At 49.4% G+C, this 71,478-nt stretch overlaps 1 protein-coding gene and 1 pseudogene across 1 annotated transcript; one reads left to right on the forward strand and one right to left on the reverse strand.

The window, feature by feature from the left end:
- LOC144278371 (zinc finger protein RFP-like) overlaps positions 1-15,406 on the reverse strand; it is a 23,269-nt pseudogene extending 7,863 nt beyond the window's left edge.
- A 9,744-nt stretch (positions 15,407-25,150) lies between these two features.
- Positions 25,151-41,297, forward strand: LOC144278465 (zinc finger protein RFP-like). Its single transcript, XM_077839775.1, is given in 8 exon segments — positions 25,151-25,567; positions 26,723-26,818; positions 27,674-27,904; positions 28,214-28,236; positions 29,381-29,496; positions 36,396-36,455; positions 40,734-40,937; positions 40,940-41,297. Coding segments are annotated over 8 exon segments (1,431 nt in total). The 3' UTR covers positions 41,224-41,297.
- Positions 41,298-71,478: the final 30,181 nt, after the last annotated feature.

The raw sequence follows: 71,478 nt of genomic DNA on the forward strand, positions 1-71,478 counted from the left end.
AGGAAAGGGGAGTCAACCATGAAGGGAAGGAAGCACTGGCAGGAGATGCTTTTGGGGATGCAGGCAGTTGCACAGGTTGCTCTGTAACTGGCTATAATAAGAGGCTACTTCTTCAAGCTGCACCAGCTCGCTGAGATCCATTGAAGCCAGGGAACACACTCAGTGCCCCAGCTGAGAAACTGGCTCAGCGTCACTGCTGTTTCATCACACTGGCCATATTGTTGCAGCTGAGTAATGTGACCTACCCGTGTTGTTGTAAATTAGCTTCCCAGGCCCTGATGCTCCCTGGCAGCCATATGCAGTGTGCTAGCTATTTCATTAAGGAACAGATGGAAAACAAATTCTCAGCTCTGACAGCAAGGTGGGGGGAAGGGAGAGCTCAAACTTTTGCAAAGTTTGGACCCCATCTCAAAGTGACTGTCTCTAGCAGCAGCTCCCCTCCCCTTAACACACTGTGGCCACCACAGCAAATGCTGGTGAGGAAAAGAAATGTGAACAACACATGCCTTATATTTTAGTTGCCTTTGAATGTAAGTTACCTACTGGAAAGAAGAAGGAAGATCAGCACCATATGATGGGCAGAGCTCCCAAGTTATTAGATTGGTATGTAACCTTTCTGCCAGGCTGAGTTGATAGCAGCAAGGGCCGGGTTCAGTACATAGGGGTTCCCTCTCAACAATGCAATGCAAAACTGGCTCGAGCCCCCACCCAGTGACCTGGGAAAATCTTACACACACCCCTGGGTGCCTCAAAGAGGCAATACTTCCCCTCTCACAAGCACAGAGTCTCGGTGTAGCAGAAAATCTTTAATAACATGAGGTAAACGACATCAGCATTAAATAGGGAAACCACCACAACTGGGGTCCATAAACCAAACCATGAGCAAAGACTCACCCCAGCAAATTGGGCCATGTCCTTTCCCTTTGGTTCTTGAGTCCAGCAATCCAAAAATCACCCAAAGTCCCAAAAGTCCAACAAGTCAAAAGTCTCTGTCCCTGGTCAGTGCAGCCCCAGGGTTCAAAAGTTTATCTGCAAAGTTTTACCCCCCAGTTTGGGTAGAAATGAGGGTGGGGTGGTTAAGGGGCACCTTACATGGTCAGAGGCCAACTGCCCCACCTCTCTGTCAGGTTCTGCTATAGCCTTCACTGCGAGCCATCCTGCAAACTGCGCTGCTCTGCCATCCATTCTGCAATGTATTTTCAGCCCCCCCAACACAGCACTCAGCAATTCCAGCTCTTTATTGACTTCAGCTTGTAATAGGAGAACCTCAATGCTAGAGCATCATTGGCCCAAAGTGAATCCAGCTCAGCAGCCTGTAACTAGACTCCTAATAGAATCAAAATTACCTCTGATAGTCTACAGTGACAAGAAGGTGTAATTAGTAGTTCAGACCCCTAAAAACAGACCCACACCATCTAGTACAAATATCTAGCCCCAACCTCTTTCAAGCTACTGGCTTTTGGAATCCATGTCCCTTGTCTAGCGAGTGCTACTTAGTTGATGGTGAGTCCCTCCATCATAAAATAGTTCCACTGTCCTTGATTCATATAATCAGGGTAACAACACTTTATTCTTTCTGCCCCAATAATAGAGAAACTGGGGATCCCAGAGCAGCCAAAGTGACCATTTGGGCTGCTGTGGGCTCATGCTAGGCGGGATGGGTGTGCCTATGCAAACAGAAAAGGAGTACTTGTGGCACCTTAGAGACTAACCAATTTATTTGAGCATAAGCTTTCGTGAGCTATAGCTCACTTCATCGGATGCAACTCACGAAAAGCTTATGCTCAAATAAATTGGTTAGTCTCTAAGGTGCCACAAGTACTCCTTTTCTTTTTGCGAATACAGACTAACACGCCGGTTACTCTGAAACCTATGCAAACAAGATCAGCGCCTGAAGTTCTTTTCCACAACTTGCCACAATTCACCACCAGATGTCAGGGTAGAGCTTAGCCTGACTCTGCTTACAGATGGAATGTTCATCAGTTGTGCTGATTTTGGCTGCTTGTTCTGTTGCTCCAAAGAAGGTAGCAGCCTATCACAGACGCAAGGGAAAGAGAGACATTTGTCCAGTAGCTGATGGCAAAGTGCAGCAAACTAAGAGCTAGCAACCAATGAGTTCAAATATCACCTCTCCTTTTTGTTGTTTGCATTTCCATGCACATCACAACCCATATCCCTAATGACACACCACATCCCCTACCCTGGAAAGCAGGCAAGTATTAGACACTTTCTCCCTCAATTTACTGAGAGGCTGCACAAGGTCACTTCAGGTGGAACTGGGAAGAAAACACAGCTCTCCACTATAGAAAGCCCAGATGCTAGCCACTCACTTCTACTGCTCTTCAGGATCAATGCCTGTAATAGATATGATTTGGTAATCTATCGCTATCCCACACTCAAGCCAGGAAGAGAACCTCCTGGCAAAGTGTGTGTATCAAGGCCCATTCCAGTGCTTGGTCCTCAGCAAGAATAGCAATTCCTCCTGAAGGTCAAGTGGTGGAGGTGTGTGCTGGGGACAGGGGTGGCCATAGCACCAGCCCTGTTGCCGTGGAAGTGGGGATTGTGTGGTTCTCTTTGATACATATTTTAATTTCCTTTTTTAATAGTTTATTTAATTCACACAATAATTAAAACCATTATAATCTGTTGAATCTGGTATATTGTGCCATAAAATTCAAGTGTTCCATATTGCCAAGATCTATCACGCCTTTTGATTGCTTATGTCAGCCACTGGCAGGTTTGGGGGTTGAGAGGTGAAGTGATCAAATCAGCTCTCTGCAGAGCATAGATGAACAATTCCTGATGTATATATTTATATAAAGCACATGACCCAGAGTGCAGGTGGGATAGCAGCACAAGACCCAGGCTATCAACGGAGTCTCTCTCTCACACACACACACACACTCTCACTGATGTAGGGGTAACACAATCAGCTTGGGGGAAAGGGAGAATCCCTTCACTGCCTTCAAAAATCACAGCTGGGTAATTAAAGGGAAATACACAAGGAGAATGGTTTATATGTTTCATTTAAGCAAATGTCAGGCTTAAAAGGAACTGAGAGGGATCTTTCATAAACAGAACCCACTGTAAAAACATACAAAATTTGAAGACGCGTTATTCTGAAAGGCACTACAGCAAAAATAATGTCCATGAACTATGGGGTGGAATGAATGAGTTGCAATCTCACTTTTGGTAACATTTTATAGATCTCCCTCTCCCTCTCACATTCCCTTTCATTCTTCTTTTTAGAATCAGCAGATCATAAAACTATAGGGATGGAAGGGACCTCAAGAAGTCATCAAGTCAAGTCCAGCCACCAGCACTGTAGCAGGACCAAATAAACCTAGACAGTCACGGACAGCTGTTTGTCCGATTTGTTTTTAAAAGCTCCAATAATAGGGATTCCACGGTTTTCCTTGGAAGCCTATTCCACAGCTTAAATACCCTTATAGTTCAATAGTTTTTCCTAATATCTAACTGTGATGGGGTCCCCGGGGTACAACCTGGAACTGGGGTACCACTGTGCCCTCTTAACTCTCCAGCCTGGGCTATCTCTCAGAATCCTTTGTTAGTGACAAGCAGCAAACTCCTCCAGACACTGTTATCACTCAGCACAACAGTACGTGGAGCCACACACCCAGCTAGAATGCATGAATGCTCCCAAAGCCACTCACAAATGACACAGAGAAAGGCACCAGACAATTCCCCCCAGCACCCAGCCTTGCACCCCAGAGCTGTACCATCATGCCCTGGTCAGAACCTGACCAGTATACATTTATTACCCAGTCTGCCCGTCTCTCAATGTGGAGATGACATACACAAGCCTTTGTAAGCTGAGCTGAGATTTCCCAAGCACTTCAACTGAAACACAGTGTTTTAGGTAAAATATAAAACAAGTTTATTGACTACAGAAAGATAGATTTTTAAGTGATTATAAGTGGTGGGCATAAAAGGTCAGAGATAGTTACCAAAGAAAATAAAAGATAAGCATGCAATCTAAATCTTAAACCTTACTACTCTCAGCAGTATTAAGATCAAGCAATTTTCTCACCCCACTGGATGTTACAATTCATAATACACAGGCCTCTCTCTCAAGCCTGAGACTAGTCTCCTCAGCTGAGTCTTTCTGTCTTCCCAGCATTCTTGTTGCTTCCAGCGTAGGTGAGGGAGAAGAAAGGGAAAAGCATGATACTACTGTCTCCTATTTTATATCCTTAGTCCATGTGCCTAGAAGACACTTGCCCAGACATTTTCTGGTGGGTTTTGCTGAGTCACAGGGTTGAGCAATCCCCCTGGTGTGGTCTTTTGCGACTGAGTCATAGAGTTGAGCAGTCCCCATTGTGTGGTGCTTGTGAAACTGTCATTGAATTGTATATCCCTTGATTACAACTCCCCTGGTGATTAATGGTCGTTGAACTCCCTCCTGGGTGGAGATCATCACCCTTGTAATAGAGACTCTCAAATTTGCAATGTATTTCAGTAACAAACATAAAGCAGGTTTCAGAGTAACAGCCGTGTTAGTCTGTATTCGCAAAAAGAAAAGGAGTACTTGTGGCACCTTAGAGACTAACCAATTTATTTGAGCATGAGCTTTCGTGAGCTACAGCTCACTTCATCGGATGCATACCGTGGAAACTGCAGCAGACTTTATATATACACAGAGAATATGAAACAATACCTCCTCCCACCACACTGTCCTGCTGGTAATAGCTTATCTAAAGTGATCATCAGGTTAGGCCATTTCCAGCACAAATCCAGGTTTTCTCACCCTCCACCCCCCCACACAAATTCACTCTCCTGGATTCAATCACAGACATGAAGGTCGCTATCTTAAAACAAAAAAACTTCAAATCCAGACTCCAGCGAGAAACTGCTGAATTGGAATTCATTTGCAAATTGGATACTATTAATTTAGGCTTAAATAGAGACTGGGAGTGGCTAAGTCATTATGCAAGGTAGCCTATTTCCTCTTGTTTTTTCCTACCCCCCCCCCCCAGATGTTCTGGTTTAACTTGGATTTAAACTTGGAGAGTGGTCAGTTTGGATGAGCTATTACCAGCAGGAGAGTGAGTTTGTGTGTGTATGGGGGTGGGTTTTTGGAGGGGGGTGAGGGAGTGAGAGAACCTGGATTTGTGCAGGAAATGGCCCAATTTGATTATCATGCACATTGTGTAAAGAGTTGTCACTTTGGATGGGCTATCACCAGCAGGAGAGTGAATTTGTGTGGGGGGTGGAGGGTGAGAAAACCTGGATTTGTGCTGGTAATGGCCTAACCTGATGATCACTTTAGATAAGCTATTACCAGCAGGACAGTGGGGTGGGAGGAGGTATTGTTTCATATTCTCTGTGTATATATAAAGTCTGCTGCAGTTTCCACGGTATGCATCCGATGAAGTGAGCTGTAGCTCACGAAAGCTCATGCTCAAACATAAAGCAAAATTTCATAACTTCATGCACGCTAATGATATACATATTTCGACAGAACAATGGGCTTCAGCAGATCATAATCTTACATATGATATCTTACATGGCATGCTTTGTATTAAATATCCCAACCATATATGGATGATGAATATGGGGGTACAGGGTGCTAATTTGAGGTACGTGTCACATTAACCTAAATCTCCCTTGCTGCAGATTAAGCCCATTACTACTTTTCTTTTATTTCATCCAGTTTGGCACATCATTTTCTCTAGCACACATTTTCCATCACTGCTTCTCTGTCTCCCTCTAACACTCTTCTGTTCCCTATCACAGATCATTCCAACTTGGTTTCCCAGTTCTCTCGCTTGAGTTTATCACTTCCCCTTGTGCTGCCCTCTGAGCATTTTCCTTCTCAGGATTGTTTTGCTTTCACTCTCTCCATTTCAGTTTCCCTCCACTTGCCCAGGCTTCACTGTTTACTCTCGTTTTAATTGATTTTTTTCTTTCATGATTTTTCTCCCTTCTGGTCAAATATGTGCCATATGTGCCTTTCCACTCCACACAGCCAGCTCATCTTCATCCAGATGATGTCACTCCCCTATTATATGCTCCTTTTCCCTGGGGTCCTGGAGGTCACACTCTCCAATCACTGGGTCTCCTTCTCCTAGGATCCCTGCTGGTGCAGAGCCTCCTGCTTCTCCTCATGTTTCCCTGCCACCCCCACATCTCCCTGTCCCCCAGCCCAGCTAGTAATTTGCCCCCAGCCTCCAAATCAATTCTGCCCTCAATCCTATATCAATTCTGATCCCTGAAGCCCCACATCTGCCCCTTCCCCTCAGAGCCCCTCTGCTCCTCCTGCAGCTCCAGGGTTTTCCTTCTCTTCTTATTCATGGAGGGAAGGGGCAGGAGATTGGAGGGCTCATATGGATGTTGTGGGTTTGGTAAAGAGGGGTCATCCAGGGTCATAGAGATGAGCCTAGCCAGATGGGAGTCCTCCAGGGTCATAGAAACTAGGACGACTGTTGAAAGAGAAGCCAATTTTTTCATTCCCAGTGAGCTATACCCCCTCCCCCCACAGGTCTCAGTGACACAGTCTGACACAGTATCCCCAGAGTCCTCCCAGATCATGGAGGACAGTGACAAACAGGCTGCACAATCCCTGGAACAATGAGATTGACTTCTCCATCTCAGTCAATCCCAGCTGCCTATGGTTTGACAGACCAGACCCCCAGAACCTCCAGGGCAGTAGAGACTACACAGTAGAAAGTCTGGAAGAAGACAAGAGTCCTCCAGGGTCATAGAGTCTGGTGTCTGAGGCTAGAGAGACTGATCTGAGGGTCCCCAGTGAGGTATTTCCCATGTATCTCAGTGACACAGCCTGAGCTGGGATCCTGCCCCCCACCCAGAGCCACAGGCGGATTTTCTCCCCAGCAAAAGAAGTCAGTGGGAAAGTGAAGATTGGGGCCTCATTGCCAGCACTGAAAAATGTCACCTGCCCTTGTTCATAGTCCAGAGAAACCCAGATCATCTGGGGTACCTTGCACAGGGATAGGTGGGTAACAGGGGAGGTTAAAGCCTGGTACTGACCCACCCACCGCTGCACAACCCAGATCCCTTCCTCAGGGTTCTGGATGAGATGCCCCTTCCTCCTCACAGACTCTCTGGCAACCCCCAGAGCCCAGCATCCCTTATCCCACACCTCCACCTCCCAGGCATGTCTCCCCGAGGTGTATCCCTCACAGCTCAGCACACAGGGATCAGTGTCAAATCTCTCCTGGGTTACTGGGCAGATCCTCACACGTGAATCCACATCTCATATTTTTCTGATCTTCAGACAGCATAAGGATGGGATGAGCCATGTCTGGATCCAGAGTCACATTTTCTGGGGAGAGAAAGAATCAGAGCATTAGAGGCAGAGCTCAGCCCTGGGGGAGACTGGGACCATTTCTCACACTCCCAACAGCCTTGTTCTGGCTGGGACAGTCCTGGGTCCCAGGGAGCTGCCTCTGTCCTGGGCGCCTGAGACTGAGCAGAGGGGTCACTGCAGTTTCTCATTCTGTTTGATGGGAGCCACTCATTACTTTCATGTGTTTTATAGAGGCTTCAGGTCCCTGATTCCCCTGCCGGGGCTGCTCCATTCCCAGCTGCAGAGACACAGAAAGGAAGGTTTCAGAAGCTTTTAGTGAGGAGGGAGCAGAGGAGGCAGGTACCAGCTCTAAACCCCAGAGGGAAGCTCCCTCCCCTAAATGCAGCCTCTACTCCCAGGCTGAGGAATAGAAAGGAAGGTTCAGCATTGGGGAATGCTTTAAGACCAGAGAGTAGGAGGTGGCATTGGGAGGGGTATCCCCATCTTCAGCTCCGAGAGAAGGGAGGCGGTGCCACCATCTGAGGCAGAGCATCTCCCCAATCCATGAAGCAGGGAGCAGCTCTAATGGCAGAGCACCATCTTGCCCAAAGGAAACGTAGGATGTTGGAGAAGAGTGATGGGCGAGACCCGCCTCTGGCAGGGTAAAGGAGAGGGATGTGTCAGCCCTCAGGGGAGAGAGCTCTGTCCTCATTCCTCTCAATTTAATATTGAAAGGGCCTGTCAATGTCTATGAAAACCCCGGGGTCAGAATTAAGGGTGTTTGGATGTTGGTCAGTGACTGTTTCTATTCACTGGTGTGCGCATGAATTGAGCACTAAGGTTGTTGTCAGGATTGTTTGTGTGACTTCAGCTTGGGATCTCCTTAGTAGTGAATGTTTTCTTTTTTAGGGCTGTGAGTGTCATGGTCTGTGTTGGTTTGGCTGGTAACTGTAGCTTCAAATTCATGAAATGTTTTCATGTGAATTTTCTCCTTCTTTAAAAGATAATGTCCACCTGCAATCTCACCATGTCTGTGTGCCCCATCTCCAGTTCAGATGGCAGAGTGTCTGAAGAGGAAAAGGATAAAAGAGAGGTGAGATTTCATGCTGTCATATTTATAACAGCATTCTCATTTGTAACTAATATAACTGTCTTTTAATTATGGTTGAGCCCTGAAGTACCCATGGAGTCGGCACTTACAATCTGTAAGAAATATTTACTTTCCCCTCCTCATCTCCTCCCACCCTCTACATCCCAGCTGGTTTGTCTCATTCACCTATTGCATTTTGTCAGACCCTAGACCCAGATCCTGCAAAGACCTTAGTGTCAATGTAACTGTACACACTTTGGTCTCTTTGACATTAATAGGATGTTAAGAATTTGCAGGGTCAGAGCTCTGAATTGTGAGCTCTTTGGGTCTATTTATTCAGTGTCAATGAAGTGCTCAGCACAACAGGGCCTTTGTCCTCCATAGACAGGAATACAAATAATAGTAAGTTTTTTTATGTATGTGGAAATTCAAGCTGGGAAGGGTCGGCTCAATGGGTCAGATTCCCCCTGAACTGGCAAAGGGATAGAGGGGGGCAGTTTGTGACTCCCCTATTCAGTGGCTGCTTGGCACAGGCTAGGGAAGTCCTGAGATCCGGCCAGAGTAAACACCCCTGTTTCTGTGACCCCCAGGGACTTTGCAAGTTTTGTAGTTAGGAGAGAGAAACTCTCAGGGACCCAAAATTAGGCCATTTGCTAAATTTGGGCCTTAAGGTTGTCACCTTCGGTAAGTCATGAATTAATGTGAGATGTCCTGATGCTTGGGCCCTGCTACACCTGCTCAATAGCTCTACTCTCCACCTTTCATTCAATAGATATGTACAGTATTTTAAATCAAGAACACATCTCCTCCCACAGACTCAGAGGTTCATCCCAATTTCCTCTCCTAGATCCTTTCTCAGTGCCTTTGAATTTCCTCAGAGTCTCCGTTAGAACAATAGTTTTCTGGGAGAAATCACTGAGTCTCTTTTCTTGTTCAGGGAAAGTCTCCACAGGCTGCTGGAACTTCCTCTTTTCATAGCTGGAGAGAAACCATTTCACTTTGTATTATTTCCTTTAGTGACTCATTATAATTCCTTGTTAGTGAACGTTGCTGCTCTAATGGGCTTGAAGTTAGAATTCCTCTACTTCTCCCAGCCTCAAAGTAGGTGCAACACAGGCCATGGCAGTGTAACATTTTGCTTAAAGGTCCCATTAATATTTTTCAACTCTGGCCTGGAGAGACAAGCTCTGGGGATAAAAGGGGAAGCTAGTCTCCATGGACAATTCACTCCTTGGCCTCCACACTATGATGGACAGGAAGTTCCCATGCCAACTTCCCCCTCCCAAGCTCATTGCACATAGTTCTTCAAACAGTCCTCAGGTGGGAAAGACTCTTCATCACTGCTGATCTGGGTTGGATTGCAGTGTCCCAGCAGTGAAAGGCTCACATTTCACCCACATAATCCTGAAGCAGCCAGTCCCCCAGGGATGTGACATCTCTAAGAAATACTTTAGGTTAATCTTTCCCACTGAATGGATAATTCCAGAGTCTTCTCTAAAAAAGGTCAGTGTGACACCACCAGGCCAGCTCAGGTCAAAGCCATAGGCCAATTCACTTCTGTGTGAATATCAAAGAAATGTTAAGTGTACTAATTCGTTTGAGTATTAATCTAGTTCAAAGGAAATGTGAATGATATTGTCTTCACTCATCTGTAACCTGTTCTCTGCTATCTCATACATAATGCATATTGTTAAGGTAATAGCACATAACAATCCATTAGTTTTCATGAAGTTTACACATCAGGTAAATTCTCATCTTGATGCTAACACACACTTTTGATCTAGGGTCAATTAAGTACAGGGACATACATAACATAATATCTCTGTAATTTAATTGCCCATCAGACAGGATTGGGGCCTTGGAACGGGAAATGAAGAAGCATGCTGACTTCAAGCATGGGTCATTGCATTCGACAATGGAAATCTTCAGGCTCAGTCTGCATTTAGTCAATAAAGGAAAAATGCACACTGTGATGAAAACACTTGGATGATTGCTTTCTGTGGAAAGAAGCTGTAAATACTGATTCCAGGGAATGATCCTGTATCTCTGAACTGTTTTAGATTCGAAGAGGGTGGAATACTGAGCGAGTGGAAGGAGGTCCCCAAAGTGATTTTAGGTATCCCTGAGACTTTTGGAAAACTAGCAGACTACTACATCTCTGCTATCATCTTGGAGTTATACACTTTGACTCACCTGTTAATGTATTTTACCTGCTTAAACCTCTCAATAAGTCTCAGTTCTTTTTCTTAGCTAATAAATCTTTAGTTAGTTTACTAGTGAATTTACTTCAGCGTTGTCTTTGGTGAGATCCAGAGTACAAATTTGACCAGGGTAAGTGACTGACCCTTTGTGGTTGGGAGTAACCTAATGTGATGTGATATTTGGTATAGTGACCAATATCACAAAGCCCAGTTTGTCTGGGTGGCAAGAAGGGCTGGAGATCCTAAGGGGACTGTCTTTGACTCCATGGTAAGACTGATACAGTGATCCAGGAGTGCATGTTCGTTACTGGTTCGGTGAAATCTAATTATAGAATATACCACCAGTTTAGGGTGTCTGCCCTGTTTTCTGGCATCTGACCTGAATTTGGCATTCACAGTTGTAAGCCATTCCAGACAGCAAGTGAGAACATCAGGATTAAATTCATTAGAGAGATTTGTATCCAAAGTGTGAACCTGCCCCACACATTTTGCCACGTAGCCCTGGAGAGAAGTGGTGTTAACATGGCTTCCAAGTCCTTTCCCAGCATGTGAAGTGGGTGTGGGAGTGAGAAAGAGCCATGTACCTGCTCAAGATACTTCTGACATCCTAGAGGCGAAAGAGAGAGAAAAATAATCTGAGACCCACTTGAAACACACTGAGGATTGCAGGGAAGGGATTTTGCAAATCTTGAAAAAAGAAGCTCTGGTCTGGCCCCAGAACCATGGATTATCTCAGCTAATGGGGCTTTTCCATCTCTCATATCTATATATCTCTAATTGGTCATAGAAAAATTGTAATGCACATTTCAGGAATTCACTGACAGCTGGACTCCAGTGCTCACAATTTGGGCACGGTCGTATCCCTGTGGTGGGATCTGGGGTATTTCTTACTCTGTCTCACCTGCAGGAATTTGCTTACTGGCTTCTGATACTTCCCCTCCATCTCACTGATCAGCTCACTGAGACGGGAAATCTCCTCTGAGACTTTGGTGATATTTTCATTCTGTATCTTCACAATCTCCTTGTCCAGCTTTTCCAGCTCGGCCAGCAGAAGTCGATCTTATTCCTCCAGGAACTGCCGCAGTTTCTGAAATTCAGATACAATCTTCTGCCTCTCTGTTTCTGTCTGTTTCTGTAAGAAAATAGGGAAAGGGCTTGTTTGGGACGTGAATGGAGCCTGGGGTCCTTTCATGGAGTGCTGAGTGTGCAGGAGGGAGAATTTCTTTGCACATTCTAAGACATCTAACACTTGCCTGTGACCTGTGGTTAGTAGAAAGAGGATTTTCTCACACCTTCCCATTTGGCCCCTATATCTCTTAAAGGGATATTCTCATGCCTGACATGGTTAGGATATCATGTTACCAGCGGCCTTTAAAAATGCAGATCCAAGGCAGTTGGAGGCAAGACTCAGCACTAGATCTGGGTGACATTTTTTGCACTAAACTTTTTTGGAGGGAAAAGGCAGATTCATTGACTCTGAAATATTTAATGAATTCCTCTCAATGTCACCCACATTTTTTGGATGGATAAATAAAGAAATAAATAAGCAGATAAATAAATAAATAAATCCTGAAAAAAATCAAGAAAATGTTTTGATTATTCAATTTGAAATTAGTTTTTGCTTCAAAAAGTCCTTCTTCATGGTCAAAATTGAAACAAAACACTGCTCAAGAAAAAATGGAACACTGATTTGCTGCACTTTGTTTAATTATTTTAGGTTTGACCATTTTTTTCCCAATTTCCAGTCAATGAAAAGTTTTGTTGTTTACTCAGCTCTACACAGAACGACGTTGACACAGATGTATGGAAAGAAAAAATGAATCAATTGAACAAAAAGTGCAGACAGGCACAGAACTGTGCATTGGATACATTCAGATCATTTTGGCAAGATTTTTGTCAAAGCCACAAAAGGTGGACAAGAATTCATTACCAGAAATGAAAGCTTAGAATCTGAAGATGGAGAAGAGGATTTTTCAGGCCTTCTGTTTGGAGGTGAGTGCACACATACGCACAGAGCATCCGTGGTAATGCAGTAGTAGATAAAAGCCAACATTTCCTAAGGCCACAAGGGAATCTGCCTACAAACCAACCTCGCACCCCATGTCAATGCAGGTTAATAACAACAGGAGCCTACCAGATACTCCTGGCTTTTCTTCTCTCTACTCAATTTAAATCCCTGGAAATTTTCTCTCTCTTCCCTCAGAATCTTCAAATAGAGCTGGATTTTATCCTGAATCAACAGAAATGATTTGGGTGGTTTGATTTTTATTTTTAGGGGTGAAGGTGCATCTCAGTATAACCCCTCATGGAAATTCAGAATCCCAAGGAGAAACTTAATGTAACCCTTCTGCTCGTCAGAGTTGGCAGCAACAAGGGCCGGGTTCAATATCTAGGGGATCCATTCCAATAACACAATGCAAACCGGCTCGAGCCCCCACCCAGTGACCTGGGACAAATATATACCACCCCCGCTGGGCGCCTCCAAGAGGCAATACTTCCCCTCTCGCAAGCACATAGTCTGAGTGTAGCAAAAAGCCTTTTAATAACAGAGAGAAACAACGTGGCATTATGTTGGGGAAACACCACCAACAGGATTCATAACACAACCCATGAGCAAAAAAAACCCACCCCAAGCAAATTGGGGCATGCCCTTTTCCCCTTGGTTCTTGAGTCCAGCAACCCCAAATCATCCAAAGTCCCAAAAGTCCAATGCCCCAAAAAGTCTCTGTCCCTGGTCAGGGCAGCCCCAGAGTTCGAAAGTTTATCTGCGGAGCTTTACCTCCCAACCTGGGTGGAAATGGGACGGGGGTAAGAGGCACCTTACATGATCTGAAGCTGACCGCCCCATAGCTCCATAGCGGCGCTCCGCTCTGCCAGCCGCCCCACGAACTCCTTCGCTCAGCCGCGCTCCGCTCCACCAGTCGCCCCACAAACTCCTTCGCTCAGCTGCGCTCCGCTCCGCCAGCCAGCCGCCTCACAAACTCCTTCGCTCAGCTCCACGGCCCACAAGCAGCTCCTGCCAGCCACAAACTGCTCCACGTCAAACTGCTTCACCAGCCGTCCCGCAAACTGCTCCACAATATATCTTCAGGCTCCCCCACTACTTAACACAACACTCAGTGATTTCAGCTCTCAGGTAAATTCAGCTTGTAGTAGGGGAGCCCCAGTGCTGGTACACTGTCAGCCCAAAGTGAGCTCAGCAGCCTATAACTAGACTTCTAATGAAATCAAAATTAGCTCTGATATTCCACAGTGGAGAGAGGAGGAAGTGCAATTAGCATGTAAGGCCCTCACCAAGGGACCCATACCACCAAGTATTAATACTTGTCCCCAGCCTCTTTCCCTTCACACAGTTTTGGAACCCATGACCCTTGCCTAGCGAGTGCTACTTAGTTGATGGTGAGTCCCTCCATCATAACAAAAGGCCACATACAGTTCCAAGCACAGTTCCCATAATCAGGGTAATAACAATTTATTCTTCCTGCCCCAATAACAGAGACACTGGGGATCCCACAGCAGCCAAAGTGACCATTTGGGCAGCTATGGTCACATTCTAGGAGGGATGGGTGTGCCTATGCAAATGAGATCAGCCCCTGAAGTTCTTTTCCACAACTTGCCACACCTCACCACCAGATGTCAGGGTGGAGCTCATCCTGACACTGCTTACATTAATCTCCTTACTGGCTTCAGACTTTTCTCAAAGAGTCTTCCCCTTCTAACAGACTTCATCACTGCTAGGAGCTGCTAGGGCCACAACAGCATAGTCTCATGGTTCAGGCACTGGTGTGGGCCTTGAGAGACCTTGGTCCTATTGCCCACCCAGTCACTCTCCTGCTGGGTGACCTTAGGCAATTAACTTCCCCACTCTGGCCCTCCATTTCCTATCCCACTCTGCATTTTTCTTCTCAGATTAGCCTATAAATTAGATTATCCCTGCTCAGAGCAGGGATTATCCCTCACACTGTTTTGTGCAGGTTCCAGCAAAATCAAGGTCAAATCTCATCTGGGGTCTGTAGTGGCTACTGGGATGCAAATAACAACAATGATGATAAATGCTAAGATACAAATCAGCAATGACAACATCAGCTTTTTAACTTGATATTCTCCAGTCTGAAGGCAACAGTCTCACATAGACAGGCCTGCAGGTGATTTAAACCTCACTGATCATTTAACAGCTTCTGTTCCATAGAGAGTTCCCTTAGTTCACCAGTGGGAGCTGGGTTTGAAAAGGATTCTGCTTCTCAGGTAAAACTTTCCCACATTAGAAATTTTTCAAGTCTTAATTGTTTGCCCTTCCTGCCACCCAGCTGTCTCATTTATTGTTTATAGCATCTCCCATACAATGAAGGCCTTACAGAGTTGAACAATGCAGTCACACCTCTGACAGGCAACTTCCACCTGGCATAAAAATCCAAAGCTGTTACTCATTGAACTTGACAGCAATTCCCTACCTTGTACTCCTGGTTATCCTCCCTTATGGGAACCACAGTGTGAGCTCGGTGAGTCCGGGACAGATGGCAAACCACACAGATGGGGGTTTGATCCTCTTCACAGAACAGTGTCAGAGCCTTCTGGTGTTCCACACACACTCCTGATCCCTTCGCTGCCTGGACACCCAGCCATTTGGCTATTTCTAGGACATTGGCCAGCTGCCTGTTTGGCCTGAGGTTTCTCTGTTGCACAGCTTGTCTGCACTTAGGGCAGGTGATGCCTGTGTCTGATTCTCCCCAGCACTGGGTGGTGCAGGCTCGGCAGAAATTGTGCCCAGAGAAATGTGAAATACTCCAGACAGATGGGACAAGTAGCTTCATCCTGGAGACTTTCCACAGAGCTCCCTGCAGCCATGGCTCCCTCTGGACAGTGTAACAGGGTAAGGTTCACTTTCCCGAGCTCAGAAACAAGCCCCCCCTGTAGCAGCACCTGGGTGTTTCCCTTCCTGGAACTGACTCCTGCTGTTTGCTGAGCTGGAGCGAGCCCCCTGGTAACATTACAGCCCTGGGGCTCTTGTGAAAACAATACCACTAGGCTAGGCTGTGGTCCTGCAACCAGCCCCCTCTTCCTGGCAGCCAGGTCCAGGCAGTGAGACAGGAGGCGAGCCACCCCTTCCCCAGCCAGGCTCTGTACACAAAGGCAGCAAACCAGAGTAGCCACCCTCAAACGTGAGAAGCATCTCTGTCCTGCCCCCTCTGCTCCACATTTGGGCCTGGCTGCCAGGGAGAGAAGCTGAGTGAGCCAGAAAAATGCCAGGGGGAGGTGCAGCAGGAGAAGGAAAGGTCTCCCACACCCAGTCGGTAACTTTGGCAGGGAGAGCGTGGCAGCACTGGGCTGGGCAAAGGGTGGGAGGATTGCTGGGGAGGGCACTGGGAAAAGGTTCCCTCTGCTCAGCCTGAGTTAGGGTCATTGCCCGCTGTGAGAGGTTGTCACTCCCCGGGGTGTAGTCTGGGAGTGGTTGGAACTGCTGTGCCTCCTAACAATTCAGCTGAGTTGTCCTTTCTCACACTGCTCTACTGGTGATACACAGCCAGCCCCTCCAGGCCCTGTTATCACCCAACATGACAGCGGGTGACGCCACACACCTAACTGAGTTACCTCAGTGCTTTACCTAAGCCACGCAAGGACAAACAGGAGACAACCTCCATTTTCCCAGCTCCCCAGCCTTGCACCCCTATTGGAGTATGAGCCCAGAATTGTATCATTTTGCACTGCACAGGATCTGTACAATGCAAGCTCATTAATTAATTCTCTCCCCCCTCGATGTGGGGAAGATGTGCAACAGCCTTTGTTTACCAAGCAGAGATTTTCCCAAACACCTCACTTAAAGACACACTAGTAAAGGTTTAACATCCTTGTGGTGGGGAAAACTCTACAGCAGCCCAACACCGTAGCATTTAATTTCAGAAAGGGGAACTACACAAAAATGAGGAGGTTAGTGAAACAGAAATTAAAAGGTACAGCGCCAAAAGTGAAATCCCTGCAACCTGCATGGAAACATTTTAAAGACACCATAATGGAGGCTCAACTTAAATGTATACCGCAAATTAAAGAACATAGTAAGAGAACCAGAAAAGTGTCACTGTGGTTACACAACAAAGTAAAAGAAGCAGTGAAAGGCAAAAAGGCATCCTTTAAAAAATAGAAGTTAAATCCTAATGAGGAGACTAGAAAGGAGCATAAACTCTGACAAATGAAGTGTAAAAATATAATTAGAAAGGCCAAAAAAGAATTTGAAGAACAGCCATCCAAAGAGTCAAAAACTAAGAGCAAAAAAATTTTTAAGGACATCCGAAGCAGGAATCCTGCTAAACAACCAGTGGGGCCATTGGACAATTGAGATGCTAAAGGAGCACTCAAGAATGATGAGGCCATTGTGGAGAAACTAAATGAATTCTTTGCATCAGTCTTCATGGCTGAGAATGTGAGGGGGATTCCCAAACCAGAGCCATACTTTTTAGGGGTCTAAATTAGATGTTACCACTCAAGAAAGAATTCTTGGAGTCATTGTGGATAGTTCTCTGAAAACATCCACTCAATGTGCAGTGGCAGTCAAAAAAGCAAACAGAATGTTGGGAATCATTAAGAAAGGGATAGATAAAAAGACACAAAATATCATATTGCCTCTATATAAATCCATGGTATGCCCACATGTTGAATACTGTGCGCAGATGTGGTCGCCCCATCTCAAAAAAGGTATATTGGAATTGGAAAAGGTTCAGAAAATCGCAATAAACATGATTGGGGTATGGAACAGCTTCCATATGAGGAGAGATTAATAAGACTGGGACTTTTCAGCTTGGGAAAGAGACGACTAAGGGGGGATACGATAGAGGTCTGTAAAATCAGGATTGGTGTGGAGAAAGTAAATAAGGAAGTGTTTACTTATTCTCATAACACAAGAACTAGGAGTCACCAAAAGAAATTAATAAGCAGCAGGTTTAAAACAAACAAAAGAAAGTATTTCTTCATACAACGCACAGTCAATCTGTGGAACTCTTTGCCAGAGGCTGTTGTGAAGGCCAAGACTATAACAGGGTTCAGAAAAGCACTAGATAAATTAATGGAGGATAGGTCCATCAATGGCTATTAGCCAGCATGGGCAGGGATGGTGTCCCTAGCCTGTTTGCCAGAAGCTGGGAATGGGCGACAGGACTTGATGATTACCTGTTCCGTTCATTCCCTCTGGGGCACCCGGCATTGGTCACTGTCAGAATACAGGATACTTGGCTAGATGGACCTTTGGTCTGACCTAGTATGGCCATTCTTATGTTCTTATAAAACAAGTTTATTAACTACAGAAAGATAGATTTTAAGTGATTATATGTGATAGCAAACAGATCAAAACAGATTACCTAGCAAATAAACAAAATTGGAAACTAAGACTAAATTACTAGATAGATATGAATTAGCAATATCTCCCCGTGACTGATGATACAAGCAGGCTTGCACATTCTTAAGGCACAAGGAACATGTGCCTTGCAGCTTGGCTTCCCCTCCCCTGTTCCCAATCCTTTGTCTTCCAGAGCTTCTTTCAGGTGTTGAATTGTGGGGGAGTGAAGACAAATCATGATGTCACTCCCCACCTTATATAGTCTCTCCATATGGCAGAAACCTTTTGTTTCAAGCTAAGTTCCCAGCCCAGTTCATGGAAAAACACAGGTACCAAAATGGAATTTAGTGTCATGTGGTCTGGAAAAGGAAGGGAGTGGGCACCTGACCAAAAGAGCCAATGGGAAGGCCAGAACTTTTTAAAATTGGAAAAAACTTCCCCTTTGTCTGTCTGTTGTTCTTCTCCGGAGGAGCAGAGACAGGGCTGGAACTATGCTGTAAAAGCTTTGGGCCAGGTATGAAAAAATCATCAGATCATACCTAGAAACTACTCATTTGAAATCCCAGATATGTAATAGATCAGGAAATGTCTAGAAAGATGCACTTAGGTTTATCTCTTTTATTTCTTTATGGCTTGTGGACTCCTCTGTGCTAACCCCAGGTGCTTTTGTTTTGCTTGTAGCCTTTAAGCTGGACTTCAAGAGAGCTATCTTGGTGCTTAATCCTTGTAATTGCTTGTTTGGTTTTTTTAAATCTAGCAAAAAGCCTAAGTTCCAAATGTATTTTCTTTCTTTTTGTTTTTAATAAAATTTACCTTTTTTTAAGAACAGGATTGGATTTTTGTGTCCTAAAAGGTTTGTGCATATGTTGTTTAATTAACTGGTGGCAACAGCTAGTTTCCTTTGTTTTCTTTCTCAGCTCTTCCCCAGGGGGCGGGGGTGAAAGGGGTTGAGGGTAGCCTACAGGAAGGAATTCCCAAGTGCGCCTTCCTGGGTTCTCAAAGGGGCTTTTTGCACTTGGGTGGTGGCAGCATCAACCCATCCAAGGTCAGAGAAAAGCTGTGAACTTGAGAGTGTAATACAAGCCTGGAGTGGCCAGTATTAATTTTTATAATCCTTGTCGGCCTCCACCTTCTGCACTCGAAGTGCTAGAGTGGGAATTTTGAACCCTCCCAGGAAAAGAGTCTCTGAAGCAAATGCTAGAAAAGAGTAGGATCAAAAGAGCCACTTTGGGGAATTCCCCTGACACTGTCCTCGAGGGCAGCGCATCCCTCCAGCAGTGACTCAGCAGAGACACAAACTGGCTTCTGCTCTCTGGTCCTCACTTTGTTCCCGGGACAGGCAATCTTCCCAGAGTGGGGCAGCAAATGGATCTAGGTAGGGTTGGGACCTGGGAATCTCTTTTTCTACTTATTGTTCCTGCTGCCCCTCTCAGTCTCCTTCCCTTTTCTCCCAGTGCTTTATCTGTAATGAAAGAGGTGCTGGGGCTCAAGCAATTTTTTTTACTTTCATAACTGACATGGTAAGCCCAGAGGTGCTGGGGCTCAGCTCTGGCAAGCCCTGGCACACATTAAGCGCTGCTTTCTCCCCTCTTGTACAAACTCACCAGTGGGTCCCTTAAAGGGGGCTTTTGTGCAGTCACTTTCCTGCTAGTCCCCAGCACTTTCCCCCAGGTCTGTCCCATCATCTGGAGTCTCAGCTCAGGAGTTGGAGTCAGCAGAGCCCAGGGCTGCCCCAGGGGTCTCATTCTAGCCACCAGAGAAAGTCCCCAGCTGGGCTGGGCATGGAGGGAGCTTTAATGAAGGTCTCTCCCCAGAACAGACCGCACTGGGGGAGTAGCAGCTGCTCAGGTTCCCAGATCACAGTGCAGGGAGCTGCATCTGCCCCAGGGAAACCAACTCCAGAGCGCTAATAGCATGAGCAGAGAGAGACAAGGTGGGTGAGGTAAGAGCTTTTATTGGACCAACTTCTACTGGTGAAAGAGATACGTGTATGAGCTACACAGAGATCTTCTTCAGGCCAGAGAGAGGCAGACACCAGCCTCTTCTCCCTAAGTAATACCGAGATCCTGCTGGTGGCAGCAGCTAATGACTGTGCCCCACTGGGCTCCCTGGGCAGCCGCAGGGACAGCCAGGCAGATACTGATCCCATTTGCCCATCTGGACCCACCCCCTGCTATTCTGGGGGTGACTCTGAGCCCTGAATCCTGCACAGAAATCCAAGAGGGACCCTGGTCCGTCCTGTCACCCCAAACAGTCCCAGGCAGAAGCCAGAGCCCAGAAATCATGATTTTGGCCTAAGAAAATAATGCAATAGTGTGTCTGTTGGGGGGTGAGTTCCGTGGGGATATTCACCTTGTAGCTTTGGAGCCCATAGGGGTTAGTCCTTTGCCGCCCCCCCACCCCCAACACTTTGACCGTTTCCAGTAAAAACAAAATCTCCCCTGGCTGCTGGGTGGGGAAGACCCCTCCCCCTCTTACTTCCCCTGGCCTGTACTATGGGCTGGGAGAGCTGCCATTGGATCTCTCACCATCCCTCTACTTTATCACTAGCCTCTCTCCCCCTCCCCCAGCCAGTCTCCTCTGTCACTCTCTCTCCAACCCTAGTCTCACCCCCCCCACTTTCTCCCCCTCTTCCCTTCTCACTGTCCCCCATTCACATTTTCCTTCTCTCCCAGCCCTGTTCCCACCCGCCCCATGATTCTCCCCCTGCATCTTGATTCCCAGGAATTGTCTTATCCTCCCTCCAGTGCACCCATGGCCCCCAATCCCATCCTATGCCCCGCACCCCTGTTCCCTCCCTCCTGCCCCCTAAAACATCCCATTTCATGCCTCAATCCCCTCTGGCCCACACTCCCCCTGCCCCTTTTCAGCCCCCTTCCAGCTCCCACTCCCCAGGTGTCGTTGACCCAGCTGTCCCCACAGCGCAGTCTGGAAAAGGCTGCCAAGTCTCACAAAATAAAAAATCTGCACTGCCTTTTCCCAGCAAGCCCAAAGCAAGCCAATCCCATTTCGGAGGCACCGCCCAGTCCCACTCACCAAGCCCCAAACAAGCCACACACTTCAATGGCAAAACAAGCAACAGGCTGCTTAAAGAAAAGCAACAGGCTAGTGAGAGAAATGAATGGGCAAGTACAAAGAAGCCATTATAGGCTTCCTAATAGAAGCCTCCCCACCCCACCCAAAGCCCCCAAACAAGCAAAAGTCTACTTAAAGAAACGAATAAGCAGTTACATAACAAAGAAGCCAAAGGGAGCCCTTTGGCTCCCAGCAAATGAGATCAGCATCGGCCTGACTGTCCCTGGGGGCTGCAGTGATCGCTGGGGTCACTCAGTCCAGCAGCAGGAAGTGAATCGCTCTCGCTGCAGTGACTCTGCGGCGCTGTGGGGAGCCCAGGCTCCTTGCAAGATCCCCGAGCCCCGGCGGCTGCTGCTGGGGACCCCGGGGCCCTGGCTGCAGCCGGGAGAGGGGAATTTCCAGCAGTGACATTCCCGCTGCTCCCCAGGAGCCTCCCCCGGTGCAGAGACCCCAGCCTGGCCAGGACCCCCCATCCCGGGCTCCAGCCCCTGCTCCCGGGGAGGGCACCGCTTGGAGGGAAGGTAAGAGAGACCTGCCCATCCCCCCAGGGAGAGGTGCCCCCCGGTGCCATCCTGGCTGCAGGGGGAGCGTTTGGCCTCAGGCTGCTCCCCGCGGAGCTGGCTGCGATTCCCTGCCCTGGGCCCAGGAAAGCTGCCGCCAGCTCCCTTTGGCTCCGATGCTGATCCCATTTGCCCATCTGGTCTCACACTGGAACCGGAGAACTAATTCAAACCGGGATTTCGTACTGGAACTGGAGCTGAACCTGAACCATAATTTTGTTTTACTGATTGAACCTGCACTGAAGTGAAGAAAAAAAAAAAAAAAAGTGTGTGTGAGTGTCCAGTTAAAATTAAGATTTCGCATTTTTTAAGCTCATCATTTTAAAAAAATTACAGTCATCTTATTTTCATTTTGAGAGATGAAAACAAAATACACAATGGGCTGGTGATTTTCCCACAATGGGAGCAATCAACTGTTTCACTGTCTGAACCTGAACTGTAACAGATCTGTGGGCGGGCGGGGGGAAAGACGAGAAGGGGTGGCAAGCATGGAGTTGGGCAAAATTTCATTTCACCAAAATGTGGGTGCAGATAGGCTTGAGTCAGAAGTCAGAAATAATTATATCTTAGCATCAATGTCAGACACATTTGAAATTGAAAGATGAATTGGAACTTCTTCTGAAGCTTGTGAAATCTCCAAAACGGAAGCAATATCTGGACCAAGGAAAGCCCCAAAAGGATTGGGCTAATTCTTGATTCGTTTGCAGATGAGCCACTTATCAATAAGAAAGAAAACATACCAATCTATTGAAAACATCAGAAAAATGTCATGCCCAAGCTGTATCAACGAGCAAAAATTGTACCAGCAGTTCCAGCAACACAAGTGAGTCTTAAAAGAAAATTTCCAGACCTCAAAGGTATCTTTTTACTGCAGAGGTCCAATATCACAAACCAAATGTTTCAAGATGTTAGTTTAGGTTTTTCAAACAAATGGTTCATCAAAAAAATGATGTTTATTTAACAACACAAAAACACTAGGAAAATTCATGTAAAGTTTAAGTTAAAAAATAAATAAATAGTCAAAAATTAAAACAGTTTTCAGTTGCAGCTCTGTTTTTTCAAGTTATCTCCACAGAGATTTAAATAGGATTTGAACATGTAACTGAACTTTTACTTTTGTTTCTTTGGGTGGCTTGAACCATCGATGAAACTGAACATATTTAATGCAACTTAACCCGAACTGAACCAAACCAAAATAAATACCAGTTGGACTCCCTGCCTGCTGTTGCTAGCAGTGACTTTGGTTTGACCCAGAATCCTGCACATCAGTCACAGCAGGGCCCTGTTCTGTCCTGTCAACCCCAAACATTTAACATTCAGGAGTTGGACTCTCAAATAATGAGACTGTCTGTCTGAAAAAAATCAAAGAGTAAATTGGGAGCAGGGTGTGTGTGTGTGTGTGGAGGGGGGCGGGATATTTGCCTAGTGAATTCTGAGCCCTTGGGGGAAGTCCACTGCCCACCCTTCCCCCCCTGCTTGTTTGACCATTTCTAGGGGAAAAGATTCCCCCCTGAAACTCTCCTACCCCATGGGCTGGGGGAGCTGCTATTTTCTCTCTCACCATCCCCCTCCCTTCTACCCTCCGGCTCTCCCTTCTCCAGCCAGTCTCAGCTTGCTCTCATATTCTCCCTCCAGCCTCCCCACAGCCCCTCTCCACACATCCCACCCTTTCCTTCTCTTTATCCCGCCACTCAGAGTTTCCCTCTATTCCAGCTCTGTTCCCCTGAGCCCCAGAATTCTCCCCCGCCCCCTGATTCCTGAGTATTCCCTCAGCATCCCTTCAGCAGCCCCACATCTCCATGGCCCCATCCTGCCCCGTGCATCCCTGTTCACCACCCTCCTGCCCCCTCACACATCGCTGTTAACCCCTCAGTGCCCTCTGGCTCTCAGAGCCCCCTGCCCCTCTTCACCCCCCTTCCGGCCAGCCCCACTCCCCTTCCCCTAGGACCCGCTCCCTTCCCCTGCCGAAGCCCCCCTCTCCATGTCTGCCAGCCCCCCCCAACCCAGAGCACAGGGAGAGCAGGCGGCATGTGCTCCCCCACCCCACAGCACAGGGTGGGCAGGCGGTGCGTGCCCCCCCAGGCCCCCAGCACAGGGCGGGTGGCATGAAACCACCACCACCCCCCGCCCTGACCACCCCACGCACAGGACAGGCCACCTCAGCACCTCCGTTCCCCTCCCTCCCCCAAGTAGCAGGCCGCATGGCCTCGGTGCCTGAGGCCCCCCAGCACTGGGCAGCCTCAGCTACGCCAAGTCCTGGCCACCCTAGCCCCAATCTTTAAAAGCAAGGTGTGATAGAGCCTTCAATGGCCAGATGAACTAGTGGCTAGTTAGTTGCACAAAGGGGACTTAGGGGGATCTGGGCCACCCCCCCCCCCCTCCATCAGGTCCCAGCCCAGGGCCCTGTGTGGTTCAACCCCTAAACAGGGGAGATGAGTCTCTCTCCCTGTCAGGGGGGCAGGGGGGCCTTCAAAACCAGTTTCCTCGGGCTGCTTCCTTCTAAAGTCTCTTTAGTTTGGGGCACAGCCCCACTAGTCCAGTCGCCCCACAGTTGGGGCTTATCTGCAGGCTCCCCTTGGCTTACTTGCCTCCAGTGGCTGCGTTGGCTGGCAAGTCGCTACTCCGTCCCTTCAGGCAGGCAAACAGGGAGCTCCTGCCCCTCACCAGTCATCCCCTGGCGGAGCCGGCTCCCTTCTTTTCTCCTCCCTCCAGGCCTGGCATTGGCTGCAGGTATAGCGGGGCAGGGCTAGCTGAACCCAAAGGTTTTCTTTAATCCCTGCTGTGCCAGTCGGCACTTTCTCTTCTCCTTCATAGAAGGAAATATAGATTTAAAGAGAATACCTACCCCATTTCTGGCTACACACTTCTAAAATCATTCACTGGCAATAGGACACTGCCCCATCCCAGGTAAGTGCCTTTGACAGAAGAGTTCTACACACAACACTGAGTGTGTTCATCTCACTCACAATGTAACGCAAATCCTGAATTCTGACCTGAGCAAAAATGGCTTGTGCCTGGAACATGGCCAGGGCCCACGTTGGTGGGGAATAACACTACGTTAAAACTTTCTTGTACATTATGAGGGCTGTAGGCATAAGGGCTCTGCTTAGATAGAAGTTGCCAGCGTCTCACCTAATCACAAGCTTCCAGGAGCTTGGGGTTCTAACAAACACATCAACTGTCATGAAGCTCATGAAAAAATCCTGAAGGTTGGCAACACTGCAAGGCCCTTTTACCCTGAACCAGAACAGTCTTAGCATGCATGAGAATCAGTCCTTGGAAACACTCCAACTTAACCAAGTTTTTAGCCTGTGAATTTAACAATTTCCTTCCTTAAACACACAGACCCTGCTTCTGCAAGCTCACCATCACAGGTGGACATTGGTGTCTTTGTGAAGCCCCAGTGACCCTCCACACCAGCACAGGGGGCGCTGGTTGCAGCACCAGAGCCCTAGTGGTTCATTTTTCAGAAAAGCCTCTGGGGCTATAATGTTACCAGCTGGCACCTTCCAGCTCACCAAACTGCATGAGTCAGTGCCAGGTAGGGAAACACCCAGTTGTTTTTGCAGGAGGGGCATATTTCTGAGCTCAGGAAAGTGAAACTTACACTTACATTGTCCAGAGGGAGCCATGGCCGCAGAGAACCCCATGGAAAGTCTCCAGGAGGAAGCTAGTTGTCCCATCTGTCTGGAATATTTTCAAGACCCAGTGATTATAGACTGTGGGCACAATTTCTGCCGAGGCTGCATCAGCCGGTGCTGGGAGGGATCTGACTCGGAAGTATCCTGCCCTCAGTGCAGAGAAACTGCTCAGCAGAGAAACCTCAGGCCAAACAGGCAGCTGGCAAATGTTGTAGAAATAGCCAAACAGCTGAGTTTCCAGGCAGGAACAGGGTCAGGAAGGGATAGTGTGTGTGATGAGCACCAGGAGCCTCTCAAACTGTTCTGTGAAGAGGACCAAACCCCCATCTGTGTGGTGTGTGACAGATCCCAGGCTCACAGAGCTCACGCTGTGGTTCCCATAGAGGAGGCTGCCCAGGAATACAAGGTAGGGAACTTCTCTCCAGCCTAATGGGAAATAATTTTGAATGTTAGTTGCAGGTTCATTTAATCACAAGTTGCCAGTCACACATATTCTCTCTCTCCTACAGCTATTGATGTATCTGCATCATTCAGCTCTGTGAAGAAAAGAAATGTATGAAAAATTATATAGCAACTCCTTAATAAAGGCCTCAGGCCCAGCAGGGAGATGAGGTTTCCCACTGGGATTCTGAATTCCTGTGTTCCTCCGTAAGGGATTAAATTCAGATGCCAGCCTGCATTAGAGGAGGTCACTGTGCTAAACCCTGTGTGGACCCCAAGCAGCTTGAGTCCACACACAAAAGGGCTCCAGACAGCGTAGGTCCATGCCGAACACCATGGGCATTAGCCTGGGTTGCCGCAAAACTAACCTGGGAAGAGCTGTCCTGTGCCAGTCTGAACTGTTTTATTGTGTATGTGGGCAAGGACCAGCCAGAGTGGTTCCATTAGTCCTACAGTGCAGCCTTTTGAAATCTTCCAGAATCCACTGCTTCTGGACACTTTTCCAGGGACGCTGGGGTAACTACACAGCGGGCATTGCCACTGAAAGGGTTTAGAACAGCACTAAGTCAAACTCCAGCCATTCTTAACACTAATCAGCATCTCTAGTAGGGTTTGCTTTAGTGCTTAAGCAAGTTCTGCCCAACTAGTATGCTCCCCAGGGGTTCAGGGCTGAAGTTCAATGGTCCTGGTAGTTCCTGTTGTTTGTATCACAAAGTAAGCTAAACCTTCTCAAAAATAGATTTATTTGTTCCCCACCATGGCCCATTAACACCTAATATCCCAGGACCAACACAAATACAACACTGCATATAACACCTGGGATTTGTATCATTTTGTGAGTTAAACCTTCTCAAAAACAGGTTAATTGATTCACCATCATGTGACTCGTTTCTTGCTCATTTAATTCTATGGAGAAAGGGGACAAATAATTCAAAACAGTCTCAATATAAAACACTCCCTGTCTCTGTTAATGAGGTTTCATTTCCTTGGTGTTCCTGATGTCATAAACCTGGTAGGGTTGACAGTCACCTACAGAGTCTTCGGTTTGACATGGAAACCCCCCACCCCACCCCAAGCACTCTCAAAATGAAACCTCCCAACATCATTTCTGTTTCTTCAGGAAAAGATTCAGGCCCATTTGGAGATTCTGAAGGAAGAGAGAGAAAAGCTTCTGAGATTTAAAGTGACTGGAGAGGGGAAAAGCCTGGAGTATCTGGTAGGTGCCCATTGTTATTAACTTGCAGGGACTTGCAGTGGGCCATCTGTTAGGAATCTGGTCTTGGGACCCCCCACCCATGGCTTTTCCCAGCAGCCTGGGCTCCCTGGGCCTCTCTTACCCTGGCCGGGCTCCAGCTTCCAGCCTGGCCGGGGGGCTGGACCTCGGCGAGAAGAGGAGGGGGAGAGGGCTGGGTCCGTGGTGAAAAGTGGATGGGCCAGGCCCCTTGGCTTCCCTTTTCAGGTGCACCTGGTAGGACATCTGTTTGTAGGCAGCTTCCTCCATGGACTTGAGGAATGTGGGCTTTGTGTTTCTTCATGAGCATGGATGTCTGTGTTAGAGTCCTGTGTCTTCGCACACCTACACAAACCGGCCCTGAGAAATCCTCTCTCAGGAGCAGGACCACATCGTATTCTGTAGAATCTAAGCTTCCATTCCAATTAATGAGTTAATTTCTAGCCCTTGTGTCTTTCACAAAACTCCTCCCAAGGTGAGCAGACTATGTCTCGTGCAGTGCTGTCTGCCTGAGTCTGCAGACATTTCTTGCATTGTTAATTATTTCTCTCCCCTCGCATCTCTGTTAATGTAGTGCTCAGTCCTGCTGGCTGCTGCTCTGGGTCTGGCTTAACACAGTGTGCTGACTATGTCAGACATAGAAACATCCCATGATAAAATATTAGGGACAAATGGGAAAGTGGTAGAAAATCCTCTCCCTACTAAGGACAGGGTATAATCATGTGTTAGACATCACAGAATTTTCAAAGAAATTCTCTCTCCTGCACAGTCAGCACTCCATGAACGGACCCTAGACTCTCTCTCTAACCCTTACCTGTCCTTTCTTTTAAAAAAAAATAGATACAGACACAAAACAAGAGGCAGAAGGTTGTATCTGAATTTCAGCAACTGTGGCAGTTTCTAGAAGAAGAAGAGCAACTCCTGCTGGCCCAGCTGGAAAATCTGGAAAAGGCGATTGTGAAGATACAGAATGACAATGTCACTAAAATGTCTGAGGAGATTTTCCGTCTCAGCAACTTGATCAGTGAGCTGGAGGGGAAGTGTCAGAAGCCAGCAAGTGAATTCCTGCAGGTGAGACTGAGTTATAAACATCCCTGATCCAAACACAGGGACAGGACAGCTCCTGAATCATGGGCACTGGAGACCAGCAGTCAGAGTTCACAGTGTAATTCAGTGTGTGCATTCCTGAAATGTGAATTATTGTTTCTCTTTGAAGAATTACAGACTCATTTATATTAGAGATGACATTAACTCAGCAAATCCATGGCCCTAGGGCCAAGGCAGGGCCTCTCTTTCCCATATCTGCAAAATCCCTTCTCTGGGATCCCCAGTGGGCAGCATTTGGGACTAAAATTGTTTTTCTGTCTCTTTCCTCTCTAGGATGTCAGAAGCACCTTGAGCAAGTATGTGGCTCTATTTCACTTCCCCTCATTCTTCACGACGCTGTGAAAGGGCTTGGAGAGTGTATTGACTCTACATTTACCCCTTTTTCCAGATCATTTATGTATATGTTGAATAGGACTGGTCCCAGTACAGACCCCTGGGGAACACCACTATTTATCTCTCTCCATTCTGAAAACTGATAATTTGTTCCTACCTTTTGTTTCCTGTCTTTTAATCAGTTACTAATCCATGAGAGGACCTTCCGTCTTATCCCATGACAGCTTACTTTGCTTAAGAGCCTGTAGTGAGGGATCTTATCAAAGGCTTTCTGAAAATCTAAGTACACTATATCCACTGGATCCCCCTTATCCACATGTTTGTTGACCCCCTCAAAGAATTTTAGTAGATTGGTGACGCATAATTTCCCTTTACAAAAACCATGTTGACTCTTCCCCAACAAATCATGTTCATCTATGTATCTGATAATTCTGTTCTTTACTATAGTTCCCCAGGGCACTGCAGCAAAATATATGGGGCAAGGTCACATTCTGAATGTAATTCCCATTTATGCATTTAATCCTCACCCTTTTACACAGGACTCTTGAATTATCTATTCAGTGGGAAAGACTGGCCTACAGTATTTCCTAGAGATATTACATCCCTGGGGAATTGGCTGCCTCAGAACCCTGAGGATCAATATGGGCCTTTCAGCTCAAGGCACTGGTTACAATCAAGCCCTGGACAGCAGGAATCAAGAGCCTTTACCACCTCAGGACTGTTTGGAGACCTGTGTGGAAGGAACTGGTGGGGGCGGGGGCCCCTGAGGTTTCAATCTAGTTCCTGAAAGAACGATCCGATAGCACTGTGCGCATGAAATAGGGGAACATACTAGTATTAGTGCATGGAGGCGAAGGAGTGAATTGGTCATGAAAACATGATTCCCCTTTGATGTACAGATCTGCTCTGTCCAGGCTAGAGATGAAGAATATTAATGGGGCCTTTAGGGAAAGGTTGCACTGCCATGGCCAGTGCTGTGCCTGCTCTGAGACTGGGAGAAGTGGAGGAATTCTAACTCCAGGCCCATAAGAGCAGCAACTTCCACTAGCAAGGAATTATAATGAGTCACTAAAAGAAACATAATATCATGAAATTCTTCCTCTCCAGGTGCGAGAAGGGGAAGTTCCTCCAGCCAGTGGAGATTTCTCCTGAGCTGGAAAAGAGACTCAGTGATTTCTCCCAGCGAAATATTGCTCTAACGGAGATTCTGTGGAAGTTCAAAGGTACTGAGAAGGGATCTAGGAAAGGAAACCAGGGTGTGTCTCTGGGACTATGGGTGGAGATGGGCTCTGGGCAACTGGTTCAATTAGATTATGTACCTATTTAATAAAAAGTAGAAAGCAGACAAACTGCGCAGATGAAGTAAGGGCCCAGGTGCCAGGATCTTTCACATTATTTCACTCTGTGAACTTTGGTACAATCATTAAGGTAAAAATGTACAAAATTTGGGGTACCTCAGTTTCACTCTTCCAACTACAGAACTACAGGGCATGTGCTCCAGAGCTGTTTAGCAGCCCCACATGCAGCTGGAGTCCGTAGGATCTGCAGGTGCCCATTACCAAGGAACTCCGGGCCCCAGGTGCCTAAGGCCTTGTCTATCTACACTACAGAGTTTTGTCGATTCCAGTTACGCCAACAAACAGCCACTGCTATAATTAAACCACTGTTGCATGTCCACACTGTGCTCCTTGTGTCGGCAAAGCACATCCACAATAGTAGCTTTGCATTGACACAGACAGCAGGGCACTCTGGGTAGCTATCCCACTGTGCCCCTGGCCAGAAGGTGCTTTGTGAAGGGTTTGCAATGCCTCATGCAGGCAGGTAGAGAGTCACATGATGAAGGTTTCTCAATCTCATTGTTCCATGGGCATCCTACTATATGGCCAGCTATTTTTCAACTGCCCTGGCAACCTGCACCCCAGCCATCACTGTCAGAAAGCATGGATACTACCCTGCTGTTCAGTATTGTGCTGTGCTGTGTATTGTGCTTGTATTGAACACAAGGCTATAGGAGGAGCCCAATGGGGGGCTATTTGGCTGGAGGATGCCTTGAAGGAGCATTTTAACACTGAGCCACAGTAACATTTGTTGCTGTAGTGTGCTGAACCTGGCATTGTTTCTTTGCACTGTGCTATGAACCTTGTAATGATTTCTGTGTGTGCCTGAAAAGTTACACATCTTAGATCACTTTTTAGAGTAACGCTTGATAATATGATCAAACTGACACTGCTGAATAGTAATTAGGGTTACCATACGTCCGTATTTTCCTGGACATGTCCAGCTTTTTGGTTCTTAAATCACCATCTGGGAGGAATTTTTAAATATCTAAAAACGTCTGGGATTTTGCCACATCGGTTGGGACACCCTTTGTCCCGATATTGGGGACCGCTCACCTCACCACACACACCAAAGTCCCGGGGCTGGTGGCGCTTCCTGGGGCAGCTCCCGGCACCTGCCCGCTGGCAGGAGCCTGCAGTGTGGGCGGCCCCTAGGCACAGAGGCGGAGGTGGTCTCCGCGTGCTGCCTCCTGCCCAACCAGAGCTGCGGGGGCAGGGCTTGCAGGTGCCGGCAGCGGGCAGCGAGCCCTCCGCCCCCACCCTGACCCGACCTGACCCGAACCTAGGAGCCAGAGGGACCTTCCGGATGCTTCCTGGGAGCCGCCCCAGGTAAGCACCGCTGGGACTCCCCACCTCGCCCCCCGGAAGGTGCCTCTGGCTCTCAGGGTCGGGTCGAGTCAGGGGTGGGGGGGCGGAGGGCTCTCTGTGTGCTGCCGGCACCTGTAAGCCCCACTCCATGGCTACGGCAGCTCCCATTGGTGCTTTTCTTTGGTGCTGGCCAATGGGAGCCACGGAGCTCACGCTTGTGGCGGGTGCAGCACGTGGAGACCCCTTGGCTGCCCCTGATCCTAGGAGCCAGAGCGACCTGCGGCAGGAGGGGTGAGTAGGCGAGTGGGGCATGGTGGTGAAGAGGCGAGCGGCGAGGGAGCCAGTGGCTGGCTGGTGGGCGGGTGAGGAGGCAAGTGGCAGGCGGGGAGGGTGAAGAGGCGAGCGGCGAGCCAGCGGTGGGCAGTGAAGAGGCGAGCGGCGAGGGAGCCAGCAGCGGGGGGGTCCAATGGGGCAGAGAGGGGGCAGAGTCGAGGACTTTGGGGAAGGGGTTGAAATGGGGACGGGGAAGAGGTGGAGTTGGGGTGGGGGCAGGTGGGGCGAGCAAATACCCCTTTCCCCCCCCCATAGTGTCCTCTTTTTTGAATATTCAAATATGGTAACCCTAACAGTAATAGAAGAAGCCCACAGAAGTGTGTGTTTGTGTGGGGGAAGCATGTGTGACAGGGTGTGGGTGGGTGTGTGTGTGTGTGTGTGTGTGTGTGTGTGTGAGAGAGAGAGAGAGCATGTGTTGGCGGAGCGTGTGAGAGACTGTGTGTGTGGGGAGTGTGTATGTGAGAAAGAGAGACAAATTGTGTATGGGGGACTTCCTGGGGCTTTGAAAGGGGAGGGACACATGTCTACATAGCTGGATGAATGGCAGCAGATTTCCAAACAGTGAGCAGAGCGGTCATGGTGGGCATTGCGAGATACCTTCCGGAGCCAGTTACAGCAACGTAACAAACACAGTGTCTACACTGACACTTTGTTGATCTAACTTTGCTGCAAAAATCTCTATGCCTCCCATTGCGGTGGTTATATTTTGTCAGTAAAGCAGGAGAGTTTTGTCACCAAGAGGTGCATTGTAGTGTGTACACCTCCACTGTTGTGTCAACGAAAGCTGCCTTTTGCCGACAAAACGATGTAGACAAGGCCTAAAGGTTGGCACCAAAATGTAAACCCTCAATGTAAGGCCACTTTTGAAATGTGGACCCAGCTCACCATTGTGCTCTGGCCCCGTGTGGCAGCTTGTGTGGGCCAAAGGGGCTGTAGGGAAGGTGTAAACCCAGGAGAATCCTCCCAGCACAGGAGCCTCTTGTGCCTCCAGCTCCTCCACAGCAGCTGCAGGCTCAAGGAGTGTCCCGGGAAAGCAGGGAACAGAGGGGAGCTGTCGAGGGCTGGGCAGAGGAGGAAGGGGTGGAGCAGGCTCAAGGAGTGTCCCGGGAAAGCAGGGAATAGAGGGGAGTTGTTGAGGGCTGGGCAGAGGAGGAAGGGGTGGAGCAGGCTCAAGGAGTGTCCCGGGAAAGCAGGGAACAGAGGGGAGCTGTCGAGGGCTGGGCAGAGGAGGAAGGGGTGGAGCAGGCTCAAGGAGTGTCCCGGGAAAGCAGGGAACAGAGGGGAGTTGTTGAGGGCTGGGCAGAGGAGGAAGGGGTGGAGCAGGCTCAAGGAGTGTCCCGGGAAAGCAGGGAACAGAGGGGAGTTGTCGAGGGCTGGGCAGAGGAGGAAGGGGTGGAGCAGGCTCAAGGAGTGTCCCGGGAAAGCAGGGAACAGAGGGGAGTTGTCGAGGGCTGGGCAGAGGAGGAAGGGGTGGAGCAGGCTCAAGGAGTGTCCCGGGAAAGCAGGGAATAGAGGGGAGCTGTCGAGGGCTGGGCAGAGGAGGAAGGGGTGGAGCAGGCTCAAGGAGTGTCCCGGGAAAGCAGGGAACAGAGGGGAGCTGTCGAGGGCTGGGCAGAGGAGGAAGGGGTGGAGCAGGCTCAAGGAGTGCCCCGGGAAAGCAGGGAATAGAGGGGAGTTGTCGAGGGCTGGGCAGAGGAGGAAGGGGTGGAGCAGGCTCAAGGAGTGTCCCGGGAAAGCAGGGAACAGAGGGGAGCTGTCGAGGGCTGGGCAGAGGAGGAAGGGGTGGAGCAGGCTCAAGGAGTGTCCCGGGAAAGCAGGGAACAGAGGGGAGTTGTCGAGGGCTGGGCAGAGGAGGAAGGGGTGGAGCAGGCTCAAGGAGTGTCCCGGGAAAGCAGGGAACAGAGGGGAGCTGTCGAGGGCTGGGCAGAGGAGGAAGGGGTGGAGCAGGCTCAAGGAGTGTCCCGGGAAAGCAGGGAACAGAGGGGAGTTGTCGAGGGCTGGGCAGAGGAGGAAGGGGTGGAGCAGGCTCAAGGAGTGCCCCGGGAAAGCAGGGAACAGAGGGGAGTTGTTGAGGGCTGGGCAGAGGAGGAAGGGGTGGAGCAGGCTCAAGGAGTGTCCCGGGAAAGCAGGGAACAGAGGGGAGTTGTCGAGGGCTGGGCAGAGGAGGAAGGGGTGGAGCAGGCTCAAGGAGTGTCCCGGGAAAGCAGGGAACAGAGGGGAGCTGTCGAGGGCTGGGCAGAGGAGGAAGGGGTGGAGCAGGCTCAAGGAGTGCCCCGGGAAAGCAGGGAACAGAGGGGAGTTGTTGAGGGCTGGGCAGAGGAGGAAGGGGTGGAGCAGGCTCAAGGAGTGTCCCGGGAAAGCAGGGAACAGAGGGGAGTTGTCGAGGGCTGGGCAGAGGAGGAAGGGGTGGAGCAGGCTCAAGGAGTGTCCCGGGAAAGCAGGGAACAGAGGGGAGCTGTCGAGGGCTGGGCAGAGGAGGAAGGGGTGGAGCAGGCTCAAGGAGTGTCCCGGGAAAGCAGGGAACAGAGGGGAGCTGTCGAGGGCTGGGCAGAGGAGGAAGGGGTGGAGCAGGCTCAAGGAGTGTCCCGGGAAAGCAGGGAATAGAGGGGAGTTGTTGAGGGCTGGGCAGAGGAGGAAGGGGTGGAGCAGGCTCAAGGAGTGTCCCGGGAAAGCAGGGAACAGAGGGGAGTTGCTGAGGGCTGGGCAGAGGAGGAAGGGGTGGAGCAGGCTCAAGGAGTGTCCCGGGAAAGCAGGGAACAGAGGGGAGTTGTCGAGGGCTGGGCAGAGGAGGAAGGGGTGGAGCAGGCTCAAGGAGTGTCCCGGGAAAGCAGGGAACAGAGGGGAGTTGTCGAGGGCTGGGCAGAGGAGGAAGGGGTGGAGCAGGCTCAAGGAGTGTCCCGGGAAAGCAGGGAACAGAGGGGAGTTGTCGAGGGCTGGGCAGAGGAGGAAGGGGTGGAGCAGGCTCAAGGAGTGTCCCGGGAAAGCAGGGAACAGAGGGGAGCTGTCGAGGGCTGGGCAGAGGAGGAAGGGGTGGAGCAGGCTCAAGGAGTGTCCCGGGAAAGCAGGGAATAGAGGGGAGCTGTCGAGGGCTGGGCAGAGGAGGAAGGGGTGGAGCAGGCTCAAGGAGTGTCCCGGGAAAGCAGGGAATAGAGGGGAGCTGTCGAGGGCTGGGCAGAGGAGGAAGGGGTGGAGCAGGCTCAAGGAGTGTCCCGGGAAAGCAGGGAACAGAGGGGAGCTGTCGAGGGCTGGGCAGAGGAGGAAGGGGTGGAGCAGGCTCAAGGAGTGTCCCGGGAAAGCAGGGAACAGAGGGGAGCTGTCGAGGGCTGGGCAGAGGAGGAAGGGGTGGAGCAGGCTCAAGGAGTGTCCCGGGAAAGCAGGGAACAGAGGGGAGCTGTCGAGGGCTGGGCAGAGGAGGAAGGGGTGGAGCAGGCTCAAGGAGTGTCCCGGGAAAGCAGGGAATAGAGGGGAGTTGTTGAGGGCTGGGCAGAGGAGGAAGGGGTGGAGCAGGCTCAAGGAGTGTCCCGGGAAAGCAGGGAATAGAGGGGAGTTGTCGAGGGCTGGGCAGAGGAGGAAGGGGTGGAGCAGGCTCAAGGAGTGTCCCGGGAAAGCAGGGAACAGAGGGGAGTTGTCGAGGGCTGGGCAGAGGAGGAAGGGGTGGAGCAGGCTCAAGGAGTGTCCCGGGAAAGCAGGGAATAGAGGGGAGCTGTCGAGGGCTGGGCAGAGGAGGAAGGGGTGGAGCAGGCTCAAGGAGTGTCCCGGGAAAGCAGGGAATAGAGGGGAGTTGTCGAGGGCTGGGCAGAGGAGGAAGGGGTGGAGCAGGCTCAAGGAGTGTCCCGGGAAAGCAGGGAATAGAGGGGAGCTGTCGAGGGCTGGGCAGAGGAGGAAGGGGTGGAGCAGGCTCAAGGAGTGTCCCGGGAAAGCAGGGAACAGAGGGGAGCTGTCGAGGGCTGGGCAGAGGAGGAAGGGGTGGAGCAGGCTCAAGGAGTGTCCCGGGAAAGCAGGGAACAGAGGGGAGCTGTCGAGGGCTGGGCAGAGGAGGAAGGGGTGGAGCAGGCTCAAGGAGTGTCCCGGGAAAGCAGGGAACAGAGGGGAGCTGTCGAGGGCTGGGCAGAGGAGGAAGGGGTGGAGCAGGCTCAAGGAGTGTCCCGGGAAAGCAGGGAATAGAGGGGAGTTGTTGAGGGCTGGGCAGAGGAGGAAGGGGTGGAGCAGGCTCAAGGAGTGTCCCGGGAAAGCAGGGAATAGAGGGGAGCTGTCGAGGGCTGGGCAGAGGAGGAAGGGGTGGAGCAGGCTCAAGGAGTGTCCCGGGAAAGCAGGGAATAGAGGGGAGCTGTCGAGGGCTGGGCAGAGGAGGAAGGGGTGGAGCAGGAATAATGGGGTGTGGCCAGGGTAAAGCTGTGCCTTTGACACTGCCTCAGGGAGAAGTCATCTAGGGGCCACTGGACCAGAGGTGCAACTCAGGCTGGACCTCCGGACTTCCGCAGCCTGTGCCAATGTCTGCACTGACCCCAGCAGCTACTGAATAGGAGAACCACAAACTGTTTCCCCCGTCCCTTTACCAGTGCAGGGGTGAATGAGGCCCACTGAGCCAATTCTCTCCCTGACTCAGTTTCCGCATTTATGAAATAATTTTAATATTATTTGTATTTCAGTCTATGCAGAATGAAAGCCCCATTGTGCTGAGCTCTGTACATATACTGAGTAAATAGACCCAAAGAGCTCACAATTCAGGCTCCTCATCCTGAAAAGTCTCAGCATCCCACTGATGTGAAAGAGGCCAATGTTTGTAAAGTTACATTAATGCTAAAATCTTTGCAGGATCTGGCCTGGCTTATGACAAAATGCAAAAGGAGAATGAGAAATCAGCTGGGTTTGGAGGATGAGGGAACAGAAAATCTGTCTTCCACATAGTGTCTCTTTGAGTGGTTCTGAGGCTTCATGGATATTGGTTCTGTTGATTTGAGACGCTTGAATGAAAGAGAAAATAGGATGATTCATATTAGCCTTTGTTAAAAATCTGGGTGTGTCTCTGTCTCTCTTCAACTGTTTTTCTCTCTTAATTAAAATACAATTATGTCAATTAAGAGTGAGGATGTCACAAATATGACAGCATGAAATATCATCTATCTTATCCTTTCCCCCTCCAGACATTCTGCCATCTGAACTGGAGACAATAAGAGGGAAATCCTTAGGATCACACAGACCAGGTGAGACTTCAGGTGGAGATTATCATTAAATAAAGAGGAAAATCCCATGAAAACATTTTCATGAACTTCTAGATAAATGTCCAAACCAAACCAACACTGACCATGACACACACCCCTAAAAATAAAAATAAAAACAAAAACATGAAATACTAAAAGAAAAGGAGTACTTGTGGCATCTTAGAGACTAACCAATTTATTTGAGCATAAGCTTTCTGAGCTACAGCTCACTTCATTGGATGAAGTGAGCTGTAGCTCACGAAAGCTTATGCTCAAATAAATTGGTTAGTCTCTAAGGTGCCACAAGTACTCCTTTTCTTTTTGCGTATACAAACTAACACGGCTGCTACTCTGAAACATGAAATACTAAGAGCTCCCAAGCCGAAATCACACAAACAATCCTGATACCATCCTTAGTGTTGAGTCCCTGCACCCACTGACGAACAGAAACTCTCTCCCTGACCAACAAACACTCTGAGGCTAGGCCTACATAGCAATGTAAGCGTAAGGGATTTGAGTCAGCTGACCTCTTGTCAGGGAATCCTGGGCTTGAGCATCAACATTGCATTTTAACTCTAGGTTAAGAATTTTCTGCACTGGGGGGAAACTCGACTGCCAATCCTGTTTCCTAACTGTGGCCGTGCTATTGATGGGACGCGGGTGCCCGTAAGGAGCACATGAGTACATATGCCGCATAATTAGCTCATTTGGTGGCTGTCTCCATTTGAAAGGGCATTATACTGAATTACTGTCTAATCGGATAACTGGGTTCTCCAGCTCTAGGCTCGGTCACATTGGCAAAAAACATGCCCCTGTGCCTGTCCTAAGGATAATGAGGACATCAGTCTCCAGGGTGTCAAACTATTACAGTGAAACTTTTTGTAATTCTTAATTTTTCAAATAGGATGATCAATGAAGGTGAGGAGTTTTTGCTTGCTTGCTTGATTTTTTCAGTTTGTTTTGAAGTTTGACGTAAAATGAAGGTGTCAGAGGGAAGACACACACACATTCCAGTCTGGCTGCTGCTTGCTGCAAAGTGGCAAAATCCATCCCCAAGGCTTGGGATGCAGTGTGCTCCAGCAACCCTGGGGAATCCTTTATCCCTGCCATCACCACACCCCCAGACCTCTGGGATGCTGCGGAGAAGTTTTGGTGCTGGCTCCCACTGACCACCCTAATAGTGCATGCTGCCCAGGTGACCCTGCACCTGCAGCCCAAGAGAGGGCAGGAGGGCCTGGAGTAAGGGCCAGTGAGCAGAGCAGGGACCATAGCAGCTGCCCTGCAGGGAGAAGAAGTGACAGAGCTCTCGGCTCAGTATGGCTGAGGGAAGGATGACCCACCTCCTAACTTTGCTCCCTGCTCCAGGCAAGCTCCGTGCACCACCATGGAGGAGAAACTTCCACCACCACTGTGGGAGGAGCAGGAAGGGGGACCTCTCGGCCAGGTAGTAATGCTGTGTCTGGCATGCTGTGCTGGCTGCCTGTAGCACTGCTTCTCCGCCTCCAGGAACTATAGGATACACCCAGAAGACTTCCACACCCAAGTCAAGCCACGGATGCATGCACATAGGAAACCAATAGGGCTTGGACCCTGGGTTCCAGTTTAACATGGGCTCTCACCCTCCAGACCTGCAGGGTCCTGGGACTCTGGATCAGAGCCCTAGATTAGCATATTTGCAGTGTGGATGCAATGAGGGTTTGGCTTGAGCCCAGGCTCAGACCCAGGCTTAAACTGCTCTGTAGATACACTCTCCCTCACCAACACAGATATGTCATTAATGCTGACCCTGGCATTTCCATACATGTCCGTAAGCCCTTTAAATATTAAATTCAGATGGGTTGCCACCTTTTTTTCCTTTCCCCTATGTGAGGGGCTCGCTCCGATTGCTCTTCACCAGCATCCCATCTTTCTCTTCAGCTGGGCTGGGCTGAGATCTCCCATTTGAGTTGCTCTCTTTCTCCTCTCTTAGAGATATGGTCCCTCTGTGATGTTGCCACATCCTCCCTGCTCTCTGGGCTGGAGAAGGGGCCACTCTCTGGCCTGAGTGGATCATCCCCAATACCCATCCCCTTCTCTTCTCCCAGGCCAGGGAGAGAAGGACAGGCTCAGTATAGAGCTTCCCCCAGGTTTATGTCTATTACCTTCCTCCTCTAACTCCCCTCCCTGCAACTTCAGGTTCTCACCTTCCTCTCTAACCCTCAGAGGAGAAGCTCCAGCAGGAAAAGCAGGGAGATGCTATTTGCATGTACTGGGACATGGTGGATCTATGCCTTCCCAAAGCTAAAGGCCCGTCCCCTCAACTAAGGGGGAGAAACCATGAAGCCCAGGGAGCAATGGAGTATTTGGGACAATGAAAGAGAAACCAGGACAAGGAGAGAGGTCAGAAATTAAAAATGAGGGAGCCAGAAGGGGACACCAAGCAGAGAACCCCAGAGAGCATCCATCGCTCCTCAAAGGTGTCTAAGGAGTCAGTGAACACTGCCCAGGGGAACGGTGCCTGGAGACATGATTTTAAAAGGGAATGGATATACATGCCACAGTCTCAGAGCACTTCTCCCTCCCTTCAGATTTGTCCTCCTGCAGTGATGTGTGGCCATCTTGGCCATCACCAGGAGGAGATTAATAAGAAGGTCTTGCCACTTTCCGAAGTCACAAATGGGGTGTGTATACATCAGGAGGTGCAGGGAATATTGCAGCCAGAACTTTAGTAAGAGGTTCAAAAAAAGCTGGAAAAGGGGCTGCAAGCTGACACACCACCTAATATCCCCAGTGGGCTGTGGAACAAAAGTGGAGTGCAGGCTGTCCCACCACAGTTCCTCATTTTCTCTCCTGTAGGTCCCACCATTTGGAGTCAGGATGGAACACAAAGGCAAGGAAGTGGATGGTGTGGAGCACGAGCATGTACAGATGTTCTCGGGGACTGGTACAGAGGTGAACCAGCTGGATGTCCTTCAGCCAATACAGGTGGCATGTCAAAGGTGGCTGGGGAGGCTTGTGGTGCAAGAGGCGATGATGAGTTACAGAGGGCCAGCTGTGAGGGATGGATGGGAAACGCCTTCTCACGGCACCTGGTTGAGGAAAGCAAGAGAAGCAAGAGGCTAGATTGTCCTCACCTTCTGGAACACAAAAGAGGGGACATGTAGGGTGGGCAGCCCCGTGCACTGGCTGAGCACTGTGGGCTCCATCCAGTCACTCTAGTTCTGAGTCTGGTTGTACCATCCAGGGCTATCCTCTAATGCACCAAGGGGGCTTCAACCACCTGCACACTAAGGTGTGGAAGAGTAGGGAGATGCAGCTGGGAAGGAGGGAAAAAGCAGCCACCACAGAAAGTCTCAGCAGCCAGGGGGACGAACTGCCAGGGCATCTCTGCTTATTCTCAGGCATTCAGGAGAGAGAAGCAACTCCCCAGGCTGGTGTTGTAAATCAGAGACGCTGTGCTCTAATCTCTGTGACCCTTTTCCCCTCCAGACTCTTTCCCACCTGAGCGAGAGCAGGGAAGGGAGGATCTCTGGGATCACACATCCAGGGTGAGCTTTGGGGGAGTTTTTCCTTCCATTAACAGAAAATGTCCATGAAAGCAACTTTCCCACACTGCAATAACCAGAGACACTTGCACTGCCCAGCCCTAAAGCCACCTTAATTGTGATCTGAGAATTTGTATTGACATTGACAAGCCTTTCCAATATTACCTTCAAGGTGGTCAGGAGAGAGAGCCTCCTGGTTGTCACACCCTTCCCCATTTCACCTGGGGGACAGACTGTTCCCCACGGCTCTTCTCCTTTGGGCAGGGCTGGGCTCTGCCATTGCAGCTGCTTTGTGGTTTGGGGAGATGGTGTCTCTCTAGTGCTGCCACCTGCAGACCTCCCTTCTCTCTGGGCTGGGAAGGGGCTGCCCCACCCATTGCCACCTCCTGCTTCCTGCTCACTGGCCTTGAGCTATTGGCTCTTCCCCTGTGCTGCGTCTTCATCTCTGCTCCCAGGCCTGGCAGTGGAGGATGCATTTATGGGAGGAGACTCCCTCTGGGGTTCAAAGTTGGTACCTGCCTCCTCAGGACTCTCCTAATTACAAGCTTTTGCTGCCTTCCTTGCCAAGTCTCTGTTGCTGGGAATGAACCAGCCCCAGCTGGGGAGCAGGGAGCTGCAGGCTCTATATTCAAATGAGAAAGTACAGAAGTGGATCCCATTACACAGGTTGAGGAACTGCCAAGCAGGGATGTTAGGGAGTGTGAGAAATGGTCCCAGATTCCCCCAGGGCTGAACTCTGATTCTCTCTCCCCCGTAGTGAATGTGATTCTGGATCCAGACACGGCTCATCCCCGACTCATCCTGTCTGAGGATCAGAAAAGTGTGAAATGGGGAGACACCAGGCAACATCTGCCGAACAATCCAGAGAGATTTGACTCCTGGGCCTGTGTGCTGGGCTCTGAGGGATTCACTTCAGGGATATATTGCTGGGATGTGGAGGTGGGGGACAGAGGATTCTGGGCTGTGGGAGGAAGGGAGAAGTCAGCTTTAACCCTGAAGTGGGGATCTGGGCTGTGCAGTGGTTGGGTCTGTTCCAGGCTCTCACCTCCCCTGCAACCATACTACCCCTGAGCCAGGTCCCCAGGAGGATCCAGGTTTGTCTGGATGGTGAATGGGGCCAAGTGACATTTTTCGATGCTGATAACAAGGCCCCAATCTTCACTTTCCCACTAGCCTCTGTCCCTGGGGAGAGAATCTACCCCTGGCTCTGGGTGGGGGCAGGATCCGAGCTCAGACTGTGTCCCTGAGACACAGGGGGTGGAATATTGCACTGAGGACCCTGAAATCAGCCTCTCTAGCCTTGGAAACTCCAGTCTTTATGACCCTGGAGGGTCCTTGGGGTCTCATGTCTGGACTGTGAAACCACAGAATGAAGCAAGTAATCAAGATGGAGAAGCCAATCTCATTGCCCAAGGAGCTATTTAGACTGTTTGTCGCTATCTTCTATGGTCCAGGAGGACTCTGGGGATCTTCAGTCAGACACTGTCACTAATACATGGGGGGAATTAAAAAATGGGCTTCCCTAGCCACAGTCATGCTAGTCTCTATGACCCTGGAGGACTCCCGTGTACCCAACCCTCTGGTTCCTTATTCCATCTCCTCCCCCTCCATCTCTGCAGCACCAGGGATTTTGGGAGGCGGGGGGGAGAGAGAAAGGGAGACCCATTGAAGCTGCAGGAGAAGCAGAGGGTCACAGCGGGGCAGGGAGGGATGTAGGGTTTTGGTGGGAGAAGTAATTGCTGGGCTGGGGGACAGGCAGATGTGGTGGCAGCAGGGATAGAGAATTAATTAATTGGGATTTGGGGTTTAGAGAGAAGCTGGAACCTCTACACCAGCTGGGAGCGTTTTGTACAAAACTCTTTAATCAGATCTCATTGGGCCCCCCCAGTGACAGCTCCTGCAACAGGGGCCAAAGTCACATTCCTCTGTAGATATGGGATGTCTCTATTTGTCACACAGATATAGGGGATAGGCAGGGGAAAATTAAAAACCAAGAGACAGACCAGAAACCATTATAGAATCTTCTTTAAAAATCTCTTTTTGGGGGGGGGGGGGGGCGCGAGCGGTGTGTCAATCTCATGATTTTCTGAGAATTAAGAACATAAGAATGGCCAGACTGGGTCAGACCAAAGGTCCATCTAGCCCAGTATCCTGTCTTACGGCAGTGGCCAATGCCAGGTGCTTCAGAGGGAATGAACACTGGAAGAAGCAGGGACAGAGTGGGTTTAACCAGAGGGAGCAGAGGAAGTAAGAATAAAGGGAGAGTCCTAGAAAAAGGGTGAAAAACAGAAATGGATAGAGTGAAAGGAAAACATTCTTGAGAGGGGAAACACCCAGGGGGAGCAAATGGGGAAGGGGTAAAATTGGGGGACAGAATGGAGACTATGAGAGAAAAATAATCAGTTAACAGTGACTAGAGGAGAATGGAGAAGTCAGAAATAAACCAGGGTGGGTAACAAAAGCTAAAAAAGATTATTAGCAAAAATGGATAGAATGAAAGTAAAGAGAGAAGGAAAGAGAGAGTGTGAGAGAGGGAGAGATGACTTATAAAATGTTACTGAAAGTGAAGCTGTAACTCTTTAATTTCATACATTAGTTCATGGACATTTGTGCCATTTTAGTTCCTCAAAAGAACTATGCTTCAATTTTTTGGACATTTTCCCATATGGTCTGGTTACTTGAAGATCTCAGCTGCTTTAAAGCCTGACATTTACTTAATGTAAATGAAGCCTACAAAAAGTTCTATTGGCTTGTTTCCCTTTAATTTCCCAGCTGTGATTTTTGAAGGCCTTCATGAAGGGGCAGGACTAACTCAGAAATTTTAAAAGACAGCTCCTAACTACCAGAGGAGCTAGCAAATCAGGGAGCTTTGCGAGGGAGTTTAGAGGTGGAAAACGAGAGCCAGATATACCTAACAAACATTCATAGAATCGTAGAAGATTAGGGTTGGAAGAGACCTCAGGAGGTCATCTAATCCAATCCCCTGCTTAAAGCAGGACCAACCCCAACTAAATCATCCCAGACAAGGCTTTGTCAAGCCAGGCCTTAAAAACCTCTAAGGATGGAAATTCCACCACGTCCCTAGGCATCCCATTCCAGTGTTTCACCACCCTCCTAGTGAATAGTTTTTCCTAATATCCAACCTAGACCTCCCCCACTGCAACTTGAGACATTGCTCCTTGTTCTGTCATCTGCCACCACTCAGAACAGCCTAGCTCCATCCTCTTTGGAACCCCCCTTCAGGTAGTTGAAGGCTGCTATTAAATCCTCCTCCTCACTCTTCTTTTCTGCAGACTAAATAACCCCAGGTCCCCCAGCCTCTCCTCATAAGTCATGTGCCCCAGCCCCCTAATCATTTTTGTTGCCCTCCAATTTCTTCACATCCTTTCTGTAGTGGGGGGCCCAAAACTGGACGCAATACTCCAGAAGTGGCCTCACTAATGCCAAATACAGGGGAGTGATCACTTCCCTTGATCTGCTGGCAATGCTCCTACGAATGCAGCCCAATATACCGTTAGCCTTCTTGGCAACAAGGGCACACTGTTGACTCATATCCAGCTTCTCGTTCACTGTAATTCCCAGGTCCTTTTCTGCAGAACTGCCTCTTAGCCAGTCGGTCCCCAGTCTGTAGCGGTGCATGGGATTCTTCGTCCTAAGTGCAGGACTCTGCACTTGTCCATGTTGAACCTCATCAGATTTCTTTTGGCCCAATCCTCCAATTTGTCTAGGTCACTCTGGACCTTATCCCTACTCTCCAGCATATCTACCTCTCCCCCAATCTTAGTGTCATCCACAAACTTGCTGAGTGTGCAATTCATCCCACCATCCATATCATTAATTCTCTAAATGTAGGCCAATAAGCACCCCCCTGCAAAACAAACAAACTAACAAACAACAACAACAAAATCCTGCTGAAGTAAAAATTATTGCTCTGAATGCAGCATCTATGATTACCTGTCTTGTGGGGTGGTGGCATGCGTGAGCATTTGGTGAAAGCAGTTCAAGGTCCTCAGAGACTGAGGGCATGTCTGCACTACAAACGTAAGTCAAACTATTCACATCCACACTACTCTCCTTCTGTCAGTCATGCGCATCCTTACCAGGAATGCTTCCATCAACTTAAGAGAGGCAGTGGGGTGGGGGCGGGGGGGGGGGGAGAAGGACTGAGAGACTGGGCTCCCCACTCCTCCCTGGCAGAATTTTTTTTAAGTACATCAGAAGCAGGAAGACTTCCAAACAATCGGTGAGGCCACAAGGTAACCGAGGTGCCAAAGGAGCGCTTTCAGAAGACAAGGCCATTGCAGAGAAGCAAAATATATTCTTTGCATGGGTTTTCATTGCTGTAGCCCATAAGGTCAGTTTGCTAGCTTGCCATATTGCGTAATATGTTTTCTTTTGGTTTGATTCATATTATTTTGTTATCATATCCTATTATTAATTAATCATAGTATTTTCTGGGGTTTTGTTTATGTGGAATTCCAGTTTATGCTATTCATAAGGGTTATTCATGGTTATTCATAATAGTTGGCTGTAATGCAAGTAACCTTCAGGCCTGTATCCTGTACAATTAGCTAGAGTAAGTTAGTATAAGTGTTTGTAAACTTTGGCATAGATAAATGGCATACCAGTTGCCCCCCTTAGCTTTGGGGAACTGAACAAAAAACTTGAATCTGCTAACCTTAAGTCTGGAGCAGACCGGTAACTGCAAGGCACACTGCAGAACATGGAAGTCATGAGTTAGGCCAGAGGTAATGGTTTCGGGAATGAGATAATCGATACTAATACATATGAGTATATGGCATAACATGTTAACCTGTAGAGTAAGTGTACCTGAAGATTTATGGGGTTGAGGAAATAAGATTTAGGCATGGTAGGTTGGGCCTAGATTCTGACAGTGGGCAGTACCGGGACCCTATCAGATGGCAAACAACCATACAAAGGGGTCACATTTTCCTATCTTCTATCAAGCTATCACCTCAGTTTCACAATATATCCTAGCCACTCAACACTTGAACCTAATCCCTACCAATTTGGGAAGCCTGGACCATTAGTTCCTCGGACATGCCAGAGACAAGACTGATCCTCTGTCTCCTACTACCAGGTCTTCAGGGAAGGGTGTGAATATGCTAGCTTTAGTAGTCTTTTAGAATAGAAATGTTACCACCAGGGCTCATAGAATTGTATTACTTCTTTGTGACTCTGTGTTTTGTAGCATTTATGCTTCTTTCTTTTATTTTAATAAAGATCTTAACAAGTTGGTATTGTCCTCAGTATAAGTGTCCTTGCCACACACCCGGAAGGTCCTCTCACAATATTGAACTCTCTGTGTTCTCTATCCCTGTAGCCTGAACTGGGACAAGAACCTAAAGTATCTTCTGATCAGATCAGTGCTGAGCGGTAAACACATTAGCCCATAAAATTCAGGTCAACACTGCAAAGGTGTGGGAGATTCCCACACATCAGCCATTCTTTTTACGTGACAAATCTGAGGACCTGTCCCAGATTGAGGGGTCAATAGAGGTGGTTTTGGGGAAAACATACAAAAATACAAAAAATATTCAAAACAATGGGATCTAAATTAGCTGTTACCACTCAAGAAAGAGATCTTGGAGTCCTTGTGGCTAGTTCTCTGACAATTTCTGCTCAAAGTGTAGTAAACAGAATATTAGGCACCATTAGGAAAGGGATAGATAATTCCACTATATAAATCAATGGTATGCCCACACCTTGAATACGGCATGCAGTTCTGGTCACCGTCATCTCAAAAAAAAAAAAAAAAAAAAAAAGACAAGAAAAAGAAAAGAATTGGAACGAATACAGAGAAGGGGAAACCAAAATAATTAGGGGTATGGAACAGCTTCCATAAGACTGGGACTGTTCATTTTAGAAAAGAGACAACTGAGGGGAGATATGATAGAGGTCTATAAAACTATGACTTGTATGGAGAAAATTACTAAGGAAGGGTTATTTACCCCTTAATCTAACAAACAAACCAGGCGTTACCCAGTGAAATTAATAGGCAGCAGGTTTAAAACTAACATAAGGAAATACTTCTTTCACACACTGCACAGTCAATCTTTGGAACTCATTGCCAAGGGGAGATTGTTAAGGCCAAAAGCATAATTGGTTCAAATAATAAGAATTAGACAAGTTAATGGAGGACAGGTCCGTCATTGGCTATGAACCAAGTTGGTCAGGGACTCAACCCCGTGCTCTTGGTGTCCTTAAATCTCTGACCGCCAGAAGCTGGGATCAGACAACAGGATGGCTCCTACCCAAGCTGCTGCTTCTCAGTGCTTCTTCAGTGGAGACTTTCCCCCACTCTGGATCCTCAGTCCCAGTCCATCTCCAGGCCATCTGCCTGGGGGTTGGCCTTTCCTAAGACCTGCCTGGCTCCCTGCTTTCAGTGCTGGTGCCCAGGGCCACAACTCCCAAAGGTAGGAAATGCTGGAGGGAAGAAGGTGGTGGAACCTCAATCTGCCTCCTCATCTGGCTGCCTCGTGGTGCAGTCTGTGAGTACATGGGCACTTGCTCAGCTCCCCTCTTTGCCCCCACCCCCTACGTTCAACTCGGGATGCCCAATCTGTGAGTCATGTTGCACACTATGTCATGTCACAGTAAATCCTAGCAGGTCTGACAAATTCACCACACCCAAAGCACTGTTGTCAAATGTTTATCCAAACATTGTCTTCTAAGGTGCTTTATAAAAACTGGTGACATGCTGGTCATTGCTTGCTGAATGTACATGTTCTGTATGAAGAGTTTTGTGTGTGCTGGAAATGTGTTGTTGTGGAGGTAGTTGATAAACAAGCCTGCCCCAGACAAAGGAAGGTGGATTTACCTGCCTGCCTGGATCAAGCGAACAGGTGGATGAGAAAATAACATCACCTGACTACAAGCAAAGGCTAATAAAAGTACATTCACATCTAAAGGTAAACAAAGTGATCAAGCCAATCAGAAAAGCAAAGTGACCAGAGGACAAAGAAGGGTCTTGGCGCCCCTGGCCTAAAGACACAGCAGCAGGACAGAGGAACTTTACCTTGGTTAGTTTTCAAAGAACAGATTTCAAATGTTTTCTGTACTTTAAAATAGAAAAAAGGTGACAGCTTCATTGTTCAATACTTAAGGGACAAAGAGGCCCATGCTCTTGTAACAGGTGGATCCCCCAGCCACATGGGTTGAGGACTCTAAGTACAGCTTTTTGGAGAGAAATTGCCTGAAGCCTTGTTTGTGACTTGTTCCGTTCCAGCCACTATAAAGCATGCTTTATTTTGTTTTATTTGTAGCAATTTTCTTCTCTATTGTCCATGTTTAGCACAATTTAAATCTCTGTTCTTTCTTAATAAACTTATTTTTGGTGATGCTATCAAATCCTGTCAGTGTGTTACACTAAAGTGAGGTGGGTGTCCTCATATGAGCCAGCAGGCTAGTGTGTGTTCTGTCTGTCTGGAGACGGGGGACTTGGTATTTCTGTGAGCATGTAGTGATGGGGCTGGACTCTGCAGAAGAATGCTCTGCCAGGGAAAATTGAGATTCGCTCTGAGACCTTTTCCACTGGACTATCCACTGGGACTATCACTTGGGAAACAAAGGCAGAACACTTGGGACTTAACCCCAGCTGCCATGAATGAAAAAGGGGGAAGGAAAGGGCCACTCAGACAATTTCCCCCCTCCCCCCGAGTGGGGGAAGTTTTGGACATGAAGTTTTAATGGTTCTATCGCCCACTGAGTGGGCACTTGGCCTTAGAAAATTACTGAAGTATAAATGGAAAAGTTGATTAAAATTGATCATTTCAATTGTGGCGTTGGACTTGGTGATTTAATTGCCTTGATTTTATTCAGTCCATTCTGTTTCTCTCCCCCCGCACACCAACTCCCCACTCCTGTTAGGATTCTCGACTTACTCTTGATTGCAGGAGGTATGTGTGGGGAGGGAGGGTTTTTTCCTCCTGTCAACCCCAGCTGGGTGCCTGTCACAGGTGGGTGGTGCCCGGTGGGTGGGGTCCGTCACAGATCAGGTCTCTGAAGCCCTGGGGGGTGGAGGGGCTGATGGCGTTTAAGGGGGTTTTATCATCATGGCACCGCCTCTGGCAGGGGGTTGGGCTGCTGAGCAGGGAACGAGAAACCACAAATCGTGCCCATGCTCTGAGTGTCCATAAACATCTGACTGCCAGAAGCTGGGTGTGAATGGGATGGATCACTCGACACTGACCCTGATCTGTTCATTCCCTCGGAAGCACCTACTGCTGGCCAGTATCGGAGGACAGGACACTGGGCTAGATGGACCATTGGTCTGACCCAGTGTTGCCAGTCTTATGTACTTACAGCTGAATGGCATTTTTAAAAGAGCCCTTTGTGGTTGATGGGAAGCTGGAAAATGTGCCCAGAGGAGGCTTAGAAAACAAGTCAGTTGATGACCTGTTGTTTGATCCCAGCCAGATATTTTCACATATTCCAGCAAGGATGCCCTGGTGTCGGCAGCAGTCTGTCTTTGTGATTGCCTCAGGAGCCCATCTGTTAGCCGGCCTGTTTGGGGTCTGTCCACACCGCAGCTGGCACCATGCCGTTGCAGAGAAACGAAATGAATTCTTTGCAGCAGTCTTCATGGCTGAGCATGTGAGGGAGATTCCCAAACCTGAGCCGTCCTTTTTAGGTGACAAATCTGAGGAACTGTCCCAGATGGAGGTGTCATTAGAGGAGGTTTTGGAAAAAATTGAGGAACTAAACAGTAACAAGTCACCAGGACCAGGAACTCAAATGTGAAATGGCAGGACTACTCACTGTAGTCTGTAACCTACCATTTAAATCCGCTTCTGTACCCGATGACTGGAGGATAGCTAATGTGACGCCAATTTACCGGAACTGGGTAAACAGGCATCTCAATGGGGTGTTAACCCTGAAATCTGCCCCCCTGTGGGCGCCCCCCCCAGCAGAAGGCTCTGGGTGCATCGTTGCCATCCCCTCAGAGCTCGTCTGGGGTGATGCTGCTGGGGGAGCCACCCACAGCCATCTGCTCAGGTGGCTGTGAGCTGGGCTCTCCCTTCTCTGGGACAGATCTCACCACGAGCCAGAGGCTGGTGGCCTGAGGGCAGGGAGATCTCGGCCTGCCCAAAGAATAGTGCTGGTCCTTCTCCTAGCCGAACACATGTCTACTGTGAGTAGCCAGGATGGGACCATGGGGAAGGATTTGCCTGTGGGCCTGGATCCCACCCTGTTCCCAGGTGGGAAGTGCTGGCCTCCAGCTCTGACGGAAAGCTCTGTGTGAGTGGCTGGGGTCACCCCATGGCCGCTGGGTTTGTGCTGCTGGCATTTCACTCCAGCCACCCCCTGCTATACAGCCTGTCCTGACAGGCCTCTGGCCTGAGAGCTGATGTAAACTGTCCAGGGAGCCCTGGACCCAGCTCTTCTGTGCAGCATTACTCCTGCTCCTCGCCACGCTGAGAGTCACCTGGAACCTGCGCCCAGGGCAGTTTGGGTGGGTTGGGCCTGCAGGGGCCCATCCAGACCCAGCTGGGCCGGGGTGGGAGGGAGCGGGGGAGAGAGTAGGAACTGGGTTAATACCCACCCGGCATAAATGCTCCATGGAGGTCAGTTGATCTTAGAACCTTTCCTGGCCTTGCTGCCCCACTGCCCCCTTTCAAGCTGGGGCCTGTGGCAGGTGCAGGAAGGAGAATCATGAGGGGCTGTGAGTGCAGCAGCTCCCTGCACTGTGCGAGAGCGTCTCTCCCTGCCTGTGACTGATGGGAAATGTCCAACTCCTACCTGACACCAGCTCCCTGGCTTCTGTCTTGCAGGTTTGTGATAAGAGGAGGAGGAGACTGCGCGTATCTGAACGATCTGAGTGCGGTCAGCAGCTTGCGATGCACCAGTGAGGGACACTGGATCTGCACCAAACCCGATGCATTTACACAGGCACAGGAGGCTGCCGTGGTAGGGGGCTCATAAGGAGAGTACTGTGGAATTAGTCCCGGAAAAGCAAGACTGATCTCTTTACAAGATCACATCTGAGCAATTCCAGAATATCGGGGAATGCTCTGCGCATGACTGGGCAGAGCACTGTGGATGCAGGTGAAAACCAGAAATGCTATTTGCACATCTTGTCCCCCCACCCGTGCCATCTCTTTTTCCGCCAGCGGAATGGCTCTAATCCAGCCTTTCCAACCTACCTCAGCTGGACAGAGCTAACTGAGCCAAGGCACCAGCCTCCACTTTCACTGCCCTGACATTCCCCCACAGATCAGGCTGGCTCACCTGTGTGTTAAAATAGGTATTAGCATTATAAGACTGCGTTCAGCCTTTATTGAATGCTTGTGAGCTGCTGCAGCATTAATCTCATTTCTTCTGACCTCTGTATCCCACATTGTAAGGTAATATTGGAGCGTTTGTTTTGGGAGCCTCTGTGACTGTGTAAATCACCAGACAGGAGAGTGAATTGAGGCATTTAGGAGGTGAAGTGCTGATCTCTAGCAGCTCAGAGCACAAGGGAGGAGGTGGGATATAAGAAGGAACTGAATCTAGCTCGTTGATGCTGGGGGGCAAGGTTTTCTAGGCATAAGCAAGAGTTCCCCAGCTGCTTAGCCTGGGTTAGCCCTAAAGGACAGAGTTTATAATGGACCAGTGATACACAGACTGCGGCTCACGAGCTGCAAGTGACTCTTTAATGTGTCTCCTGCCGCTCTTTGTAGCACATGATATTAAAACACTGATTTCATTGTTAACCAGTCAGGATGCTTTTACTATGTTATTAGCCACTAAGTTATTTGCTGCGAGCATTTATATAAAAATCTAAATATTTCCCCTGCCCTTCTGTTTAAATAGGAGTAGTACTATAGTAAATGAAACAATGAATTCACGCTACTGTGTCTCTTTGGGTAAGGTTGATCACTAATTTGGCTCCTGAACCACTGAGCTCGGAGCATCACTGCTATAGATGCTTCTGTTACCTTTTTGAAACTTTGTAGCTTAGTTGTGTATGTATGTTCACCCGCTTTAGCCTTGTAAATAAATCTTATTTCCTTTTTAATAAATTATCATAGAATAAGACTGGCTACATGCGCTGTCTTTGGTGTGACATCTAAGGTGCAGTTCACCTGGGGTGCCTGAACCTGTGGGACTGGGAGTAACCTGAATACTGTTGTGATTCTGAGTGCAAGAGACCATCTGACTCTCAAAGGCAGGCTCACCTGGTTTGCAAGACAGATCGGAGTACCCAAGGGGACTGCATGGCTAGGCTGTTAGGATGCTGGAGGAGGTTACCCTGCATGTTTGGTTGATGAAATCTATGTCTAGAATTCTCAGCCAGTTTGGATTTGTGTCCTGGTTCCCAGCTGTCTGCCCTGAGGTTGGTGCGCACTCTCTCAAGACACTGCAGACAGCACTACTGCATGGCCTTGGCTCCAGTTCCCTCCTTCCAGGAGAGAGGAGCTGAGCCTGCCCAGAGATGAAGTTTGGGGGAAAGACGTATGTGACCCAGGGACCCCTTGGTGCCAACTGGCAGGCAGCACAGAAGGTTTTACAGGAATCCGCTGGGTCTGATCTTTACATCAGTCATTTTAAACCTTTCCAGATGACTGTACCTCTTTCAGGAGTCTGATTTGTCACCTTACTTAAAAAGTGAAATTCCAGTTAAAAACTACTCTCTTACAAAATCAGACATAAAAAATACAGAAGCATTACAGACATTATTACTGAGAAAAGAAAAGGAGGACTTTTGGCACCTTAGAGACTAACCAATTTATTTGAGCATAAGCTTTCATAGGCTACAGCTCACTTCATCGGATGCATAAAGGTGGAAAATGCACTGAGGATGTTTTTATACACATAGATCATGAAAAAATGGGTGTTTATCACTTCAAAAGGTTTTCTCTCCCCCAACTCCACTCTCCTGCTGGCAATAGCTTATCTAAAGTGATCACTCTCCTTACATTGTGTATGATAATCAAGGTGGGCCATTTCCAGCACAAATCCAGGGTTTAACAAGAACGTCTGAGGAACAGAGGTGGGGGGTGGGAGCAGAGAAAACCTTTTGAAGTGATAAACCCCCATTTTTTCATGATCTGTGTGTATAAAAACATCCTCACTGCATTTTCCACTTTTATGCATCCTATGAAGTGAGCTGTAGCCCACAAAAGCTTATGCTCAAATAATATTTGGTTAGTCTCTAAAGTGCCACAAGTCCTCCTTTTCTTTTTGCGAATACAGACTAACACGGCTGCTACTCTGAATCCCGTCTTTATTACTGAAAAATGGCTGACGTTCTCATTGTTACCGTATAATAAAATAAATCAATGGAAATATAAATATTGTACTTCCATTTCAGTGTATAGGATATAGAGCAGTGTAAAACAAGTCACTATCTGAAATTTTAGTTTCTACTGACTTCGCTCGTGCTTTTTGTGTAGCCTGTTTTAAAACTAGGTAAATATCTGGATGAGTTGATGTATCCCCTGGAAGACCTCTGCATATCGCCAGGAGTACATGTTCCCCTGGTTGAGAACCAGTGGTCTACAGAATAGTTCACCAAAGGGGGCATGTGAGGTCTGTATCAAGGGCCAGTAGCCCAATGGTCACCATAATCGGAGCAAGACCTCTGTACAGATACTATGTAAGGAGCTGTGTCTCCAGACTGACAATGGTGCCCTTAAGGTCTTGGAGTCAAGGCAGGTCACGGGAGGTGATGTACCTCAGATGCTCCTTTCAGACAGGAGGCAACTGAGGTTCCCTCCCTGTCTGGCCATCTGTGTATTGTGAGCCTGACATAGGATGTCTCTTTGCGCACTGAGCCAGGTGCAAAATTAGAGTGCAAAATCCACAAAAAAGGGAAATCTACAGGAAGAAACTAACAGCAGGGGGCTGTGTGTTTGTGTCCATCTGTCGTGTTTAAGCATAAAGACAAAGGATCGGTCTGATATCTCTCGGTGTGCAGAGACATACTGTATCCTTGCCCTTGGAGACAAACTGACCGTACGCATGTCTCATGAAAGAAGGGTCCGAGCCTGCCTGGCTGTGAAGTGCTGCAAGGATTTCGGGTGAGCTGTACTTGGTTAGACAGGAGAATATCTTGTTAGTTCAGTCTAGGCTCTAGAACGTATGTTGTGACTTTGTTATATGTAACCATTTGTTTCCAACACTTTCACTCGACTCTTGGCTTTGTTGAACTGAGGTGTGATTTCACTGTGAGCCTAGGACAGTGCTGTGTGTTAAGTGGAGCAGTGATCTGAGCTGGACCTGGTAAGCTGGGGCAGAGGATGTTAACTGTTCCTTTGGAAATAGTGAATCTGTGAATCCTGCCAATGCCCAGCGGACCAGGGACTGGATGCTCCAGACAGATGCTCAGAGGGCTTGAGGGCAGAGTGGGCCTATTGCTACCCTGCAGTGACGGCAGGCCCAGCAGCGAGTGCGTGTGGCCAGTGGAGTTGGGGAGCTGACCCCTGGCAGGCACAGACAAGGCTCCCTCAGGCAAAGGGCAGGTGGTGGCGAGGTGCCTCCCAGCCCTGGGTACCCTGGGAAGCATTGCAGGGTATTAACTTACTGCAGGTTTGGGGCAGTTAGAAATTACACCCCAAGGCCCCAGCCCAGTGAGGAGGACCAAGGAGAGGAACTGTGACTGCGCGGGGCACCTGAGTCCCAGCCCCGCCCAGAGTTCTGCTCTGCCTAAAGCCCCAGTCCCGCCCCGTGAGTAGGGCTTTACCAAATTCATGACCATGAAAAATGCATCACAGCCTGTGAAATCTGGTCTCCCCTGTGAAATCTGGCCGGGGGAGGAGGGGATATGTCCCAGTACTGCCCCCCTTACGTCTACGCTGCCTTCAGAGCTGGGCGGCCAGAGAGCAGCAGCTGCTGGTCTGGTGCCCAGCTCTGAAGGCAGCGCTGCTGCCAGCAACAGTGCAGAAGTGAGGGTGGCATGGGGGGGAGAGGGGGGAAGGGCCGATCTTATGGGTGGGTGATGCAGACAACTACTCCGAGCACGGTGGTCAGGAGGGAACCCCGCCACCCGCCAGTTCCAGGCCCTTTTAACCTCTGAGTGCTGGACCCTGGAACGGGGGAGGGGCAGGGCTGGGAGCGTCCCGGGCAGGGGCTCCTACCGTGTGCCAGGCTCTAGCTGCAAGTTCGGGCTGGGCTGGGGAGGAACCGGACCTCGTCCCCTGCATGGGCTTCTCCCAGGGCCAGATCAGAGCCACCGCCAGGAACCTCCCCCAGCAGCAGAAAGCTCCGTGGCTGCCGGCCGGGAGCCCAGCTCTGAAGGTAGCACCACTGCCAGGAGCAGTGCCGAAGTCAGGGTCGCAATACCGTGACACCCCTCCCCCAATAGCCTTGAGACCTCCCCATGACCCTCTTCTGGGATGGGATCCACACAGTTACAACAGGGTGACATTTCAGATTGAAATAGCTAAAACTGTGAAATTTAAAAGACTTTTAAAAATCTCATGACCATGAAATTTACCAAACTGGATGGGTGAATTTGGTAGGGCCGTACCCAGGAGACTAAACAGGGGCTACTTCACATTACAGCTACACAAATGTGGATCCTTAGTTGCACAGTTTATATCAGGGCCGCTTCTTTCTGGCAGATCCATTTGAGCTCCGCGGCACATGTCTCAGACAGAACCTGGCTGCCTTTTATCCACCCGCAGCTGTTCCCATCTGCAGAGCCTGAGAAGCTGCAGAGTGAGAGAGAGTCCGTGTCACTGTGGGTCCGTGTAACAAGGAAAGGCCCAGGGGTGAGTTTTTCCTCCCCCTCCCGTTAATGGGAAGCTGGGCTCTGGTGTTGTCCTTCATCTCTAATTTTCCTGCAGAGCGTCAGTCGAGAAGACGTCCCAGGCTGTGAGGTGAGTTAGGGCAGTGGCTCTCAACCTTTCCAGACCACTGCACCCCTTTCAGGAGTCTGATTTGTCTTGCGCACCCAAGTTTCTCCTGACTTAAAAATGACTTGCTTAGTGTATGTCTATACTACGGAATAAGTCGAATTTATAGAAGTGGGTTTTTTAGAAATCGGTTTTATATATTCGAGTGTGTGTGTCCCCACAGAAAATGCTCTAAGTGCATTAAGTGCATTAACTCGGCGGAGCGCTTCCACAGTACCAAGGCTAGAGTCGACTTCCGGAGCGCTGCACTGTGGGTAGCTATCCCACAGTTCCCGCAGTCTCCGCTGCCCATTGGAATTCTGGGTTGAGATCCCAATGCCTGATGGGGCTAAAACATTGTCGCGGGTTGTTCTGGGTACATATCGTCAGGCCCCCCTTCTCTCCCTCCCTCCATGAAAGGGCAGACAATCGTTTCCCGCCTTTTTTCCCGAGTTACCTGTGCAGACGCCATACCACGGCAAGCATGGAGCCCGCTCAGGTAACCTTCACCGTATGTCTCCTGGGTGCTGACAGACGCGGTACGGCATTGCTACACAGTAGCAGCAACCCATTGCCTTGTGGCAGCAGACGGTACAGTACGACTGGTAGCCGTCCTCGTCATGTCCGAGGTGCTCCTGGCCACTTCGGCTGGGAGCGCCTGGGCAGACATGGGCGCAGGGACTAAATTTGGAGTGACTTGACCAGGTCATTCTCTTTAGTCCTGCAGTCAGTCCTATTGAACTGTCTTATGGTGAGCAGGCAGGTGATACGGATTGCTAGCAGTCCTATTGCATCATCTTCTGCTGGGCAGGCAAGAGATGAGGATGGCTAGCAGTCCTACTGCACCATCTTCTGCTGAGCAGCCATGAGATGTGGATGGCATGCAGTCCTTCTGCACCGTCTGCTGCCAGCCAAAGATGTAAAAGATAGATGGAGTGGATCAAAACAAGAAATAGACCAGATTTGTTTTGTACTCATTTGCCTCCTCCCCCGTCTAGGGGACTCATTCCTCTAGGTCACACTGCAATCACTCACAGAGAAGGTGCAGCGAGGTAAATCTAGCCATGTATCAATCAGAGGCCAGGCTAACCTCCTTGTTCCAATAAGAACAATAACTTAGGTGCACCATTTCTTATTGGAACCCTCCGTGAAGTCCTGCCTGAAATACTCCTTGATGTAAAGCCACCCCTTTGTTGATTTTAGCTCCCTGAAGCCAACTCTGTAAGCCATGTCGTCAGTCGCCCCTCCCTCTGTCAGAGCAAAGGCAGACAATCGTTCCGCGCCTTTTTTCTGTGCGGATGCCATACCAAGGCAAGCATGGAGGCCGCTCAGCTCACTTTGGCAATTAGGAGCACATTAAACACCACACGCATTATCCAGCAGTATATGCAGCACCAGAACCTGGCAAAGCGATACCTGGCGAGGAGGCGACGTCAGCCCGGTCACGTGAGTGATCAGGACATGGACACAGATTTCTCTGAAAGCATGGGCCCTGCCAATGCATGCATCATGGTGCTAATGGGGCAGGTTCATGCTGTGGAACACCGATTCTGGGCTCGGGAAACAAGCACAGACTGGTGGGACCGCATAGTGGTGCAGGTCTGGGACGATTCCCAGTGGCTGCGAAACTTTCACATGCGTAAGGGCACTTTCATGGAACTTTGTGACTTGCTTTCCCCTGCCCTGAGGTGCATGAATACCAAGATGAGAGCAGCCCTCACAGTTGAGAAGCGAGTGGCGATAGCCCTGTGGAAGCTTGCAAAGCCAGACAGCTACCGGTCAGTTGGGAATCAATTTGGAGTGGGCAAATCTACTGTTGGGGCTGCTGTGATGCAAGTAGCCCACACAATCAAAGATCTGCTGATATCAAGGGTAGTGACCCTGGGAAAAGTGCAGGTCATAGTGGATGGCTTTGCTGCAATGGGATTCCCTAACTGTGGTGGGGCCATAGACGGAACCCATATCCCTATCTTGGCACCGGAGCACCAAGCCGCCGAGTACATAAACCGCAAGGGGTACTTTTCAATAGTGCTGCAAGCTCTGGTGGATCACAAGGGACATTTCACCAACATCAACGTGGGATGGCCGGGAAAGGTACATGACGCTCGCATCTTCAGGAACTCTGGTCTGTTTCAAAAGTTGCAGGAAGGGACTTTATTCCCAGACCAGAAAATAACTGTTGGGGATGTTGAAATGCCTATATGTATCCTTGGGGACCCAGCCTACTCCTTAATGCCATGGCTCTTGAAGCCGTACACAGGCAGCCTGGACAGTAGTCAGGAGCTGTTCAACTACAGGCTGAGCAAGTGCAGAATGGTGGTAGAATGTGCATTTGGACGTTTAAAGGCACGCTGGCGCAGTTTACTGACTCGCTTAGACCTCAGCAAAACCAATATTCCCACTGTTATTACTGCTTGCTGTGTGCTCCACAATATCTGTGAGAGTAAGGGGGAGACATTTATGGCGGGGTGGGAGGTTGAGGCAAATCGCCTGGCTTCTGGTTATGCGCAGCCAGACACCAGGGCGGTTAGAAGAGCACAGGAGGGCGCGGTATGCATCAGAGAAGCTTTGAAAACCAGTTTCATGACTGGCCAGGCTACGGTGTGAAAGTTCTGTTTGTTTCTCCTTGATGAACCCCCCCACCCCTTGGTTCACTCTACTTCCCTGTAAGCTAACCACCCTCCTCTCCTCCCTTCGATCACCGCTTGCAGAGGCAATAAAGTCATTGTTGCTTCACATTCATGCATTCTTTATTCATTCATCACACAAATAGGGGGATGACTACCAAGGTAGCCCAGGAGGGGTGGTGGAGGAGGGAAGGAAAATGACACACAGCACTTTAAAAGTTTACAACTTTAAAATTTATTGAATGCCAGCCTTCTTTTTTTCAGGCAATCTTCTGTGGCGGAGTGGCTGGTTGGCCAGTGGCCCCCCCACCCACGTTCTTGGGTGTCTGGGTGTGGAGGCTATGGAACTTGGGGAGGAGGGCAGTTGTTTACACAGGGGCTGTAGAGGCAGTCTGTGCTCCAGCTGCCTTTGCTGCAGCTCATCCATACACTGGAGCATACTGGTTTGGTCCTCCAGCAGCCTCAGCATTGAATCCTGCCTCCTCTCATCACGCTGCCACCACATTTGAGCTTCAGCCCTGTCTTCAGCCCGCCACTTACTCTCTTCAGCCCGCCACCTCTCCTCCCGGTCATTTTGTGCTTTCCTGCACTCTGACATTATTTGCCTCCATGCATTCGTCTGTGCTCTCTCAGTGTGGGAGGACAGCATGAGCTCGGAGAACATTTCATCTCGAGTGTGTTTTTTTTTCTTTCTAAGCTTCACTAGCCTCTGGGAAGGAGAAGATCCTGTGATCATTGAAACACATGCAGCTGGTGGAGAAAAAAAAAAGGGACAGCGGTATTTAAAAAGACACATTTTATAAAACAGTGGCTACACTCTTTCAGGGTAAACCTTGCTGTTAACATTACATACATAGCACGTGTGCTTTCATTACAAGGTCGCATTTTGCCTCCCCCCACCGTGTGGCTACCCTCTCAACCCTCCCTGTGGCTAACAGCTAGGAACATTTCTGTTTAGCCACAGGCAAACAGCCCAGCAGGAATGGGCTCCTCTGAGTGTCCCCTGAAGAAAAGCACTCTATTTCAACCAGGCGACCATGAATGATATCTCACTCTCCTGAGGATAACACAGAGAAATAAAGAACGGATGTTGTCTGAACGCCAGCAAACATACACTGCAATGCTTTGTTGTACAGTGATTCCCGAGTACGTGTTACTGGCCTGGAGTGGTAAAGTGTCCTACCATGAAGGACGCAATAAGGCTGCCCTCCCCAGAAACCTTTTGCAAAGGCTTTGGGAGTACATCCAGGAGAACTGCGAATGCCAGGGCAAAGTAATCCTTTCACATGCTTGCTTTTAAACCATGTATAGTATTTTAAAAGGTACACTCACCAGAGGTCCCTTCTCCGCCTGCTGGGTCCAGGAGGCAGCCTTGGGTGGGTTCGGGGGGTACTGGCTCCAGGTCCAGGGTGAGAAACCGTTCCTGGCTGTCGGAAAACCAGTTTCTCCGCTTGCTTGCTGTGAGCTATCTACAACCTCCTCCTCATCATCATCTTCTTCGTCCCCAAAACCTGCTTCCGTATTGCCTCCATCTCCATTGAAGGAGTCAAACAACACGGCTGGGGTAGTGGTGGCTGAACCCCCTAAAGTGGCATGCAGCTCATCATAGAAGCGGCATGTTTGGGGCTCTGACCTGGAGCGGCCGTTCGCCTCTCTGGTTTTCTGCTAGGCTTGCCTCAGCTCCTTCAGTTTCACGTGGCACTGCTTCGGGTCCCTGTTATGGCCTCTGTCCTTCATGCCCTGGGAGATTTTGACAAAGGTTTTGGCATTTCGAAAACTGGAACGGAGTTCTGATAGCACGGATTCCTCTCCCCAAACAGCGATCAGATCCCGTACCTCCCATTCGGTCCATGCTGGAGCTCTTTTGCGATTCTGGGACTCCATCATGGTCACCTGTGCTGATGAGCTCTGCATGGTCACCTGCAGCTTGCCATGCTGGCCAAACAGGAAATGAGATTCAAAAGTTCGCGGGTCTTTTCCTGTCTACCTGGCCAGTGCATCTGAGTTGAGAGTGCTGTCCAGAGCAGTCACAATGGAGCACTCTGGGATAGCTCCCGGAGGCCAATACTGTTGAATTGTGTCCACAGTACCCCAAATTCGAGCCAGCAAGGCCGATTTAAGTGCTAATCCACTTGTCAGGGTTGGAGTAAGGAAATCGATTTTAAGAGCCCTTTAAGTTGAAATAAAGGGCTTCATCGTGTGGACGGGTGCAGGTTTACATCGATTTAATGCTGCTAAATTCGACCTGAAGTCCTAGTGTAGACCAGGGCTAAGACTTTTCAGTGTAGACCAGGCCTCAAACAGACGTTGGACATTTAACATGAGCAAGTTATACAATGGGAGCTTTTCCCAAACATCTCAAAGAGTAAACATCAAGCAGCACTCTCCGCACTGGATCTAATGGGGAACCGTCCACCCAGGTCCATTTCCCCCCTGGGGGTGTCACTTTAAGGCCAATCCAGATGTAGTTTGCATCTTGTACAACATCTTGTATGAAATCCTGTGATGTGCAAAGCAGAGGGGGTGGGGATGAGTATCCTGTAACATGCTAGAATTCCCTTAGTGATCCCTGTCACGGAGTGTGGGGGAGTCCAGGCCCTGCACCCCTCTTCTTGGGATTCACTGAGACTCTCAGCCAGCCAGTAAAACAGAAGGTTTATTGGACAACAGGAACACAGTCCAAAACAGAGCTTGTGGGTACAACCAGGACCCCTCAGTCAAGTCCTTCTGGGGGAGCAGGGAGCTTAGACCCCAGCCCTGGGGTTCCCTGTGTTCCTCCACCCAGCCCCAAACTGAAAACTAAACCCTCCTAGCAGCTCTCTCCTGCAGCCTGTCTTCCCATTCCTGGGCAGAGGTGTTACCTCCCCCTCACACTCCTGGCTCAGGTTCAGGCTCTCAGGTCTCCCATCCCCAGGGCACATTCCCAGGTCAACACTTCACCCCTCCCTGGTGCGTCACATCCTCACAATCCCATGAAGTGCCTGCTCTCTCCTTCAGGAGCTCTGCCCATAATGCCAGCAGGAGACCCCACCAGCCCCTGAGTTAGTTCACCCTCTCCCCTGGGTGGGCAGGGTCCAGTGCAGGTAAACGTGGCTCTCTCTGTGCAGACATGGTAACACCAGTACCCGTCCTTGGTGGCACAGGGTGAGCTGGCCCTTTAAGGGAGTCCTGGATTGAGCCTCATCTGTGACTAGGTGCCCCTGGATTTAGAGGCAAAGGTGATGGAAGCAGGCGACCAGGAGCCAGGCCTGGTGGGGCTACAAGGGCAGCCAGTCTGGGCAGGGAGAGATTTGACGGGGTAGGAGGTTTGTGTGAGTAGCTCTATGCAGAAGGGCTCTGCTGAGCTCTCAGAAAGAGAGCCTGGGAGTGAAACGCCTACAGGAGCCAGCTGGGCAGTCTGGGGTGGGAAAGCTGTGGGGTTCTTGTTCTGAACTGTATGTTAATAAGCCAGACCCCTAGAAGGGGAGAAAACACCCCAGTGTGGAGTTTGATTTGCCGGGGGGGGTGGTAGAGTCAGGCTACACTGGGATTGTAACTAGTGACACACGTCTTTCTCCAGCTGGAGTTGGATGAGCCTATATTTTATGTTACCATCTCCTCCCGGTTCTGGATCACAAGCATGCGAAAGCTCTTCCCCGAGCAGTCGTCACGGCTCCCAGTCCAGTCTTTACGCTCCTTAGACAGCCAGTAGCACTTGTCCCCATGCAGCAGCCAGTCCCTGGGGCAGAGTTTGCACCCAGATCCCTCTGCAGGGAGAGATGGGAACCGAGGTGTCATTAATTCTGAACCTTCAAACTACAGCTGGATGAAAACTCTTGTTCAAAGCTGTTTTTTAATGGAAAATGCCATTTTGAGCCAAATGAAAGTTTTTATTTTGATTGCCGTTTTTCATTTTTTGATGGGGGAAATGGACTTAAAATGGAAATACTGGTTTTGAGGGTGAGAGGGAAGATTTCATTCAGTTTTGGAGGGGAAATAAACATTACTCTTAACATTTCCTTCCATTTGAAAAGTGGCGGAGGACTTTCACTTTTCTACTTCCTTCAAAGGACATCAAACTGTCATTTCTTTTCACCTTTTTCATGACCTAGGCTTACACTGTATCAGCTCTAGTTCTAGACATTGCTGAAGTTTCCCCTACAGTTGTGTAAAAAGCAGGGCTGTCAATTAATCTCCGTTAACTCACGTGATTAACTGAAAAAATTAACTGTGATTAAAAAAATTAATCGTGATTAATCACACTGTTCAATAATAGAATACCAATTGAAATTGATTAAATATTTTTGGATGTTTTTCTACATTTGCAAATATATTGATTGCTATTACAACACAGAATAAAAAGGGCACAGTGCTCACTTTACATGATTATTTTTGATTACAAATATTTGCACAATAAAAATGATAAAAGAAATAGTATTTTTCAACTCACCTCATACAAGTCCTGTAGTGCAATCTCTTTATCGTGAAAGTGTAACTTACAGATGTGAATTTTTTTCTTACATAACTGCACTCAAAAACCAAACAATGTAAAACTTTAGAGCCTACAAGTCCAGTCACTCCTACTTCTTGTTCAGCCAATTGCTAAGACAAACAAGTTTTGTTTACATTGATGGGAGATACTGCTGCCCCCTTCTTATTTACAATGTCACCTGAAAGTGAGAACAGGCATTTGCATGGCACTTTTGTAGCCGGCATTGCAAGGTATTTATGTGCCAGATATGCTAAACATTCATCTGCCCCTTCATGCTTCGGCCACCATTCCAGAGGACATGCTTCCATGCTGATAATGCTCGTTAAAAAAAATAAACATGTTAATTACGTTTGTCACTGAACTCCTTGGGGGAGAATTGAATGTCTCCTTTTCTGTTTTACCCACATTCTGCCCTATATTTCATGCTATAGCAGTCTCGGATGATGATCCAACACATGTTCATTTTAAGAACACTTTCACAGCAGATTTGACAAAATGCAAAGAAGGTACCAGTGTGAGATTTCTAAAGATAGATTCAGCACTCAACCCAAGGTTTAAGAATCTGAAGTACCTTCCAAAATCTGATCGGGACGGGGCGTGGAGCATGCTGTCAGATGCCTTAAAAGAGCAACACTCTGATACGGAAACTACAGAACCCAAACCACCAAAAAAGAAAATCAACCCTCTGCTGGTGGCATCTGACTCAGATGATGAAAATGAACATGCCTTGGTCCGCTTTGCATGGATCGTTATCGAGCAGAACCCGTCATCAGCATGGACGCATGGCATCTGGAATGGTGGTTTAAGCATGGAGGGACATATGAATCTTTAGCACATCTGGCACATAAATATCTTGTGCAGTGCCATGCGAACTTCTGTTCCTACTTTCAGGTCATATTGTAAATAAGAAGTGGGCAACATTATCTCCTGCAAAATGTAACCAAACTTTTTTGTCTGAGCGATTGGCTGAAGTAGGACTGAGTGGACTTGTAGGCTTGAAAGTTTTACATTGTTTTAATTTTGAATGCAGTTATTTTTTGTACATAATGCTACATTTGTAAGTTCAACTTTCATGATAAAGAGATTGCACTCCAGTACTTGTATTAGGTGAATTGAAATATTCTCTTTCTTTTGTTTTTTACAGTGCAAGTATTTGTAACCAAAAATATAAAGTGAGCACCGTACACTTTGTATTCTGTTGTAATTGAAATCAATATATTTGAAAATGTAGAAACCATCCAAAAATATTGAAATAAATGATAGTCTCTTTTTGTTTAACAGTGCGATTAAGCGTGATTATTTTTTTTAATCGCTTGCCAGCCCTAGTAAAAAGCCTTCAGGCCCAATGTACTAGTGTACTACTTTTCTCAGGGTCAGCACTCAAACAGCCGGGCACGCTGTAGGTCAGGAAAGCAAGGTGCTGGGAGGCCAGAGAGGAGAGAATTCACTCCAAGTCTTTACACGGAGTTGCTCTCTTACGAATGATCTGCTCTAACTCAGTCACAAGTTCTGGGCTCAGTGTAGGAATCACTGGCTGGGAGGAATCTCTGGCTTGGTGCATTCAAATGTACCTAGGGAGGTGGTAGAATCTTCTTCCTTAGAAGTTTTTAAAGTCAGGCTTGACAAAGCCCTGGCTGTGATGATTTGGTTGGGGATTGGTCCTGCTTGAGCCGGGGGTTGGACTAGATGACCTCCTGAGGTCCCTTCCAACCCTGGTATTCTATGATTCTATGATTCAGAGACTCAACCTGGCTGCTGGGGGCGCTGTTACCTCTGCTGGTGTCAGGATTCAGCTGGAAGTTAAAAGCAAGGTCCCATTATGGTCGTTACAAATCCTATGGCTCCTCTTTAATGGGGGAGACCTGAGTCGGTTCAAATGACAGTTCGGGGGACTACAATTTGCCTCCCTCAAATGCCCTGTGAAATTCCAATAGGTGAGTGGATTCTATTTCAACCATGCCCCTAAGACATCGTCTGCCGGTGTTGTGTGCTGCTGAACAGTTGTGGAGTTTCACCCCAGAGGTGGCTGCATGTCAGTAGTGGGGGGGGAAGGATTCCTATAAGTATGGCGTGGTTGGTAAAGCACTTTGGGATCCAAGCTCTCGACCAGTTGTATTCTCTATTACACTATTGTTATGATTGTCTGTGCTCCAGCAATGGGAATTCCTCTTCCCACTAGAGGTCACGGCTGCTCCTCTGCGCAAGCGGCTGAGAATTACTTATTGTGCTTCGCCTGCACACTCCCTGGGGAAAGGATCGTCTTTTTGTGATGTGTTTTTTATGGCATCTGGCACAATGGGGCCTCGATCCCTGAGGCAGGACTGCAGTGGAAAGAAATAGGGGAGAGCTGAGAGGTTCCTGTCCTGGATCGGGTTAGGGGTTGGTCTAGGGATGCTGCACACAGATAGTAAGACAATCTCTGCCAAAAAGAGCTCCCAGCCTGAACATCTGATGTGAAACGGGTGGCGATAAAGAGGAGGACGCCAACAAGGCAAAAGAGAGACCAGCCGGGTAATTCCTGTTCCTGGACTAACTTCCAGTAGTGGAAGATACAAACTCGAAGCTCCACAGAGCTCGTCTTCAGGGCTGGGGGAGGACATCAGAGGAAACCCGAAGAAGAGCTCTGTGGCGCTCCAGAGTTTGTACCTTTCACCACCAGAAGTTGGTCCAAGAAAAGCTATCAGCTCCCCACCTTGTCTCTCTCACATTCTGGGACCAGCCCGGCCACAACACCCCTGCCCCCGAGAAGGGAGAGGAACCCGGCCATCGGGGTACAGACAAAGGCAGCCACAGCCTGGGTCTTGCACCCACCACCTGGGAGAGATGAAGTGACAGGGGCGCTGGGGGTGACAGCGCATCACAACGGCACCCAGAGCATTCAAGCAGATTAAAAGAAAAGGAGGACTTGTGGCACCTTAGAGACTAACCAATTTATTTGAGCATGAGCTTTTGTGAGCTACAGATCACTTCATCGGATGCATACCGTGGAAACTGCAGAAGACATTATATACACACAGAGACCATGAAACAATACCTCCTCGTCCCCGGGGTGGGGGTTGAGAAAGCCTGGATTTGTGCTGGAAATGGCCCACCTTGATTATCATACACATTGTAGGGAGAGTGGTCACTTTGGATAAGCTATTACCAGCAGGAGAGTGAGTTTGTGTGTGTGGTTTTTGGAGGAGGGTGAGGGAGTGAGAGAACCTGGATTTGTGCAGGAAATGGCCCACCTTGATTATCATGCACATTGTAGGGAGAGTGGTCACTTTGGATGGGCTATTACCAGCAGGAGAGTGAGTTTGTGTGGGGTGGGGCGGAGGGTGAGAAAACCTGGATTTGTGCTGGAAATGGCTCAACTTGATGATCACTTTAGATAAGCTATTACCTGCAGGACAGTGGGGTGGGAGGAGGTATTGTTTCATGGTCTCTGTGTGTATATAATGTCTTCTGCAGTTTCCACGGTATGCATCCGATGAAGTGAGCTGTAGCTCACGAAAGCTCATGCTCAAATAAATTGGTTAGTCTCTAAGGTGCCACAAGTACTCCTTTTCCTTTTGCGAATACAGACTAACACGGCTGTTACTCTGAAACCTGTCATTATGCAGATTAAAGGGTGTTTCTCCCCCCGCCCCCACCCCCCATCAACTTAAACATCACCCTGGTGGTGGAACATTGTTCTCCCGCTGTAGTTACGAGCAGAGCGAGCCCGCCTGCCCCAGCCAGGCCAATGCAGGGTCAGACACCGTCTCCCCTTCACCCAGAGAGCTCCCCGCCACACGGCCTGTTCGCGGCTCCTGCTCGCAGCCCCCGAGGGGCGAGCGCAGCTGTCGGGTTGCTCGGGTGTGAGCTTCTCTCGTGAAGGCTCCTGCAAAGACCCCATCTACCCTGTCCCCCCCCAGGAGCCTGCCCCCCTCAGCTGCCGTAACACCCCTTCCCAGACACGAGCATGGGACCCCAGAGGTTGGAGGGGCCAGGGCAGGAGGCCAAGAGATGTGCGCCGCGCTCTGGGCCAGGCTCCTCGGGAAGGGATAAGTGACGTCTGCACACGGGGTTGATTTGTCCCCCGAAGGGACGATTTGCCAGAGAACAGGAGCCCTTTCTGAAAGGCAGGACATCTCGCCGACTTGGGAGCAATTCTGGGGTTTTTGCTGGGTTTTCTGGCACGTCTAAAAGCTACTGTTCATTTCCTGGAACCCCCCCTCCCCAGTCTCCCCTTAACCCAACACCTAGCTTCGGGGGAAACGAAAATATTCAATCTCAATTTGTGGCTGAAGAATGGACACACAATTAAACAGCGGCTGCAGTACACATCGTACGTCATTCACAGACACTGCGAGGCCCTGCAGCCTGCCAGGCTGTAAAAATAATCACAGGGCTGCTATGACACTGGGATCTTGAGAATAACCCCCCGTCTCCACCCTAACCCCAGTCCCTGCATTGCAGAGCAGGGGTGGGAGTCAGGTTCCCAGGGCACTGCTCTGGAGGAAGATCACAGCTTACCTCCTCCAGGGACTCCATGGCTGCAGCAGCCTTTGCAAGGCAGGTCCCTGCTCCATCTCCCCCTCTTTGTGCATTAGCTGAGGGGGGAGCCCCAACTCCCCCCTTCACACAAATCATGTCTTCCCCCATGGCTCGGGCAAGGGAAAGCGTGCGAAAAAGCCAGCCGCGAGGAGAATGAAACTACACAGCACGGGGGAGATCATACACAATTATTAGCATATTGCTTCTGATTGGACAAGGGGCAGGAGCGCTGCAGGGGGAGGAGGGTCCACTTGCTCTGGCCCAGGGCCCCAGGAAACCCTCCTCCGCCTCTGCTCGTCTCGCTATTGGCCTAGTTTTACCAGGGGCTGCCTGAAAGCACTGGTGACGTCAGTGCAAACCAACATTCCAGACAGTGACGTCTTCATCTTGCTCTATGGAGTGTACACCCGACATGTACATTTCCAGCTGATTTCTTTTATAATTATATGGTAACAAGGAGAGAGTCAGCAATTTTTCCATAATAGTGGCTGTGTGACACTTTTGTATTTTTATGTCCGGCTTTGTAAGCGAATGGTTTTTAAGTGAGGTGTAACTTGGGGTCTGTAAATCAGACTCCTGAAAGGGGTACACCAGTATGGAAAAGTTGAGAGCCACTGCAATCCTTGGGCGAGCAGGGGCAGAGACTGGTGGGACGGGGGGAGAAGGGGCAAAGAAGGGCCTCTCTGCCCCGGGCACAGACTGGGGGAGGGTTGGAACTGTGACAGAGTGGGAATTTTCTGTACTATTTTGTATGAATACTATGTCCCTCAGTTTCCCCTATGTGCTGCATGGTTAAGTAGGAGGTGGGAAAAGGTTGTTTATCCTTTGTAGAGACCCAGAGATACAGACGTGGCCGACGCCTAGATGCCTGGGCCCTGGGGCCCCATGCCCATGGAGACCCCCAGGAGACAATGGCCACTCCAATTGCCCAGACATTTGGCACCCAGCAACTAACAACCATGGATGGCCCACCCTCTGCAGGAAGCCAGTGGGATGGATCTAGCTGGAGAACAAAGGGCTGAGGAGGAAGGCCAGGGGACAAGGTTTTCCCAGGAAGAAAAACAAAGGGCTGAAGAGGAGCCACGTTGGGGGTTGTTCAGTGTGGGGCCGCTGGAATCGGGGACGCTCTCCTGAACTGGGACAACAAAGGGGTCAAAGGCCTCTCAGTTGACGCGGATGGACCATGCCGGAACTCTCTGTTCTAACCAAGGACTCTCTACGCTGTGTTCCAGACAGCTAATAAACCCTCCTGCTTTTACAACAGTGGCTGAGAGCCACATCAGTTTAAGGAAGTTGAGGGTACATTGCTCCCTTTGGGGGTACAAGTCTCCCTGATGTAAGGCGACTGTTGTCCACTTCCTAAAACTCAGTGGGGGTGTTTGGGTTAGCTAGCTCCCAGTACCAAAAGGAAGGGGAAGGGTCAATGGGAAATCAGGACCCTGAGACTGCCAGTCCCCAGGAACAATGGGGAGAGGCCAATGCGCTAGGTCAGCCTGATTGACAGGTCGGGCAGGTTACTCAGGGAGTCAGGAGGCCAGGGGGGTCCCATCCTCTGTGTGAGCCAGAATTGCCTGGGTCAGAGAGAGAGGGGCCGAGCTAAGGAGAAAGCAGGGGTCCAAACTGAGCTGGGGAACAGGGTCATGCCAGACAGGGGGGCCAGAAAAGCAGCCCAGGGAGCACGTCAGTGCTGGGAACGGAGCCAAGAAGCAGCCAGCCACAAACCCAAGGGAACAAAGTTTCCCTGGAAAATTGTGGAATGTAACTATCACTTGCCATTCATTCTCAACTCTGCCACACGCTTCTCTCCGGAATGGGGCCTCGGAGAGACAGCCCCATAGACATCTGGGGGCAGGGAGAGACCCAGGGGTGCAGGGAAAATGGGGGTAGGATGGAGGGAGCTGGAGAAAAGTAGAGATACATGGGGGGGTGTTATGTGTTGGGACAGGGACTGAACAACTTTCAGTACATGCTGGGGGGGGGTGCTGGGGTGCCATTTCAGATGGGGGGGGGGCAACTTTAACAGGTACTACTTAGGCATCTGAAAAATCTAGGGTTTTTTTTGCAGATAACTTGGAAATTAGCTGACAGGAGCACTGTATCTAATTCCTATGTAACTGTAACCCTTCTGCACGTCAGAGTTAGCAGCAACAAGGGCCAGGTTGAGTATCTAGGGGTTTCAATAACGCAATACAAAACCAGCTCGAGCCCCCACCCAGAGACCTGGGAGAATTACAAACCACCCCCGGGTGCCTCCAAGAGGCAATACTTCCCCTCTTGCAAGCACAGAGTCTGAGTGTAGCAAAAGCCTTTTAATAAAGGAGGGAAACAATGCGGCATTATGCTGGGGAAACACCACCCGCAGGATTCATAACACAACCCATGAGCAAAAGACCCACCCCCAAGTAAATCTGGCAGGGTCCTTTTCCCCTCAGGGTCTTGAGCCGGTGAAAAACGTGCAACCCACGCCGGGCTTGCTGGGGGAGCTCCGGGACACTGGGGGGCAGGGGCTGGAACCCCCCCCCTCCAGAACCTCCCCGCCGGAACCCCGACTCATGGGCTGGGCATCGCCGTTTGGCGACCGCTCCCCCTAAGGGGCCCCCTCCCCCTCTTCGAGCTGGGTGGGGCCTCTCTCTCCCCTCTCCCCTCCCCTTCCCCCTCTCCGGGATGGGGGGGGTCCCCCGTCCCTTCCCCCTCTCCAGGCTGGGGGGGCAGGGGGGCCCTCTGTCCCTCGCCTCTAATTCCCAGGTTTCTGATGCTTGAGTTTTGCTGATGCCCACGTTCTGGAAGGGAAGGAGCTGTCCCTGCCCGGCAAGCCGGACCTCTGCCTGCATGAAGTCTCTGCTGTTTAACTGATTTCAGATTCGGTTGGAGCTGAATTCACACTGCTGCGGGGTGGCGGGCGGGGGACAGTCTCTCAGAGCCCCACAAGTCTTGTCCATCCCAGCAGCCTTTCATCCCTTTGGCTCTCTGTCTGTGCATGCTCAGTGTAGTCCAGTGGTCCTCAAACTGGGGGTCATGAGGTTATTATGTGGAGGTCATGAGCTGTCAACCTCCACCCCCAAACCCTGCTTCATCCCCAGCCATTATAACAGTGTTAAATATATTAAAGTGGTTTTTAATTTATAACGGGGGGTTGCATTCAGAGGCTTGCTGTGTGGAAGGGGTCACCAGGACAAAAGTTTGAGAACCACTGAAATGGTTCAATTAATTTTTTTTTTTTTCGGAAAAATTGGGTGTTTGATTCAAGGCAACCTTTTGTGGAAAGTGTCGGCTTTAATAAAAAACATTCACTGTCTTCTTGGAAAAAAACAAAAATTGTTCTGTTTTCAATCATTCTGGACTAATTTTTTCTGATTCTGGTAGAAGATTTTCGCAGGGTTGGCCATTTTTGTCAGAAGTTTTTCTTGTTCTAGCCCTCCTGGATGGGGAGAAAAGCTTGAAAAGGTGACCCCTAAAGGCTCCACCACCAGGAGATCAAGAACAGAACCCACAGTTGTTTTCAAAATCTCATCTTGTTTAAGCCAATCTGATGGTTTTGGGGGGCTCTGACTTGTGATTTTTGGTCACTGGGGGTTGGCCACATGGGCTAGAACCAACTTGGCCAGGATCCAGATGTTAACCCCAGTGTAGAGGGCCCTGGCAGTGGCCCACACCCAGCAGCTGTGGGGGACAGGAGAGAGATTTGATGTGTTCCCTGAGGTTCAAATTAGCAAGAGAAGCGGCCGGGGAGACGCATTCTAAACTGGGGGATCAGTGACATTCAGGGTGAGGCAACATTGAAAATATTCCGCAGTGTTACAGTTACTTTGCTTTGACACTCTCAGCCCTGGTGGAGCAGAGCCCCCGGCCCTTCCCTGAACACACCCACAGATACCCCTGCAATGGGGGTCCAGAGCTAGGAGCGGGGGCAGGGGGACCCCTGGGCACCAACTCCTCACCACACTCTCCTCTCCCTGTTCTCTCTCTCTCTTTCCAGATCCAGCCAGCCGGAGTGGGGTGGAAGCTCCTCCCGCCCCACAGGGACCGCTTGCTGCAGCTGTCGTGAGTAAGTGTTGGGGAGCGAACCCCTGTGCCAGGCTGGGATCTCGGTGTCTGGGGTGGGGGGATTTCCTGGGGGGTGTCTCTGTTCTGCGCGCTCACAGCCCTGCTTTCCTCTCTCTGATAAATCTCCTGAGGTGGGATCCACCTTCCACCCCTCCTCTGACCTGCCTGTGCCCCTCTCCTCTCTCTGCCAGGCCCCTGCCTTCACTTGGAGCTCTCGCCGGGGAGGGGCTGCTGCTGCTGACTCTGCTCTGAGCTCTGCCTGAGGATGGGGGAGATGCACTCGGCCCCTGGAGGGGTCAGGAACTGAAGGTAGAGAGCATCTTGCAGCGGTTCCTGTTTCAAACCGATTGCTGCACCCAGGGCCTGCTGCACTGGGAGAGCCATCAAGGGCCTGATTCTGGGAGCTGCCTCCTCTGAGAATCGGCCCAGAGACACCTGGGAACTAGTTCATGGTTTGAGATTGTCTAGCTCGGCATTTGTCCAACTGGGAGTCCTGACTCAAAAGGGGGTTGCAAGGTTTTGGAGGGGGGAGGGGGGGTCAAGAGATCACAAAAATATTCTCAGGGGAGGGGGGCAGGAGGGGAAGAGGGCTACCACAGCTGCCCCTCTCCAGCTGCCCAGCTCTGAGGGCAGTGCCCCGCCCGTAGCAGCCCAGAAGTAAGGGTGGCAATACCATGCATATGTTTCTATGAGTCCGTACAGTAACTTGCTATGACTGTTTGGGGGTCGGGGGTTGTCATAGCCTGAAATACTTTCAAAATGGGGCCAGCAAAACCAAAATTTTGAGAAGCCCGGGTCTAGCTTATTCTGATACCTGTTGCTCCCAGCCTTCCCCTGGCTGGTTTTATAGAGCTGTTGAGGCTCTTCCTCCCCATCTAGTGTCCGATGATAGTAAAGCAAGAGGGAAAAAAGTGATCCAGGCAACTACAGACCCATTCATCTAAGCAAAAAGAAAAGGAGGACTTGTGGCACCTTAGAGACTAACCAATTTAGTTG

Source organism: Eretmochelys imbricata, chromosome 22, assembly GCF_965152235.1.
Source record: "Eretmochelys imbricata isolate rEreImb1 chromosome 22, rEreImb1.hap1, whole genome shotgun sequence".
NCBI lineage: Eukaryota > Metazoa > Chordata > Testudines > Cheloniidae > Eretmochelys > Eretmochelys imbricata.